Source organism: Ahaetulla prasina, chromosome 3 (genome assembly GCF_028640845.1).
Source record: "Ahaetulla prasina isolate Xishuangbanna chromosome 3, ASM2864084v1, whole genome shotgun sequence".
Lineage (NCBI taxonomy): Eukaryota > Metazoa > Chordata > Lepidosauria > Squamata > Colubridae > Ahaetulla > Ahaetulla prasina.
In genome coordinates, this window is record NC_080541.1 from 202,035,594 (window position 1) to 202,107,682 (window position 72,089).

Below are 72,089 nucleotides of genomic sequence, written 5' to 3' on the forward strand. Positions count from 1 at the left end.
AAACACTGCTCAGCCTGCCTACCTCTTACTCCAGCGTGCCAAGATTGCCACAGAAGTGGCCAGAATTGTGGAAACTTTTGGGGAAAAGTGTACTTTTGAGGTTTGATGGCTAATAACGCCACTTTTTTTTTGAGTTTCAAGATAATCATATTCCACTGCTGGAATGGCCTGGGAATAGCTCAGACCTTAACGCAATTGAAAATCTATGAAGCCAACTAAAGAAACTTGTTAGTCAGAAGTGACCCAGCAATAAAACCCAGCTAATAGAAGCAATCATTCAATCTTGGTTTCACATTATAACAGCTGCAGAACTAAAAGTATTTTCTATGGTGATAATTTTTGTATATCTCATTTTTTCTATGTGTTTCACTTTTCTTCTTTATACTGTAACTGCTATTCTAACAGAAAATCCTTCATAAAAGTTATTGCATTACATTATTAAGTTATCTTTCCATTGATGTATAATTTTATGGAACTACTAAAAAAAAAAGCAGTGTTATTAGCTAGTTTTAGAAAATACACTTTTCCCCAAAGGTTTCCACAATGTTGTCCACTACTGTAAGCTATTTACAGAATGAAGGTCAGGGCAATGGCCTTTATCCACTGCTAGAAAATTGCTGGTGGAGAAGAAGAAAGCAGCAGGAGCCACGTCACAAGCAATGAGAAGGAAGCCAAATTATGCTCTTTCTTAGGAAAATGTGAAAGGATTCCAGCTGCAAAGCATAACAAAAGCAAAAACAGCATCCACTGGACAGAAATGAGAAGTCTCACTAGGTGAGTTTCTCTAAGAGTCGCCATCATTTTTTGTGGTAAGGAAGGACCCCTTGAAGAACAGAAGTAGGACTTGTGGGTGGAAGAAGAAAGATGGATTCTGCTAGAAAAAACAGGCTGTAAAACAAGATTTTTATTGTAAATAAACTTTAGAATACTCTGTTGTAAATAATAGACTACTGGTTAGCGTGAAAGCTTTGGGCCATTTTATTAAGAACAAACATGATACTAGAACTCTAAACCATCCAGCAGTTTTGGGAATCCCTGAATGAAATGTGTGCCTTGCAGTCTGACAAATAAAGATCTTTACTGGAAGCCTGTGATTTTATTAGATCTTCTGAATTTCCTGCTTTAAAGCAGAGGATCTTCTGTTATTTATCTTATTTTTAGACTAAAGGGAAATGATGGATCTTTCCCAAAAAATATGGGAAATTTGGTCAATGAGATGGCTTATTTTCACCAAAGAACCTAGTAACATGGGAAATATGTTGAGATCTATATCATATGCATTTTTTTAAAAAAACACCTGAGTTTGCAAAGAGCAGAAATAAATGTGCAGGGGCAGATGGTTCCAGGCACTTTGACAGAGCTGTATCTCAAAAACTACAGACTGAAACTTCTATAATTTATAATTTTAGAAAGGTTTGTAAAATGATCAAGGGCTAGATTGAAAAACCTAGTAGGGATGGGGGGAAATTATAAAAGACCAAGCCAACCAAATAACTCTTTAGAAGGAAAATGGCCACAAAAGGAAGCCAATCACATATTCCTAATAGTTTTTCTCTAATATTTTTTCTCTATTTTTCTCTAATAGTTTTTCTCTAATATTTTTTCTCTATTTTTCTCTAATATTTTTCTCTAATATTTTTCTCTACACTAACAGACCTGTGGAATGGGGTGGACTGGACAGAGAGACAGAGAGACTAGCTCAAAGTCACCCAATTGGATTTCATGTTTAAGGCAGAACTCACAATCTTCTAGTTTCTAAATCAGCACCTTAACCAAGCTGCCGTTGTTGTTGTTGGACATTTGCAAGTCTGTGGGCTAGAAAAAACAGGCTGTAAAACAAGATTTTTATTGTAAATAAACTTTAGAATACTCTGTTGTAAATAATAGACTACTGGTTAGTGTGAAAGCTTTGGGCCATTTTATTAAGAACAAACGTGATACTAGAACTCTAAACCATCCAGCAGTTTTGGGAATCCCTGAATGAAATGTGTGCCTTGCAGTCTGACAAATAAAGATCTTTACTGGAAGCCTGTGATTTTATTAGATCTTCTGAATTTCCTGCTTTAAAGCAGAGGATCTTCTGTTATTTATCTTATTTTTAGACTAAAGGGAAATGATGGATCTTTCCCAAAAAATATGGGAAATTTGGTCAATGAGATGGCTTATTTTCACCAAAGAACCTAGTAACATGGGAAATATGTTGAGATCTATATCATATGCATTTTTTTAAAAAAACACCTGAGTTTGCAAAGAGAAGATGAATAATATTACAGGAATATGATGCAATTAGTATTCAGCAGAGACACAATAAATACTTTAAAAAAATCATGATAGCATCGCTAAATGTAGAGGTCATGCAAAACTATCTATCTGTTCAATTACCATCGCTAAGTCAAAATCACAAAGCCCTTTTAGCAACCAGGAATGTATTGTTCTTCATATCATTATTAGCCAAAAAGAAGTACTGATGGTTACACCATTGCCAATATATCACTGAAGATCATTAGACCTTGTAAAATTACAGGTCATTAGACCTTGTAAAATTACAGGTCATTAGACCTTGTAAAATTACAGGTCATTAGACCTTGTAAAATTACAGGTCATTAGACCTTGTAAAATTACAGGTCATTAGACCTTGTAAAATTACAGGTCATTAGACCTTGTAAAATTACAGGTCATTAGACCTTGTAAAATTACAGGTCACAATAACTTAGTTGTTACAGACTGTTTTTTCAGATATCTTCAGTTTTCAAATACAGTAAAGTCTATTGCCACAATTGCTTGGAAATATAGAAAATGGTTAGAGATAGATCCTTATATATAACTAATGATCCTCAAGTCACAAGAAAATCTTTAATCATATTACAACCAGTTCTTCACCACCCACAAGGTATTGGAGAAGCAAAAAGAAACACTGAAAGTACACCTTGAAATTTACTACAGGAATATTGTTGTTGTTGGACATTTGCAAGTCTGTGGGCTAGAAAAAATTACTATTAGTGCTCCTTTCCAGATTGCCAAAATGATAAGGTATCATTTTCAATACTTTAATAAGTTTAACTGATAATAACTTGTAAGTATTCAGTATAAATCATTACTTTCAAGCAAAATTCAGGCCCTGTTTGTAATTGGTCTATTTAACATAGATAGCACATTGCTATTTCTGGTTCAGAACTAGAGAATTTATGTAAAATAGTTGCCATGATATGCATCCAGCTTGCAAAGAGAAGATGAATAATATTACAGGAATATGATGCAATTAGTATTCAGCAGAGACACAATAAATACTTTAAAAAAATCATGATAGCATCGCTAAATGTAGAGGTCATGCAAAACTATCTATCTGTTCAATTACCATCGCTAAGTCAAAATCACAAAGCGCTTTTAGCAACCAGGAATGAATTGTTCTTCATATCATTATTAGCCAAAAAGAAGTACTGATGGTTACACCATTGCCAATAAATCACTGAAGATCATTAGACCTTGTAAAATTACAGGTCATTAGACCTTGTAAAATTACAGGTCATTAGACCTTGTAAAATTACAGGTCATTAGACCTTGTAAAATTACAGGTCATTAGACCTTGTAAAATTACAGGTCATTAGACCTTGTAAAATTACAGGTCACAATAACTTAGTTGTTACAGACTGTTTTTTCAGATATCTTCAGTTTTCAAATACAGTAAAGTCTATTGCCACGAATTGCTTGGAAATATAGAAAATGGTTAGAGATAGATACTTATATATAACTAATGATCCTCAAGTCACAAGAAAATCTTTAATCATATTACAACCAGTTCTTCACCACCCACAAGGTATTGGAGAAGCAAAAAGAAACACTGAAAGTACACCTTGAAATTTACTACAGGAATATTGTTGTTGTTGGACATTTGCAAGTCTGTGGGCTAGAAAAAATTACTATTAGTGCTCCTTTCCAGATTGCCAAAATGATAAGGTATCATTTTCAATACTTTAATAAGTTTAACTGATAATAACTTGTAAGTATTCAGTATAAATCATTACTTTCAAGCAAAATTCAGGCCCTGTTTGTAATTGGTCTATTTAACATAGATAGCACATTGCTATTTCTGGTTCAGAACTAGAGAATTTATGTAAAATAGTTGCCATGATATGCATCCAGCTTGCAAAGAGAAGATGAATAATATTACAGGAATATGATGCAATTAGTATTCAGCAGAGACACAATAAATACTTTAAAAAAATCATGATAGCATCGCTAAATGTAGAGGTCATGCAAAACTATCTATCTGTTCAATTACCATCGCTAAGTCAAAATCACAAAGCGCTTTTAGCAACCAGGAATGTATTGTTCTTCATATCATTATTAGCCAAAAAGAAGTACTGATGGTTACACCATTGCCAATAAATCACTGAAGATCATTAGACCTTGTAAAATTACAGGTCATTAGACCTTGTAAAATTACAGGTCATTAGACCTTGTAAAATTACAGGTCATTAGACCTTGTAAAATTACAGGTCATTAGACCTTGTAAAATTACAGGTCATTAGACCTTGTAAAATTACAGGTCACAATAACTTAGTTGTTACAGACTGTTTTTTCAGATATCTTCAGTTTTCAAATACAGTAAAGTCTATTGCCACGAATTGCTTGGAAATATAGAAAATGGTTAGAGATAGATACTTATATATAACTAATGATCCTCAAGTCACAAGAAAATCTTTAATCATATTACAACCAGTTCTTCACCACCCACAAGGTATTGGAGAAGCAAAAAGAAACACTGAAAGTACACCTTGAAATTTACTACAGGAATATTGTTGTTGATGTTTATTAAGTTCTAGAGTGACTCCCATCTATGCCAAACTGTAGCTTAGCACTAATGATGGGTTAATGGTCTTGGAAACAAACTTGAACCTTCACTGATCTGATTTCCAAGATACCTGTGCATCAGATGCAAAATAGGCTACACATTCCACTGATACACATCATACAATGCAGACTTTCCTAGAACCACATATTAAATTAGGTACTCAGAAGGGATGTTCAGCCAAACAAGAACAGCATCTGATACCCCAACCCTGTATTATTAAACTACTGATATACAGCTATTTGAATCTGAAGTGGAAAAGGTGTCTATGATCTAATAAATAAAAATCTAATAAATAAAAAATAAATGATCCAGTATTCATTTGCTGTTTAAGAAGCTGCACCCTTCCTGGTCCAGCACACTAGCTGTGTGAGGCCAGGAAAATAGATGTTTGAGTTGTAGTTACCTTGAGAACCCTATCAGCATCTCTTTTGCTGAAGTACATTTTTTCCTGCCACTTGGATCCAAATAACTTCACATCACAAATTAACAGAAACACTGTGAAGAAGAATGGGCCACAGTTGGAATTCTAGAGACGTAGCAGTCCTTGCATTCTGAAAGAGAAAAAAAATCAAAAACAAGTTCAAGCAAAATCAATTTGTCAAACTATCTAAACTGGAACTGAGTTAGCACCACCAAAGGAGTATGATATTGTAATGACATAGTATGACATAGTGTAAGCCGCCCTGAGTCTTCGGAGAAGGGTGGGATATAAATGCAAATAATATATATATATATATATTTAATCATTATTGCTGAATGTTTATATGCAGTCAGGGGTGCATCATATCAGGGTATGGAAATTAAAATGTTAGTCTTTTTTATTATCTTGTTGAGGATTCTTGTAGTTTATATGAAGGGGAAAATAGGGTAGAATGTGATCCTAACTAATGATTAAGAAAAGGAATAGACCAGAAGCAGGAATTATTTTAGGAATTCCACTAGGAAAATCAGATTAAGGTTTCTGCGATAATTGAACAAAGTTAATGTTGTTCAACTAAACCTCTTAGGCTCTTTTATAAAGAAAAACAGAGGCACAGTTGATTTGAAAGCCATGGAATGTCTAAATAATGTTCCTCAGATACTGAAGTTTTAGATATGTGTTAACTGAAAAAATAACACAGATACAACCAGATCATTACATGGGACAATACTTCATTTACTTCCAGCACCTTGGAATATGTTATCTGCCTCATATAAGCAGTGCCTGGCTTTTTCTATCAGTGTACTTCCTAATCTGGATTATCAGTATTTTGGACATCAGTTTACAGATTTCTCAACCTGCTTACAGTTCATGTTTACCTATTAAAATTAATAATATACTTTCAAATGCTTCACATTCATAATAAACTAGACAGTAAGCGATTAGTTAATTGGTAAAACACATACTGACATGCAAAAGATTACAGATTCAATCCTCAATATTTCCTGGAATAATCTCTATCCTGAAGAACTGGAGAACAAATTTCAATGCAGAAAAGTATCAAATTAGATGACCTTAATTCTAATGAATGAAAAGGCAACATCTTTCCAATGATTCTGTTTTAACAGCAAGGAAGCCTGTCCCCTATTTCTAGAGCATGTCCTGTAAAAGCATCCGTAGTAGCCAACAGACATCATGGAAAGTTCTAGAAAGGCTCTATATGCCAAATTTCACTTGAGCCAGCAAGATACATACCGTAGTTTAATGTTTAAACTAGTGCATGAAACTTAGAGAGCCATTTCAGAAGAGTTAGACTTATTCAGGGAAATTTTCTTTGTCTCCATTTCTTCTGCAAGAATATCTATCACTTTCATCAATGAGATATTTTCCTACTTCAACCAGGCTTTAGAACAGACATGGGACATTTGAAGCCCATAGGTCCAATCTAGTCCAATTATTTTCTTAAGGCCCCAAGATAGAGAGGTTTCTTCTGTCTAGCCTTTCATCCCAGAAATGTCTCTCTTTCTGATCCAGGAGAAAAGTTTCAAATAAAGGAGCTTCTCATTCCAAATCCTCTTCTTCAAAAAAGCATGAACAACAGTAAGTTTGTGTTGGTGAGAATACTATGGACAGAGTGTAGCCAATGGATTGCACACAGTTCTGAGAGAGGATTGTTCAGAAAAGGCTATTGACACCAAGTGAGAGATTTCATTGTACCACAACAAATTTTAGCCACAACTAATATTTGACATAGGTAAGCTCAGGTTAGCATTAAAATACAGCAATGAAAATATTACATCCAAATGCAGAAAATAGAATAATAGATCTTTAGCATGCTGATCAGATTTTCCTAAAATGATCCACATTGGTGGTTTCTGCAACCAAAGACAGTGATTGTGTGCCATGTTTACTTGGAAGGATTATTTCTTCCTGGATATTGGAGGGCAGCCATTGAGATCTTCTTGTTCTGTTACATTGTGCTCCGAACTGTCATGAGAATAGTCTTTCATTGTGCTGTAGAAGACAGGGGTGTTAAACTGCGTGGCAATTTCAGTTCTCTTCTGCTCGCATTTGCATAACTTTCTGAAGGCAGCTCTAAATTTTTGGGACATCAAGTTATAAATGACTGGATTGATAGCACTGTTCAGGTAGATGCAGAGTCTACAGAAGAGGAGAAACCAGCTGTTCAGGTAGGGAGGGTCCATGAAAGAGTTGACTACCACTAAGGTACGGTATGGCATCCACAGAAGAGCAAAGAGAATCACCACCACAGCCAGCATCTTGGTCACCTTTGAGTTATAAAGAGACAAAAAAAACCAAACAATTTTACATCTTCGCTAGCAGTTTCAGGATTCTAATTATAGTGGAGGGGAAATACACACACACACAAACACACAAATGCACACACGAATTAATAAAGTAGCTACAATATTTAAACAAGACTAAAAATTGTGACTGAATAAACAATAGACTACCATTCTGGAGATCAGAGCTCTTTCATCTAAAAAGGAGAGAACATTCTCTTCTTCCAAACTGTCACAACTGTTCTTTGGAAGGGGTAACATTAGATTTACCCACCAGACCTCATAAAAACAGCACGTACACAAGCAAGTGTGAAGCTTTCTATTTCACCTGCTGAACAAGGGCATACATGTTCTTGCAAAAATGGGCATTAATTTTTTCCTCCAATAATTTGAAGATCAGTGTACTGGGTCTGGCAATGGGGAAAGTTCATCTATGAGATGGACATTTAAGGTAAAGGTTCCCCTCGCACATATGTGCTAGTCATTTCCAGCTCTAGGGGGTGGTACTCATCTCCGTTTCAAAGCCAAGAGCCAGCGCTGTCCGAAGAAGTCTCTGTGGTCATGTGGCCGGCATGACTAACCGGCAAAGGCTCATGGAATGCTGTTACCTTCCCACCAAAGGTGGTCCCTATTTTTCTACTTGCATTTTTTAACGTGCTATCAAACTGCTAGCTGGGACAAGTAACGGGAGCTCACCCTATTACATGGCTATTACGCGGCATTTGGAACACTGAACTGTCAACCTTTTGATCGACAAGCTCAGCATCTTAGCCACTGAGCCACTGCATCCCTTGAGATGGACATTAAATGTTAGCAAAAACTGGCATTGGAGAACGATTTTCCAGTCAAACTATTCCAAGCAACAAGGGAGTTGTGCTCAGATTACTCTTCAGATCATTGCTTCAGTTCCGGTGAGATCTCCTTGAGGATCAGCGTGGTTAAATATTGAACTGATTTTATATTTGAAACTATACTATGCTAATATGTAATTATGCTGCAAGGTCAGGAAAGCTAGGAAGCTATTAATTTGTCCAAAATTGAGGTGGCTGAGTTACAAGACTCGGTAGAGCTTATTCCAGTCCTCAAGATATTGAAAAGACACCTAGAGACTCACAACAAAATTCTTTAAAATGTAGAGTGCATTACTGCTAGAAAGATTGATTCACGGGAATTATGAATCTGCATTGTGTTTAGCAGATGGCTAATTACATTTCAACTAAAGATATTCATTGCAGCCAGGGTATAATTGCTACCATTGAAATTTCAAAATGGAATTTGCAAATCTCTGGGCTCTGAGAGAAATTATTCTTAGTGTTTCTTTCCGCATTGTCAGCCACTGAAATGAAATGCTCAGATATTTCAATATCTTAATATGTTTACCAGAAAACCCATTAATGGATAACTAGTTGAGTGATGTTAGATGCTTTTTTGAGAAAACTGCTCCTTTTTTAAAATTTTAATTAATAATTAGTCATTTTTCTGTAAAAGGAAAAGGCTTGGGGGCTCGATCAAAGGTTTGTTTGTGTTATAGGCAGGATAGCTGCATCAACAGAAAAAACCCCAAAACAAATTGTTGAGTAAATTGGGAGGGCACTAAAATCAGGGATAAAACTCAAGAAATTGCATCTTCCCATCACCTTTTGGTACTTTATGGACAATCTTAAGGAGAATTAGAGTAATTATAAAACATTTGCTAGACCAATTCTTGAATAAAGCTCGCCTGTTTGGAACCCATACCACATTTCTGATATCAACACAATCGAACGTGTCCAGAAATATTTTACAAGAAGAATTCTCCACTCCTCAGAATACAACAAAATACCTTATGCCACCAGACTTGAAATCCTGGGTTTAGAAAATTTAGAACTCCGCCGCCTTCGACAGGACCTGTGTTTAACTCATAGAATCATCTATTGCAATGTTCTTCCTGTTGAAAACTTCTTCAGCTTCAATCACAACAATACAAGAGCAAACAATAGGCTTAAGCTTAATGTTAACCGCTTCAATCTTGATTGTGGAAAATATGACTTCTGTAACAGAGTTATTAATGCTTGGAACACATTACCTGACTCTGTGATCTCTTCTCAAAATCCCAAAATCTTTAACCAAAAACTATCTACTATTGACCTCACCCCATTCCTAAGAGGTCTATAAGGGGCGTGCATAAGAGCACAAACGTGCCTACTGTTCCCTGTCTTATTGTTCCTCTTCATTATATCAAATTAATATAGTTATTACATACTTATGCTCATATATATGCTTATATATTATATAGTTATTCCATGTTAATGCTTATATATATTGTTATGACATAATAAATAAATAAATAAAAATAAATAATTTCTAAAGAGATTACTCCAAGCTTGTATGTGGCTCTGTCACCTCAATTTTTGACAAACATCAATAGCAGGATTGGATGGGAATTCAAACAGGAATTAGCAGTGTCACAAACAAACATGCATAAAAACATTACTGAATAACATCATGAGAAGGCAGGGATCAATGGAGAAGGCAGTGAGCCTCATCAACATTGTCTGATGAATAACATCAATCTCTCATAGGCATCTGCAGGAGCACAAAGACCAAATGTGCCTAGTGATATTAATTCCCCCCATTCATGTATTTTTGTGTGATGATATAATATAAGTATAAAATAAAATGATGCAAGTAGAACTTGGATCATGATGCACAACACATCCACTTTGGTATCAATTTGGTTACGAATGGATGCATATATCTCTGTCTCACATGATTGGTCAGGAGTCATTGCACAGATAATAAGTGTTTTCTGAATCTGCTTAATGATAAAAAGTTGTTAGATTGGACATTATTTCTGTGGTCTTGTGTTCACCATTTCCACATCATATGAAGCAGTGATGAAGATTGCACACAAACATGTTTTAGAATAGATAAAATGCTTCTTTATCTACTCTAGAAGATACTTGTGTGCAATCTTCATCGCTACTTCATATGTGGTGGAAGATAGCGAACACAAAACCACCATAGTCTCCTCACAATCAGGGAAAAGGCACAATTGGCACATCAGAAGAAGCTGTGCAAAGGCCTCACAACTGTCATCTGAGCATTGAGTAGGAGTTGTGAGCCCTGGGAAAAAACCCAATTGCACACCACTTTTAAAAGGAGAAGTGCAAATTCAGAGATGGAACGTCCTGGAATCTAGATAGCCCAAATACCCAGTCATTTAGTTTTGGTAGGATTGAGTAAGAGATGATTACTCCCATCAAACTTGCACAGCTCCCAGGCATTGGGACAGAACTTACAGGCTCTCTTGCCTGGCCCAGAATAAAAATATATACTTGGATATCATTAACTTACTGATGATACTGAACACTAAACTGGCGGATATCCTCACCCAATAGCAGGGGTAGGCTGCTGGGGGTTCACAAGGGTTCAGGAGAACCTCTAGCTAAGATTCTGTGCAGTTTGGAGAACCCCCAAATCCCACTCCTGGCTGGCCCCGCCCACCCCTCCCCTCCCACTGCTCCCCTCCCAGGAGTCCCCGCACGGCCCGTTTTGAATGCCAGGTAAGTGCAGGAGTGCACGGAGGCTCAGGGAGAATGAAAAACGGGCCTAATGGAAGGCTGGAAGAAGACCTCTTTCTAGCCTCCAGAGAGTCTCTGGAACCTAGGAGTTGTTTTTGCCCTCCTGGAGGCTCAAGAAAAGCCTCCGGAGCCCAGGGAGGGCAAAAACACCCTACTGCCATGGTGCCCGAGGCCAACTAGCCATGCCCACCAGGGCCACGCCCACCCAGCAACTGGGCAGAGAACCCCTTGCTAAAATTTTTGAAGCCCACCCCTGCCCAATGGTTTCATGTAGATGCTGAAAATGAGGGGAGAGAGAGAGAGTAGAACCCTAAAGCAACCCACAAAGGAGAATCTGAGGGAATGACTTTATTCCCGCCAACCTTGACTAGAATGAGCTACAGAGAAAAGAAGAGAACCAACATAGAACAGTGCCCCTAAACTCCATCCCACAGAGCTGGCTCAGAAGGACAATGGTATCAAAAGGCACTGAGAGATCAAGGACCACAAGGATGGATTACCATTTTGACAAAAGTCATCTACAACCAAGCACAGCACAACCAAAGCTTGCCTCAGTACTATATCCTGGCCTGAAACCTAACTGAAATGGGACTAGATAAACTTTCAGGATTCTCATGTATTGTGGACTTCTCAACAACTTTTCCCAAAAACAGAAAACTGGAGATTGACCAATAGCTATTGAAAACTGTTCAAGGAGAGCCTCTTGAAGAAGGGACACACCACTACCCTTTTTAAGGCAGGAGGTAGCTGCCTCTCCTTCAGTGATCTTGAAACCAATACATCAATGAAATAAAACTGATATATTTTCATTGAGATATACTACAGCTAGTGAAAGTTAAAGCCATTGTTTAAAGTAAAATCAGATCAAGTCAGACTTGCTTCTCTCTGAATATCTCATTATAAGAGAGGTATAGTTAAACAGTGCTAATAACACAATCACACAGATTAAATGTATTTAAGTCCTGATAATAGAATTTCTTATTTCTTTCTACTTCTTAGTTTTATAGTTTCAAAATGATTCTAAGACATTCTATAGTTTTTCTTTATCAAATTGGGTTTGCTGTAAACCAAACTCTATTTCCTGGTTTTAATTAGCCATCCTAATAATGAGGAATTACAGCGTTTTATCATCACCACTCAGACTTCAAAGTAGACTTTCACTATGATTTATTGTCTATCACACCTTTCAGTGAACTAAAGGTGCCTGCCAACTCCATCTATCAGTTTTATGCAACTCCTCCAAGCAACCCGTTTTAATCCAGAGTTGGCTCAGTTCCAGATTCTAACAGGTCTTACCATCCAGTACTCTTGATCCCTTGTTCATGGAAAGTTTAAAATGTCAAATTGACTTCAAATGAAGTCTAAGCCATTCCAGTTGACTAAGGTTTCATTTGAACCACACCTCGCCCAGCCCTACTTGTGTCGCATATTTGACATTTACAAGTGACTAGTGGTGCTTCAATCATACAGCTGAGGGCAAGAATGGGCAACCCGTTCACTAGAATCAGCAAGGCCAATGATTTTTGAATCTTTTTGGTCTTGGGTTGATGAGTGGGGGGATTTTAAAAAACCACACAGGTGCCCTAAGCCTTCCAGAGGCTTAAGGCTGTTATTCCATTCCTTAGCTCCTTCATCCAATTGTTGCTCTTTTCCAGGACTTCAACCTCTCAATAGGGTGAAAAAAAGTCAGAGATTTAGTACAACCCTCTCTAGTATAATATTATATAATTAAGCCTCAATCTTGCAATCCTCAGACAGAATGTAAAGGCTACACTATAGTTATGTTAATTCTATGTTAATAGATTATCACTGATATGTCTAATAATTTTAATACGTTTTCAACTATTGGGATACATTAAATGTATTGCATGTTTGTTGTGGTCCACCAGCAGCCAGCAGCAGAGCTGGCAGCTGAGTCGGACAGTGAGGAGGCTGGGGAGGACAATGGGCCAGTCCTGGAGTCAGGGGAAGGCCCGGATGAGGGCTCTGTGTCAGAGACATAGATGAGGCCAGGGCCATCTGGGAGTGATGTATGACTCCAGAGCTTCCAGAGCGGACAGCAGAGAGGCAGAGGAACAGGAGGAGCCTGTTCCTAGTCCAGAAGGCAAGAGCAGCTAAAGTAAAAAGGACGACTCAGGAGTCAGGCCAGGATATGACTGGCCCCTCCCATAAGGCTTAAAAGAGCAGCAACAGCTCTTGGGCTTTTTGTAAGAAAGCAATGTTGCTACAATTGTTTCTTGTCGGCGTCTCTTGTTTCTGAACTTTGTGGGGCTTTGCCAAGAAAAGCCTTTGGCAAGACAAGAAGATAAAGGTTTGTGATAAAGCTGAAGGACTTTTTCTGAAGGACTTGTTTTGGAATTAATTTGGAGTAAGCTGAGAATGAAGTAATTCTCAGCTGTTCTAATAAAATATGTTTGTTTAGGACAGATTGTGTCTGATAATAACTACTTGTCACAACAATGTTGTAACCCGCCCATTTCACTGAATCCACTCAGAAGCATTTATAATAAATAAATGCATAAAATGCGTGCCCACCAGTTGGCTGGAAAGAGTCCTGATTAATATATTATATAAACTATGATATTTCTGCTTCATACATTTTGGCAGATAAAAGCAAGAACAAAGTCTTAATCAATTCTCCTTTTTATTTCCATAATCTCCGTGAATTAAATCTAAAAGTGTTCTACCTGTAGGGTATTCCATACTTGACTAGCCTAAAACTATGGACTGCCTTTATGAAGCTATGATTCAAATAGAGAATTTTGGTCTGTGTAGTATTAATTCCTCAATGCCGGAGTTTTGACATGCATATTCCAAGACTCTAGCTTACTTTATTTTAGCAATGACTTTTTTAGAATTCACATTGAAAATGGAAATCTCCATGACAGAAATTAAATGGCCCAGTCTCTGCATTGAACTAGTGCTTTGATAACAAGAGATTAACAGACACTCATTTTCTTGCTCCAGGTTTTCAAGAATATCCTGAATTTTCATATGTAGGTATCAGTACTATATAGCTCCTTCAATCTGCCTTAAACCATTTAAGAAGAGAAGCTGAACTTAAATTAAGAACAGCATCTTGATTGTTCTTTGTGTATTCAGTTGGAAATGTTTTCACTGTGTTTAATCAAATTTAATGCTTAACACGTTTTCCTTTTAACTCCCAAAATTATTTTTTCTATCAAATGTATTCACACACACACACACAGAGAGAGACACACACACATTTTGCACTTAATTTGTCTATCTGGTGCACTGCCAGTATTTTTTGAACAAACTGAGGGCATCATTTTGAATTAAATACAGTGGGGTACCATCACCCATTCATCTACTAGATTTTGTAGCGATAACAGAGACTAGGAATGTTTAGTACAACATGAAAAGTAGATATTCATATTGTTCAATCATTCAGTTATTTCCAGCTCTTCATACATTTAGACTCCTCTTTGGCCCTCTGTTGTCTCTGGGTTACTTTTAATTTATTCTTGTTGACTGTTCTCTTACGTCACAAGCAACTAAGAATCTATCTATTATTGCAGTGGGATTTAATTGTAATAAATACACCAATAACCCAATGGACATCATTTTTTATGTGTCAGTAATTACTTCTCTGAGTTTTTGTAATGTCATGTAATAGAATTTAGCCACTTTGGCTTCTGTGGGTCACTTTTTCAACTACCTATGATTTTTCTAAGCTGGACAGTGTTTCCAATGATCCCTGCTGTTGCATTTTGTAACAAAATTACCTAAGCTTTAATTTCTTTATTAACGCTTTTAATTAGCAATTCTGGTTTTACCACATCAAATTCCAGTATTAGTCTTCTGGCAAGCCAATTTTTTTTCCCAACCATTTGCTCCAACAGTAAGTTTTTCTTCATCCAGCCTTATTCACTCTTTTTCTCTCTTTGTATCAAGAGAACAGCAAATCTACTTCCACTTTTGCCATCTACTTTAATACATCATTTCCCCCCCCCCCTTTTTCTGACCTTGCTGTCAGGGAGAGGTAATGTTTCAGCATCCAACTCAGTTAGGTCATACAACTGTACTAGGGAATCACTAGGAAATCAGCAATAGTGGCTGAGCTGCCACTGTTGCTTCTCCTTTAGGAGTGTCTGTAGGGAAGGGGTCAAAAGATGGTAGCCACCACTATGTAACCTAATATTTCCCCTTTCTTTAAAAAAAAACCACAGACATATAACTACAAAGGGACAAGATCCTGCCTGATAGCCTAATTTTTTTTTTACACCTCCGTTATCCCCACCACTACTACCTATCCCCCCCCAAACAAAAGCACATCAAATGTATTTTCTAAAAATCATGAATAATATCAGATGCAGTTTAGCCTTCAGCCATACAAGGCGACAAAGAATCACAGATTGTCCTGCATGGACAAAGAAAATTTGGTTATTCTGTTGTAATCATCATCCTATTTTAAAAACCCTTAATTTTTTTGTAAAGATTGAAAGCATTCCAGTGGAGATGTTCTGAAAGAGCTTCTTGAAAATCTCATCCTCCTCTAGATATTGAGTAATTTTCTTTTTGAGCATTTGGAAAGTATTAGGCAACCCATGACATATTGGGTCATCCTTTCAGACATATTTCCTGACTGGATTTCTCAATGCTTTCAACAATGACTGAATGTATTGCCTTCACTGGATGCATTGTTGGGATATTTTCAGAGATTTATCTACCTTACGTTGAATTAAATAGCACAGTCAAACATTAGTACAGGAAATGTTGGATAGCCATTTGTTTGAAATGGTGTAGGGTTTCCTGCCTGGGCAGGGGGTTGGACTATTATTATTTATTTATTTATTATTTATTAAATTTTTATACCGCCCTTCTCCCGAAGGACTCAGGGCGGTGTACAGCCAGAAATAAAATACAAGATATGTACAGTTAAAAACGAATTAAAACGTAGCAAAATTACGAAAACGGCTGATAATTAAAATTAAAATTTAAAATATTTAAAATATTAATAAAACCCCAGTTTAAAATCAAACTATTATGCCAGTCCCGCTTGAATAAATAAGTATGTTTTTAGCTCACGACGGAAGGTCCGAAGATCAGGCACTTGACGTAGGCCAGGGGGGAGTTCATTCCAGAGCGTCGATGCTCCCACGGAGAAGGCCCTATTCCTGGGGGCTGCCAGCCGACACTGTTTGGCAGACGGCACCCTGAGGAGACCCTCTCTATGAGAGCGTACGGGTCGGTGGGAGGCATAAGGTAACAGCAGGCGGTCTCGTAAGTACCCGGGTCCTAAGCTATGGAGCGCTTTAAAGGTGGACCACAGGAAGCCAGTGCAGACTACGGAGCAGTGGTGTTACGTGGGAGCCACGCGCGGCTCCCATTACTACTCGCGCAGCCGCATTCTGGACTAACTGCAGCCTCCGGATGCACCTCAAGGGCAGCCCCATGTAGAGAGCATTGCAGTAATCCAACCGAGACGTAACCAGAGCGTGAGTGACTGTGCATAAGGCATCCTCCACTAGAAGGCCTCCAAGGTCCCTTCCAACTCTGATATTATTATTATTATTATTGTTGTTGTTGTTGTTGTTGTTATTGTTGTTGTTGTTGTAAATGTTTTATGCCATTTTTAAATTAAGTTATAAACTGTTTTACAACATTTGTCAAATTTTAATTCCATAGGCGTCATGAGTGTCAGATTTTGGACACTTTCTGTACGTTAGCTCATTCGAGGTACCTTGGTTCAAAAATTGCTGCCTTATGACAACCCCTTTTTGCCCAGTTAAAGGTTAAGAATCAAGAATTTTAGTAGTAAATCGATTCTTCTTTTCCTACTGAAGAGATTACAGGAGTGGGTTTCATTTTGCTGCTTATCGTTAACTGACCACATTGCTTCTCATTTCTTTGATAATGCCAAGAAGTTGAATGGGGTTAGGGAAATGACACAGCAATCAAATGAAAACTGCAAGAAGAAGAAGCATCACATCATACTTTCAGAGTGAGCTGTTTGAACTGATTCTCCCAACTTTCAGTATATTCAGAAGTAAAACAGAATAAAGCCAGTTCAGCTTTTGAGAGGAAGGTACACAATACTTTTTAATAAGAATGAAAGCAGTTTCAAAGAAGGAGAATTTCCTATGGGATATACCTACTAGTGTATGCCAGATGCAATATATTGGAACTATTATTCTCAGAAATTCTGTTGTTCAGCTTGCTGTTTGGGAGGTCTGGGATCTGCAGACAAATATTGGTTCTGCAACCCAACAAGACAGACACAGACTTCAGAGGATAATTAGAATTGCAGAAAAAACAATTGCTACCAACCTGCCTTCCGTTGAGGACCTGTATACTGCATGAGTCAAAAAGAGGGCTGTGAAAATATTTACAGACCCCTCACATCCTGGACATAAACTGTTTCAACTCTTACCCTCAAAACAACACTATAGAAGGGGGTCTCCAACCTTGGACCCTTTAAGACTTGTGGACTTCAACTCCCAGAGTTCCTCAGCCAGCTTGGCTGGCTGAGGGACTCTGGGAGTTGAAGTCCACAAGTCTTAAAGGGACCAAGATTGGAGACCCCTGCTATAGAGCACTGCACACCAGAACATCTAGACACAAGAACAGTTTTTTCCTGAACGCCATCACTCTGCTAAACAAATAATTCCCTCAACACAGTCAAACTAGTTACTAGTTACTGTACTACTATTAATCTTCTCATCGTTCCCATTACACATCTCCTCCACTTATGACTGTATGACTGTAACTTTGTTGCTTGTATCCCTATGATTTATATTGATATTGATTGTTTCCTGGTTGCTTATTTGTAGCCTATGACTATCATTAAGTGTTGTACCTTATGATTCTTGATGAACGTATCTTTTCTTTTATGTACACTGAGAGCATATGCACCAAGACAAATTCCTTGTGTGTCCAATCACACTTGGCCAATACAAAATTCTATTCTATATATCTATATATCTATATCTATCTATATCTATATCTATATCTATATCTATATCTATATCTATATCTATATCTATATCTATATCTATATCTATATCTATATCTATATCTATCTATCTATCTATCTATCTATCTATCTATCTATCTATCTATCTATCTATCTATCTATCTATCTATCTATATTCTATATATTGGAGGTTGCCAATAGCTGAAATATATACTTTTTTGTCCAATACTATTTCAACCAGGGGTGTTGGCAGAATATCATCAAAAAACTCATGTTGCAGTCACAGCTTTTCCTCTTTTAACAATGGGAGAAGGTGTGATCAAACCACAGAGGTCATTATCTTGCTTGTTTATTTGCCTACCTTTTTAAAAAAATGTCCTAAACTTCATAGATGAAAGAATACCTAAGTAATGAGATGGCATTGATTACTCAATAAAGGGGATCAGAAAAAGGGGAGACAGAACTTTTAAACTGAAATTGGCAATTTTCAAAAGAAGATTCAAAGAATGCTTCATGCACTTAATCTTATATGAAATGACAGCAATGTCTGCTTCAAACTTTCTTGAGTCTCTTTTGAAAATTACAGTCATCTTTTTAAATTGCTGCAAAATGACAGATCTATATTTTAACGCTTAGTAGAGAACAGCCCCTGTTAGAACCATCTCCCTTTGCATAACAGTTTATTCCAAGTATAGACCAAAGCAGATAGCAAGTATAAGATACAGTATGTGGAGTTCAGCTTCCAAAATTCCCTAGCCAGCATTGGATTGAGAAATACCGGTCTCAAGATCAAGAATTGTTCAAGGAGAAGATAGCTATCCATCTACAGGCTTATGACCTCAACTGAGCCCAAAATTTCTGTTGCTAAAAGCGAGAAAATTGTTAAGTGAATTGTGCCTCATTTTACAACCTTTCTTGCCACAGTTGTTAAGTGAATCACTATAGATGTTCAGTTAGTAACACAGTTATTAAATGAATCTGCCTTCCGCATTGACTTTGCTTGTCAGAAGTTTGCTAAAAGTGATCACATGACCTCAGGACACTGTGAATTTTGATCATGTGACTATGGGGATGCTGAACTGGTCATGAGAAAAACAGCCATGTCACTTTTTTCAGTGGTGTTATAATTTTGAACAGTCACTAATCAGATGATTGTAAGTCAAGGACTAGCTGTATACTTCCTGGCCAGCAGCCTGAGAAGCTACTCAATTTAGTCAAATTCTTCTTCATTAAAAGGAAGGATAGATCTTTTCTTGAAATAAAAAGAGTGCCACCTATTTTTGATAATTTGTCCTTTACCATAGATAGGATATTCTGGGCAAGAAATTCCTCACTCCTGTTAAGCATATTCCGTACTAATTCCCCCCACTCCAAATAGACCGAGATGTCTATTTAAATATGGAAATGAAAAATTGGAAGGAGGTCTAAAGGATGGACCTTGGCAGTATTAGAAACAACGTGCAAATCTTCATGCATTATATGAAAGGCTTGGAGTCACTAGCACAGGTACTTTATATTCATTTCCGATATAGCCTTATTACGCTGTCACCAGTTGTTGCTAAAAACTGCTTCATTCTTTCATTGGTACCAGTTACTGAGCTGAACCATCTTCTGCCCTCTTTGGAGTGTCTTTTAGATGATATATTGTTAAATAAGCTCTGTCCTTTAATGAGACAGATTGTTTTCTTCCATCTCATCGTTCACGTCTTCACAGTTTCCCCTCAGAGTGAGCCTCAAAGCAGCATCCAGAAGCAGGAATAAGAAATCAGTTTCTAAAATAGAAGGAAATATCCCCTAAAGTCTGTTTGCATAGTATGCCAAGCAGGCTTTTCCTGGCTTTAGGAAAAATGAGAAAATGTTTGCTTCACTAACCCTCATAAATATTATAGTCATTCTGGTATATCCTGGAAATACAAGCCAATCTCTCATTGTTGGAATAAGAAGCCATTGTCTTGCTTTATCATGTAGATCAAAGAGAGTAGAGGATTGAAGGAAAGAGATTGGACAACTGGTTTGAGAAATGGAGGTAGACTGAGTCTCCACATATGAAGACTGGGCTCTGAAGGATGGATCGAGCTGGAAGTTGTCTAAGCAATTACTATATGTCAACTTCCTACTCTCATACTAAGAATGTAAAAAGCTTAATTATATTGCCATCTTAGAAATGGAATATTCTACCTACTAGAATAATAAACAATGTGAAACATTTAATGCAAATATTTTATATATATTTTAACTGTCAGGCTAAAAATATAAATCAAAGATAGTGACCGTTCACACAGTTAATAAATATTTTAGTCCCCTGACTCAGTCCTTGATTTTAAAGAAGAAATCCAATGTGTGTACCTCAAAGGTTACTATATTGCACACAGGAAGTTAGTTGATTGGATTTTGTTTTGTTTTTTGTTAGTTGTATGAAGCTGTAGTTTTCCTTGTATAGTTCAAAGAACACAATAAACCTTTATAAAATGATGCTTTTACTAGTAGAAGAAAAGATAGTTAATTATCAGTGCTAAAATGACTGGAACCCTTCCCTTTGTTTTTACCCAAACAGAATATTTGATTTGATTTGATTTGATTTGATTTGATTTGATTTTTATAGCCACCTATCCCAACAAATGACTGTAGGTGGCATATATCATCAAACATAAAAACAATAAAAATGAAATTAAAAGAACATGTTTTACTTTCTACAAGTTTACCTAATCCATTAGTAACGCAAGGGTGAGGTATGAGAGTGGAAAATTAAGATCCATAATCAAGATATTAAGAAAAAGTGGGAGGCCTCCCTCAAAAATGCCATTGATTTCACTCTCATGCATAAGTTCTACTAAATAAAAATAAGATTTGTTTTCCATGAATAAAATGAGTCTCTACCATTTTTGTTAGTATATTTCAATATAATACAATTATAACAGCATCACATTCCTTCTATATAGAAATTTCAATAATGATGATGATGATGATGATGAAGTCTACATTAGGCATATATGATATAGTCCATAAAGTAATGTTGTAATGTATGTTTTAATTCTTGTACTAAGTTGTGTCTTTTGGCTTCCCTATCTTGCTTGTGCTGTCAGAAACATATCAACAACTACTGCAAGAGGCAAATATTTTTGTATACTATGCTTTTACCTGATTAAAAAAAAGGGCATGATTATTTTGATCTTGTATATGTTGTATTTATAAATCTTTTCCCCCTTCTGATTCATTTTGGATTTGACTATAGTTGAATTATTATGGTAACTTTAACTATATAAAACTGATCTGATGTGTGTATGTTGTATATATAATTACACACACACAAATACACATTGACATATTTTTGACTCTTGCCTCCTTTCTGCCCTACTCATAGGAGTAATGCATTACTCATTGGTTTTATTAAGAGATACTGTAGTTGGATAGATTAAACCTTATCAAGCAATTAACTCTAATCCACTTCCACAAATTAGATATCAACATTTGCCAATCACAAGTTTATTTAACATAGGTTAGATAGGAGGGGAGAAGGAGAGAGAAAAACAGAAGGAAGGGAAAAGGAGAGGAAGAAAGGGAGGGAAAAAAAGAGTAGGAGAGAAGGTTAGAAAGGAGGGAAGAAGAGAGGAGTGGGGGAAAGGTAGGGGAAGTAAAGAAGGCGAAGGAGAGGAGGAAAGAAGAAAGTAGAAGAGGATAGAAGGAAGGGGAAGAGAGAAGGAGAAGAAGGATTGTTGTAAAACAAGGCAGAAGGAATGGTAGAACAACCCGGAATATATTTATAATTTTTTTTCCCTAATTTTCCTAATTTTTTTTAGGATGAAGAGTGAATTAATATGAAAGTGTAAAGAGTATATGTATGATTAAGAATGGATAAGAGATTGTATATTTACGATATGTTCATAAAAAATAAAATTTTAAAAAAATTCAAAAAAATTTTTTTATGTAACATGGTTTCTCTGAAATCTAGAAACCTAATCCTAGAGGTTCCATGTCTCAGAGGCGCCTATGGGTATGGTGATTTACACTGATATAATTTCTACCTGTATGTGTCACACTTAATGCCCAGCCTAATTGCATACCTTTTAAGACAGGACCATCTGTATAGCTTCACTAACTCTTGACTGAAAGAATCATCAAGAGAGAAGGCCACTATCAATTATCGTTTTTTTAATAGAACTTTGGCCGAGGGGTGATATTTACTTACCTTCACTACCAATTCGTAGATGGGAGCACGTGCAGGGCCTTCTGCACATGTGCAGAGAATCAAAAAAAGGACATAATGACGTCTGGGTGGGTGGGCAGAGCCTCCCGCAGCTGTCGCTAGCAGTTTGCCCAAACTGGATAGAACTGGTTGAATACCACCATTGCTTTGGACTCGTATTTATTTATTTATTTATTTATTTATTAAATTTTTATACCGCCCTTCTCCCGAAGGACTCAGGGCGGTGTACAGCCAGGATAAAACTCAATATATATACAATTAAAACCAGAATTTAAAATGAAGCAAATTGCAAAAAAGGCCGACATTAAAATTTAAAAATTTAAAACCCTAAGACAATAAAACCCAATTTAAAATAGTAAAAACTATTATGCCAGTCCCGCTTGAATAAATAAATATGTTTTTAGTTCATGGCGAAAGGTCCGAAGATCAGGCACTTGGCGTAAGCCAGGGGGAAGTTCATTCCAGAGCGTCGGAGCTCCAACAGAGAAGGCCCTACTCCTGGGGGCCGCCCGCCGACACTGTTTGGCGGACGGCACCCTGAGAAGACCCTCTCTGTGGGAGCATACGGGTCGGTGGGAGGCATAGGGTAACAGCAGGCGGTCTCGTAAGTACCCGGGTCCTAAGCCATGGAGCGCTTTAAAGGTGGTAACCAAAATCTTGAAGTGCACCCGAAAGACCACAGGAAGCCAGTGCAGACTGCGCAGCAGTGGTGTTACTACTCGCACAGCCGCATTCTGGACTAATTGCAGCCTCCGGGTGCACCTCAAGGGCAGCCCCATGTAGAGAGCATTGCGTAGAAAAATGGCATATAAAACAGTGAATTTAGTGTTTTTATTTTAAACTTTCTAAATCCTAAATGTTTTCCTTTTGGCTGATCAGGAAAGATAATAATAAAACTATTTCTTTTGAGAAAGATTTGAGGACCTCCTACAAGGAATATATCTACTGTACAATGCATCAGTGGTGGGTTGCTACTGGTTCAGGCGAACCGGTAGTGGCAGTGGCAGGAGGCTCCGCCCACCCACCCAGACATCATCAAAAATATTCTGTGCATGTGCAGAAGTGCCACGCATTCGTGAAGCAAGCACGCACGCATGCACGCACACTCCTGATAGCGAACCTGTAGTGCCAGGATTTGAAACCCACTACTGCAATGCATTCATAATCAGAAAGACGTTTGAAGAATACAACTGCATTCTATATTTCCTTCGCTATGCTTCTGTGCAGATACATATAAATCTTTACAATCATTTTGAATTAGACAAATTAATAAAACTTCATGTAAGTAAGAGCTATTTTACAAGAGGTGGCAGTGTAACATTCTCCATACCTGGATATAATAGTTGGCAATTACAGAGTAACACCACTGCTTTTTGCTAACAACTTTCTTTTTTCTTTCTTGTTTTATGGGGGAAGCAGTTTTCCTCTTTAATCTTGAATATGGAGAAAATCAATTTACTCCCTAAGCAAAGCTAGGTCTTTATAAGGCAGTGCAAATCTTTGCTGGAAAGGTGGGAGGAATACATAGTGTATGTGACTGGGATATCATTTCCTTCATTGCTTTGGGTTTGTATAAGAGACAGAAAAAGAAACACAGTCCTAGTAGGAAACCATTCTGCATAAGGTACAAATGGGGAAGGAAGGGAGAAATGGTAGGAGGGAAGTGGGTCAGAAAGCTGGGGTGGCGCACAAAGGAAAGATTGGGTGGCACGGAAAGGAGAAATTCAGAAGTGTGCATTGTTGTAAGTAGACACCTAATTTCCCAATCTGGGCATGACTCTAAACAATGATCACTGGTTTGCCCTTCACTGCTTCTGATCAGGAGTGCCAGGAAGGCTTGTAAAGCAGGTTAGCTAACACAACTCTTGTATCTTTCGATTTATATTGTTTTTACTTGTTTCTTAGTACTATCATTAAGTGTTGTACCTTAGAATTCTTGATGAATGTATCTTTTCTTTTACGTACACTGAGAGCATATGCACCAAAGACAAATTCCTTGTGTGTCCAATCACACTTGGCCAATAAAGAATTCTATTCTATTCTATTCTATTCTATTCTATTCTATTCTATTCTATTCTATTCTATTCTATTCTATTCTATTCTATTCATAGTATGCCTTCATCATTAGAAAAAAATCAGGAAAACCAGAATTCTTGCTTGCTAACATACATTCTACATTAGGAAAATAGTAGAAGTGTCAGGCCTGGAAACCATATTAGACTTTAGGGTTCCAGACGGATGAGCTGTATTCAAGTATAGGTCTGGCAAATGTTTTGTATGCTCTAGTTAGTAGTGTAGAGTTTTTGGAAAAGAAGCTGCGTAAAATTAGGTTTATAACTCTTAGAGCTTTTTTTGCTATGTAGTTGCAGTGAGCTTTGGCACTTAGATCATTTGACATGAAAACTCCAAGATCTTTGACAGGGTGGGGCACGGTAGGCACGCCTTATAGTCCTCTCAGGAATGGGGTGAGGTCAATAGTAGACAGCTTTTGGTTGAAGATTTTGGGATTTTGAGTAGAGACTATGGAGTCAGGTAAAGTATTCCAAGCACTGATGATTCTGTTGCAGAAGTCATATTTTCTGCAATCTAGATTAAAGCGGTTAATATTAAGTTTAAATCTATTGGTTGCCCTTGTATTATTGCAATTAAAGCTGAAGTAGTCTTTTACAGGAAGGATATTGCAATAGATGATTCTGTTACAGAAGTCATATTTTCTGCAATCAAGTTTGAAGCGGTTGACATTAAGTTTAAATCTATTGTTTGCTCTTGTATTATTGCGATTGAAGCTGAAGTAGTCTTTTACAGGAAGGATATTGCAGTAGATGATTTTGTGTGTTAAACACAGGTCATGTCGAAGTCGGCGGAGTTCTGAGTTTTCTAATCCCAGGATTTCTAGCCTGGTGGTATAAGGTATTTTGTTGGTTTCGGAGGAGCGAAGAACTCTTCTAATAAAATATTTCTGGACACATTCGATTGTATTAATGTCAGAGATGTGGTATGGGTTCCAGATGGATGAGCTGTATTCAAGAATAGGTCTGGCAAATGTTTTGTATGCTCTAGTTAGAAGTGTAGAGTTTTTGGAAAAGAAGCTGCGTAAAATTAGGTTTACAACTCTTAGAGCCTTTTTTGCTATGTAGTTGCAGTGGGCTTTGGCATTTAGGTCATTTGATATGAAAACTCCAAGATCTTTGACAGGGTGGGGGCTGTCAGTAAGGTAATGACACGTTTGTACTTGTTGATAGGGTTCTTTTTTCCAATATGTAAGACTGAGCATTTGCTGGTTGAGATTTGGAGTTGCCAAGTTTTAGACCAATCGGAAACAAAGTCAAGGTCTTCTTGAAGGGTAGAAGTATTGTTAGTGGTATTAAATAGTTTGACATCGTCAGCAAAAAGAACACAATATTGCCAATTTTGACCACTTGTTGTCTGTTTGACAGGAAGGCATTTATCCAATTGTGAAGAGTTAGGGTTCTATTCTATTCTATTCTATTCTATTCTATTCTATTCTATTCTATTCTATTCTATTCTATTCTATTCTATTCTATTTGATTGGAATACGTGGGAATCCAGGGAGGTTTCACAATATTGACAGGATGGCTCTCTGAAAGATGAAAGGCAAGACCAGCTCCCTACACCTTGTTACCTGCCTGATAAGTTCATGCAAACACCCTATGCACAATCGTATGGAATTTCACTGTTTTTATTTCATCTTTGGAATGTTTTTTCAATATTTTATTTATTTTATTTTGTCACAACAATATATGAAGGAATCATACAAAAGATTATATAGTATATAAACATATATGAGTAAATATAAGGAGGTATAAGCATATATATAGAAAGAAGAAAAGAAAAACAATAGGACAGGAACGGTAGGCACATTTGTGCGCTTATGCACGTCCCTTATGGTCCTCTTAGGAATGGGGTGAGGTCAATAGGGCCGTGGATAGCTCAGGCTGGTAAAAGCCTGTTATTAAGAACACAAAGCCTGCAATTACTGCAGGTTCAAGCCCGGCCCAGGGTTGACTCAGCCTTCCATCCTTTATAAGGTAGGTAAAATGAGGACCCAGATTGTTGGGGGGGCAATAAGTTGACTTTGTAAAAATATACAAATAGAATGAGACTATTGCCTTATACACTGTATGGTCCTCTTAGGAATGGGGTGAGGTCAATAGTAGAAAGTTTTGGATAAAACTTTTAGGATTATGGGAAGAGACCACAGAGTCAGGTAAAGTATTCCAAGCACTGATGATTCTGTTACAGAAGTCATATTTTCTGCAATCTAGATTAAAGCGGTTGACATTAAGTTTAAATCTATTAGTTGCTCTAGTATTATTGCAATTAAAGCTGAAGTAGTCTTTTACAGGAAGGATATTGCAATAGATGATTTTGTGTGTTAAACACAGGTCATGTCGAAGGCGGCATAGTTCTAAATTTTCTAAACCCAGGATTTCAAGTCTGGTGGGATAGGGTATTCTATTGTTTTCAGAGGAATGGAGAACTCTTCTTGTAAAATATTTCTGGACACGTTCAATTGTATTGATGTCAGAGATGTGGTGAGGGTTCCAAACAGGCGAGCTGTATTCTAGAATTGGTCTAGCAAATGTTTTATATGCTCTGGTTAATAGTGTGGTGTTTTTGGAAAAGAAGCTACAAAATTAGGTTTACAACTCTTAGAGCTTTTTGCTAACAACTTTCTTTTTCTTTCTTGTTTTATGGAAGCAGTTTTCCTCTTTAATCTTGAATATGGAGAAAAATCAATTTACTCCTAAGCAAAGCTAGGTCTTTATAAGGCAGTGCAAATCTTTGCTGGAAAGGTGGGAGGAATACATAGTGTATGTGACTGGGATATCATTTCCTTCATTGCTTTGGGTTTGTATAACTGGGGAAAAGAATCCGGAAATTCAGTTTTGGAATTTCACTCATCGTGTGCCAGTTTCCTCATGCTAGTAAAGAACTCTGGAAAACAATGGCTTCTGAGTTTTTTTTTATGCAGAAGAGGCTTTTCTGGAACCTTGACAAGAAGGAGTTTACCATGGTAGTTACAGAGAAAGACAGATCACAGAGGAAAGTAATATTTGGAGTCTTACCACTCTGCAGTTTTTCTTAAGAAAAGCATATACTTACTGTAGATATTCCTGTTCATAATTTTTCAGTGACCTGCTGAATAGTAAAAACCTGGTTGGTATGCTTCCTCCTGCGCTGCACTTCATAAATCTTCCTCATTATCACCTCTTGTGTTGTTTCAGATAGAATTCTTGCCTAATAGGTTCTCAAGAACGCTAAGCAAATTCCCTCTGTAGTTCTTAGTCATTCTTGCTACCTTTCCCTGAGATAAGGCAACAATAAGAGTATTTTTTTTAACCATTAGACACAGATCCGTTCCTCACACAAATTACATATCTACCCTGCTACAACCTAACCACATTAGTAGCTGAACGTGGAGTCAATTACACCATCTATAACTATGGTCTCATCATCTACTGCACTGGTAGTCAACCTAGTCCCTACTGCCCACTGGTAGGCATTCCAGCTTTCATGGTCGGCGGTAGGGGTTGTGTCCGATACTGAAGCCCTTTCCTTTTTTAAATTTTTTTTTTTTAAAATTGCATTTATATCCCACCTTTCTCCAAAGACTCAGGGCAGCTTACACTATGTCAAGCAATAGTCTTCATCCATTTGTATATTATATACAAAGTCAACGTATTGCCCCCAACAATCTGGGTCCTCATTTCACCTACCTTTTAAAGGATGGAAGGCTGAGTCAACCTTGGATTGACTTTTTTAAAAAATTTCATAGCATTATTTAAAAACATTTTCATTAGGTTTTCATAAAATTCCCCATGTCAATTTAAATTTCTGAAAATATACAAATAGAATGAGACTATTGCCTTATACACTGTAAGCCACCCTGAGTCTTCGGAGAAGGGTGGGGTATAAATGTAAACAAAAAAAAAATAGTAGAAAGTTTTTGGATAAAACTTTTAGGATTGTGGGAAGAGACAACAGAGTCAGGTAAAGTATTCCAAGCACTGATGATTCTGTTACAGAAGTCATATTTCCTGCAATCTAGATTAAAGCAGTTGACATTAAGTTTAAATCTATTAGTTGCTCTAGTATTATTGCAATTAAAGCTGAAGTAGTCTTTAACAGGAAGGACATTACAATAGATGATTCTGTGAGTTAAGCTTAGGTCTTGTCGAAGGCGACTGAGTTCCAAGTTTTCTAAGCCTAGGATTTCAAGTCTGGTGGGATAGGGTATTCTATTGTTTTCAGAGGAATGGAGAACTCTTCTTGTAAAATATTTCTGGACACGTTCAATTGTATTGATGTCAGAGATGTGGTGAGGGTTCCAAACAGGCGAGCTGTATTCTAGAATTGGTCTAGCAAATGTTTTATATGCTCTGGTTAGTAGTGTGGTGTTTTGGAAAAGAAGCTACATAAAATTAGGTTTACAACTCTTAGAGCTTTTTGCTATGTAGTTGCAGTGGGCTTTGGCACTTAGATCATTTGACATGAAAACTCCAAGGTCTTTAACGGGATGGGGGTCGTCTGTAAGGTAATCTCTATCTAGTATGTACTTATTTTTGGGTTCTTTTTTCCTATATGTAAGACTGAGCATTTGCTGGTTGAAATTTGGAGCTGCCAATTTTTAGACCAAGCGGTTAGATGATCAAGGTCGTTTTGAATGATAGAAGTATTGTCTGTGATGTTAAATAGTTTGACATCATCAGCAAAGAGAACACAATTACTTGAGATATGGTCACAAAGATCATTAATGTATAGTATAAAGAGTGTTGGTCCAAGAACGCTGCCTTGAGGAACGCCACTCTTGACAGGAACAGGATTTGATAAAGCATTGCCAATTTTGACCACTTGTTGTCTGTTAGACAGAAAAGCAGATATCCATTTGTGGAGGGGTCCTGAGATGCCATAGGATATTAGTTTTAGGAGAAGTTTATCGTGTACTACTGAGTCAAAAGCTTTGCAGAAGTCTATGTAGATTGCATCTATTGATTTGCCTTGATCAAGATTTGAAGTCCATATGTTTTTGCAGTGGAGAAGTTGTAAGTTACATGATAATTTTTTTCTGAAACCAAATTGTTTGTTGGAGAGTAGGTTGTTTGTTTCTAAGTGTGAGGTAATGGATTGGTTGATGATAGATTCCATGACTTTGCAGGTGACACAGCAAAGGGAGATCGGTCTGTAGTTTTCGACTAAGCTGGGGTCTCCTTTTTTGAAGATAGGGATGACTGTGGCTAGTGACCAAAGTTTGGGAAGAGAACTGGTAGTGAAAGCTTTATCAAAGATAATACTTCGGGGTTCTGCTATATTAATGGAAAGTTTTTTTAAAAAGTATGCACACAGTCCATCGGGTCCAATAGATAGTGATGGTTTTAAGTTGTGAAGAGCTTTTCCAACGTTGTCTTCTGTGAAATCTATATGAGTTAAATCATCATAATCATTGCTGGTACGTTTGTGGAATGTCGGATATGTGTTATCGGAGTTAACAAAAACTGAGCCAAAGAAAATGTTGAAGAGGTTTGCTTTAACTGTTTCGTCATTGCATTCTTTGTTGTTAGAATCTTTTAGTGGTGGGATGGATCTAGAGTCTTTAAATTTATTGTTAACAAAGTTATAAAAGGCACGATTGGAATTTGTGCGCAGAAGTAAAAAAATTATTTTTACTGCAGGAGAAAAAATCAGGAAACTTTTATTCATTGCATTTTCCCTTTTGTATATGACGCACAGTTTGCCATTAAATTATTACAGTTGACGATAAAGATACAAATAGTAACAGCTCTTGGAAGGTTTGAGAACTGGGCCCCTTCTCTGTTTATTGAACAGAAGTAGGTTATCTGAAGACCTCAGCCTGGAGTACCCTTAGTATTCATCATTAATTGTAATTTTCCCAGTCCAATCAACTCAAGGAGCAAGGAAATGTGTCTAAAATTATAATCTCAGAAACTAATTATAGTCACATGATTCCAACATATAACGCACCAGAAACAATGGACGTTTGACCCTTATTAAATAGGGTTAGGATCACAACCTTCAATGTAAAATGATTAAATAGAACATCAGAGTTCTAGATCGCGGGAAGTGTTGAATTCCTTCGAAATCTGGACAGGCAACATTTTTAGACCTAGGAATAGATTTTTATTTTTTTTACTATAATGTCTTCATAGCAGGAAAGATGCAGAGAACTGAATATAGCTATAGTCATGACTATAACTGTAATGCATTCCATTTTTTGCTTCTCTCCAGTAAGATGGGAATCATATTTCAGTTATTTGTTGAACAGTTTGGCAATGTCATTGGAGCAGGGAGCAGGTTCCAACTGTTGTTAAAAAAAAAGGGAGTTGCATACCTCACATGGGCTGAACATTCATTCTCATTTGTTTGATTCTTACTCTCTTTCTATCTCCCTGGTCTCCACATTTGCTGAGTGAGTGATAAGTAACACTTGTCATGAATCTATAAGATCCCCTAGGCTCCTCCCATTCACTTCCATCTCCTTCCCTCTTTTGAGACTTCTTCTACCTGCGTATAATTTAGAAGAAGATTGCAAGCTGTCCTTCTGATTTTCATCCTGGCTTTTCTCCCAGCATTTTGGTGTAGTTCTAAGTTCTGAGGGTTTTCTTTTTCTTGAATTTCTTATTTTTAACTGATGCTGCCAAGAGATACCGTATTTTTCAGAGTATAAGATGCATCTCCCCCCCACCCTAAAAGAGGCTGAAAATTTGGGTGCATTTTATAATCTGAATGTAGCTTTTCCAAAGCTTTTTTTCAGCCCTAACGAGGTGCTAACAAGGCACCTCATTAGGTGGTGAAGCATCTTCCCAGCTTTGTCTGCTCCCTGACTCTCTGCTTTAAGGAGGCACTAGGGAGTGAAGCGATCTCCCCCCGCATTGCCTGCTTTTCTCATTGCTGCTTCCTCTCAGCTGTGACTTAGAAGCTGTTTTTTATCCTCAAGCAGGGGATAAAAAAACAGCAAACTAATGTGCTGAAGCTGACCAGACTAAGGATGCTAGCCAGATGAATATCTGATAGGCAGATTTTTTCCCTCTATTTTCCTCCCCAAAAACTAAGCTGTGTCTTATACTCCGGTGCATCTTATACTCCGAAAAATACGGTATATGAATAGAGTTGGGTGGCTTTGTAAACACTTGAAATAAATAAATAAAATAAAATAATAAATTGTTCTTGTAAGCACCATATTAACCATTATACACCATTTGTTTAAGATACTCAGTTATTTGACGTAGCATATAAATTTAATAAATAATACATAAATAAATAAATAAATATTCAATAATAACATGGCTGAGCAGTGAATGCTTTGAAATTAGTAACAAGGAAGAAATACTCTGTTGTCCAAAGCCTCAGAACAGAAAGGCTTAGGATCTCAAGATCCAGAACAGCAGCCAATGAATAAATAGGAAAAAGGTACTTTTAGCAGCTGAAACTGGAATTCAGTTCTACACTTAGTAACTCATGCCTACAACTAACTTGGCACAACCCAGGGACTGTCCTCTAGAGCAGGGGCCACCAACCTTTCGGACCTCAGGGACCACTAAATTCATAATTTTAAATCCTGCGGACCACTAATATGATCTGCCTAATGACCAGCTGGGTGAGCATGGCTAGGTGGTCATGTGACTGGGTGGGCCAACTCAATGTCACTCGTGTCAAAGGTTAGGGTTAGAATTAGGGTTAGTTCACTCACATAGAGGGGTGCCTCGCCAGCCTCTACTCACCCCTCCCCTCCCAGCCACTCCTTGCCTCCCCACAAGGGCTCCTTAGCAGTTGTTGGAGCTAAGCAGCCACCACAAGAAAGAGTTGGCAAAACAGCTCAGTTCAAATTTGATCTGACCAAGAAGGAGGCTCAGCAGAAGCACCTCACTGAGGACTATGAGCATAGGCTTTCCAAGCAGAGGAAAAACCTTCAGGAGTGCAAGGCCAGGTAATGGTGCCTGCAGGTTCAGTGGGCTGAGATGGTCAGCCAGTTCCAGGACATGATGCAGTCCCACTGAAACAAGGCCCTCCGGCTCTTCACCACCAGCAGCACTTCCCTCCAGCCTTCACCCAAAGCCCCACAACAGGAGGCTGAAGCAGACCCTGTTGGAATTTCTGTCCTCCTCCGATCCACACAAAAAGGCCCTGAAGTGGAAGACTCTCTGCAGCAACACAAATGTTCATTGCATGTATCCGGCCCAGGAGCCGTAGTTTGAGGAGCCCTGATTTAGTGCAATATAAAAAATGCAAATAATTTTTCTGTGGGCCACCAAAATTTTCTCGCGGACCACCAATGGTCCACGGACCACCAGTTGGTGACCGCTGCTCTAGAGTATTTTCCAATAATTTTGCTTTGGCTCCACGCTTCCAGATGCCAAGATGTTCATATTAACAGGCCTTTGGAACTCTACTTTTTCTTCCCCAATTTCTAGATGTTACCCAAGAGAGAGAAAAATAAAAGATCTGTTCTTGTTCACATACGAAAACGTCTAATGCAAAGTACATCGTCCAAGATGCTTTGAACAATGTCTCACACCAGCCCCACCCAATATGACAAATGGTTGGGATTGATGTGAATAGTAATCGAGCACATCTAAAAACAGTCCAGGCTGGAGAAGCTGCTGTCATACAGATGCCCATCTTGGTTTAAAATCACTTTTTTCCAATTTGCCAGCTGACTGTCGGGGGCGAGTTATTGGCCCCAAGGGAAAGGGTGCGCAACTTGGGTGTTCTCCTGGATGCACGGCTGTCGTTTGAAGATCATTTGACGGCTGTCTCCAGGAGAGCCTTTCACCAGGTTCGCCTGGTTCGCCAGTTGCGCCCCTTCCTCGATCGGGATGCCTTATGCACAGTCACTCATGCTCTCGTTACCTCTCGCCTGGATTATTGCAATGCTCTCTACATGGGGCTCCCCTTGAGGTGCACTCGGAGGCTTCAGTTGGTCCAGAATGTAACACCTCTCCTGCGCAGACTGCACTGGCTACCTGTTGCCTTTCGGGTGCATTTCAAGGTTTTGGTTACCACCTTCAAAGCGCTCCATGGCTTGGGGCCTGGGTACTTACGGGACCGCCTGCTGTTACCTCATGCCTCCCACCGACCCGTACGCTCACACAGAGAGGGACTTCTCAGGGTGCCGTCCGCCAAACAATGTCGGCTGGCGGCCCCCAGGGGAAGATCCTTCTCTGTGGGGGCTCCTACTCTCTGGAATGAACTTCCCCCTGGTTTACGCCAAATACCTGACCTTCGGACCTTTGAATTGAAAACACATTTGTTCATTCGCGCGGGGCTGGCTTAAGTTTTTTTTCTTAAATTGCTTAAATTTTTAAATTCTAAATTTTATTCATGTTTTAAACTGGGGTTTTTAGATTTTAAATATTTTAATTTTTCGGCCAATTGTATAATAAGTTTCTTAATTTAGTTTTTAATTGTACATTGTTTATGTTTTATTCTGGCTGTACACCGCCCTGAGTCCTTCAGGAGAAGGGCGGTCTAGAAATCCAATTAATAATAATAATAATAATAATAATAATAATAATAATAATAATAATAATAATAATAATAATAATAATAATAATAATAATAATAATAATAGCCTACCATGCAGATATGTTGGGAGGATTAAACTGGAGGAAAGAAAAGAATTATCCTTGTCTACTTGAGTTTCTTGTATGATATAAAATTATTTGAAAAGAATAGGATGACATAAATTAAGTTATATCTCCAAGAGATTCTAGAATAAAATGAAGGATATAACTTAAATTGTATAGCTGCATAATGCTAATTCTGCCTGACAGTTTTTATCTTCACTTCAAATATCTAGGACCTCTAAATATTCCATATTTGTTCTTGTTTTTTCTTTCCCATCATGCCACCAATGTATTATTCCTCTTTCCTCCTTATTTCTATAGCAGCATCCACAAATAATTTTTATATTCTGCCTATATCTTACTTAAATACTCCATAATTTCCTATCTTTCACCAAAGGTAAACTTAATAGCAGTGTCAGTGAAAAGTTCCCAGTTTCATTGTTGGTGACCCCAATTAAAAGATCCAGATGATGGAGAAGACCTTCTTTGGCTCAGACACTCAATAAAAGTTGGAAGACCTTTCAAAACCTATCAGCTAAATGTTGGAAGTGTAACCAGATACCAGGTTCATGTTATCATAGGTGGTGGCATGTCCAAAGGCAAAAAAATATTGAAATAAATACATACTTGGTTAGAAAAAGTGATAGAGCAATATATAGATTTGAAACCAGAAATATTTCTCCTGGGTATATTACCAGAACAATATAATAAAGGGAATACATACTTAATTTTGCATGTAGTAACAGCAGCAAGAATAGTGTTTACATAACAATGGAAAAATGATAAGGTCCCAACAGATGACAGTGTAATAAAAAAAATATTAGAATGTGCTGAGATGGATAGATTGGCACTTAAAATAAAAGAAAAAGAAGAAACAGAATACTTTTTAACATAGGATTTATTTTACCAATGGTTAACTAATAGGAACAGAGGTTAGAAACTAAACAGAATCAAAAAAGATAACAAAAATGTGTACTGAAAATTTTGTAAGATGGATAAACTAACTGTATTATTATTTTGTGATTAATATTGATATGCTTATTAAGATTACTAGTATGATTATGGTTATTGTTATATACTTATTTAAAATTAATGGTGCCCAGACAACACCCTGTTCAGATAGACATGGAACTTTTTATGTTTATAAAAGAAAAATGTATCAATAAAACATATATTAAAAAAAAAAGTTGGGAGACCAAGGGATATAAGCAAAGAGCTTTTTCTGATAAAATGTAGATTCTTGGTGTCAAACAAATACCTATTTGTTTAATGTTATACTCAGAACAAGTTCAGAAAACACTAGACACCAGTTGGGTCCTGAAATGGAGAATGGTTTATAGATTACATGGGGCTTGCACTACATTTCTATAGCGGAAGAAATGGATGTGAATCAATACATTTGTATGTTAATACTTCCTTTAATATTGCTATTGGTCAATATTCACAGCTAGGGCATAGCACAACACATTTCATAGCAGCTTTCCTTCTCCTACTGCTATTGCTTTTCACTAAGCAGCAACATACTTCATCAAGGTGAAGAAAATACAGATAAGTCCTCAACTTACAATAGTTCATTTAGTAACCATTCAGAGTTACAATGGCATAAGTGAAATAAGTGACTTATGACCATTTTTCACACTAACAACCATTGCAGCATCCCTGTGGTCATGCAATCAAAATTCAGACACTTGGCAACTGGCTCATATTTACAATGGTTGCAGTGTCCCGGGGTGTGTGTGTATGTCATGTGATCACCTTTTGCAACCTTCTGAGAACAAAAGTCAATGGGGAAGCCAGATTCAGAACAACCGCGGGACTAACTTAAAAATTGAAGTGATTCACTTAACAACTATAGCAAGAAAGGCTGTAAAACGAGGCAAAACTCACTTGACATTTTTCTCTCTTAGCAACAGAAATTTTGGGCGCATTTGTGGTTGCAAGTCAAGGACTTCCTGTATTAAACAGCACCAAATGATCAATTATTGGTACCTGGATGAATCACCTGAGCTGCCCGACCATTGCGAAAAATACTCATGATAGTGGGTGATGCTAGACTTTTCTATCGGACACCAGAGTTCTTACCGTAAGAGAGTTTGGGGATGACCATAGCTCAGTGGCAGTAGAGGCTCCCTTTACAATCACATCATCATTATCATCACATGAAATATTCATATGAATTGTGTTGATTGCTCTGCCTGAAATCCTAGACAGAGGTGTTCCTAAGGGGAGAAAAAAACTGGACTAGTTGAGCAAAGGCATAAGTCACTTATTTCACTTATGCCATTGTATGGTCACTAAATGAACTGTTGTAAGTTGAGGACTACCTGTATTTTCTTAAATGCAGCTTCACCTTAAAGTATGTTGCTGCCTAGTGAAAAGCAGTAAGAGAAAGAGAAGGAAAGCTGCTGTGAAACGTGCCCTAGCTCTGAATATTGACCAATAGCAATATTAAAGGAAGTATTAACATGCAAATATATGTTCATGGATTCACATCCATTTCTTCTGCTAAAGAAATGTAGTGCAAGCCCCATGTAATCTATAAACCCGTGCATCTACACACCTAATTTGCATCCTGACCTAAAAATAAGCGAAAAAGAAGAACCTGTTTCCTGGAGCTCAAAGCACCCTTGTTTCCTCGGCAAGAGAGCTTCATGGAGCTGGAGGTATGGATGGAGCTGCTGCGTTTGCTCATCCGGCTTGCATGCTGCGGTGTTGCAGGCAGTGGATTCATGAAGAGGATGCGAGCAATGAGACCATACAGCACAGTGGCCAAGCCCAGGGGGATGACATAGAATATGGTGAAGTCTAAGAAGTAGATGGGCATATAGAGGTTCCTGGAAACACGGTAGCCACAGCTGACTTGAGTGCCATCAGCAAACATGGCTTTTGAGGTGTCCACCAAAAAGAACCACATGAGACAGTAGAGAGAAGTGCAGAGCCATAGGACAGCGATGATGCGTTTGGCCCGGGCTACGGTGCAAAGCAGCTGTGCCTTAATGGAGTGGCAGATGGCAATGTAGCGTTCCACCGTGAAGGCTGTGATGGAGCATGCTGAGATGTTGATGCCCAAGTACTGCAGGTAAGTAATGCAGAGACAACCAGCATAGCCATACACCCAGGAAGCCACCACCTCAGAGATGTTGGGCAGCCCTGCTGCCAGTAGTACAATCAAGTCAGCTATAGCCAGGCTCACCAGGTAGCAGTTGGTGGGAGTCACCATGTGCTTGGTGCGAAGAACCACTAGGACTACCATAATATTGCCTGCAATGCCTACCCCGCAGATCAGAAGGACCAGCAAGATAGTGACCACCTGGACCTCCAGGGGCAACTGAGGCATTTTGTTCAGAATAGTCTGGTTGGTGCTGATATTGCCCATGAGGGCTTCAAAGAAGTCCCAAGATTGATTCTCCATTTGTGGCTCTCACGTGGATTGTTCTTCCTTGATACTGATGATTTCCAAGAACTATTTCAACAGGTATCCTAAATCACAGGAAGAAAGAGAGAATTCAGATTGTTAGATTAACACCATCCGCCTGCTAAACAAATATTTCTCTCAACACTGTCAAACTATTTACTAAGTCTGCACTACTATTAATCTTCTCATCTTCTCATCTTTCCCATCACCCATCTCCTTTCACTTATGACTATAACTTTGTTGCTTGTATCCTTACGATTTATATTGATATTGTTTCCTGATTTCTTATTTGTAACCTATAACTATCATTAAGTGTTGTACCTTATGATTCTTGATGAATGTATCTTTTCTTTTATGTACACTGAGAGCGTATGCACCAAGACAAATTCCTTATGTGTCCTATCACACTTGGCCAATAAAAAAATTCAATTCAATTCAATTCAATTCAATTCTATTCTATTGTATTCTATTCTTTTTTTTTATTGAAAAAGTTTTTACCAAAAAAAACACTTTCCCCCCCCCCTTTCCCCAAAAACCTCCCCCCCCCAACTTCCCGGAACAAACACAAGGTATAGTTAAAAATAAAACAAATATATGCTAAAAATTTTCCCTCCTAACTCAATTATACTCCTGCATTTTTCATCAAATCCTAACCTCCTCCAATGCAATCAGAAATAATACATCCTAATCATTCAAAGGCAGTCTGATATCTCTTCATCTGATATCTGTTTTGAACTATTCTATTCTATTCTATTCAGGCCCACATAACCTGGTTTTTTAAGAATGCCACTGTTGAGCAGGGACTCAAATTTTGGATTCAGATCTTAGGCAAGTTATTATTTCACAATCCTACTTCTATATGGGAATAACAGCTACCTACTGTATCTTTCAGGATTGCTAAATATATTAGTAAATAATTTATATAAATCTCTTTGATTATATTTACATAACTAATTTAACCTAGATATTGAGTTAACCTTTTTTTCATTTGAACTATATATTGAACTATAAACTAATTAAATGCATATGAGACACTAAGACTTTGGCCCTTTCTTCACTTCTAATTTACGTAGCTCCAGGACTACTTGGCAACACCAATATAGATCACACAATGCTAGTCTTATCTTATCCCATCTTCTGCTTCTGCTGTTTCTTTATATTCTGGATTAAGTTTTCCTTGTTTAAATTGGCAACTATAGCCACAGCTATGGGCAAAAAACCCTCGCATTTCACTATACCTCTTCAGATGATCTGTGCTGGAGTATGGCTTTTGGCATGTAGAATGATATGGCTATACCTCCCTATTTACATAATTGAATAGTAAGATATGCTATTAGGACATACCAACCATACCCCCAAATAGAGTTTGACTTGATCACTGACCTGAAAATCTTGGCATGCAATCCATAAGTCTATTGAAATATAGATAGAAAGTCACAATTCAATTTATGGTAGCAATTCTTTTAATGACACTGTGTGGTGTGGATGGCACATTTAACCACAAGGAGAAAGGAGAATTTATAATTCTCATTTCTAAAGTTCTTGAGGCAAGGACACTGCAACTATAGATTAGGCTCATCCAAGAGTTGGAATCAAGATATCAACTGAATATTTGTTACAGGATAAATGTAGCTTACCCAAATGCAAAATGACATATTCCGTATGAAAGTGGGTGACACGCTGAATTATCTCTTAATATCTACTGGTCACCAGGACTGTTCAAAACACCAAGAATTTATTTGATTCAAAGATAGTTTGACTGAATCACCCCACTGCAACGGGCATACTAAGCATCCTGGTTCTCCCTTGTCTTAGATCAGAGCAATCGAACCAATGAAGCAATTACAATTTCTCGGGCCTTTCAATGGTTTCCTGTGCATGTAAAGCAAAGCAAGTGGTTGAGGCAGATCCTAGGTGTGGTGAAAAATGCAATCTCTGACACATCATATTAACCGCGGGAATAACCAGGGTTGCCTTCAAACCTGGATCATGCCTGCTTTTGTACAAGCCATCAGGTACAGTTGCTTCTCCCAATCCAAGGTTCTCCAAATTGGCCCAGACTCGAATGCCTTGAAATTTCACCCAACAGGGTGATCGTGGCTGGGGAATTATAGGAACTGGTGCTTAATCTCCCTGGGAGATTACAGCCTGCAGAAAAGGCACAGGAGGAAATGATAGCAGCCCCAGATTGCCCCAAACTATCCCTGCAACTGAACCCTCTCCCCCCTCTCCTTCTCAGCCAGCCTTCGCTCTTCTGCAGGCAGTCTTGCCGAACAGATTTAAAACTACTAGTCACACCTTCAAAAGGTGCGTTTGGCAAAGCCCCAAAGCTCCAGGGCATCGTTCTGGAGGAGGTTGTCAGTCTCCTCGCATCAGGTGCTCAGGCGCAAAATGCGGTCGAAAGCCTTCCTTAATACAGGAAGAGTAAGTAGAAGGGACCATGCGGAGAAGCATAAACGCCGGTTTAGCGGGCAGGAGGATAATCTCTGACCGGCACCTGCTGGAGTAGACACGTACCGGACCAGGTAAGCTGGGCTTCGAGAGAACAACGGACTGACCTCACACATCGGACCCTTAGAAGCTCAGGGCACCGGCTAATCCTCGCGCCCCCCCACCCCCAATTGCTACCGGTCTGGAATGAAAGCCGCGGGTCTCCGTGGCGGGGATTTTCGTGCGCCCACCTTACCATCCCGGTACCCTCCCATACCCGCTGCAGCTTTGGAAGGCGGCGTCTTGATGCAGGCTGCGGAGCCAAGCGGGTGGGGATCGAAAGGTAAAAGAAAGGAAGAGCCGCAGAAGGAGAAGGGAGTCCCGGGAAAGGGTTGGGGAACGGAGGGGGAAAATAAAACGGGACAGGGAAGGGAAGCGGAGAAAGAAGCGAGAAAGTTTACCATGGCAAAGCCGGGCGCAACGCGGAAAAGCGCTGAAGCTCAGACGCCGGACGAGCCGGCTAGTTCTCCACTCAGCCTCGTGGGCCGCCTGCCAGCTGCCTTTCCCTCTCTTCGGGGGATTTATTTCAGGGAGCCGGCGTTGCTGCAGTCTGTCCCGCCTCCGCTTACCGTCCACCGGTAGGTAACCGGCAACAGCGGGGTCCTAGCGCTTCCCACCGCCTTGCTAAAGGGAAGGGGGCTCCGGAAGGGGGAAGAGGGGGCAGCGATGACGCCAGCCCGAGATCCTCGGGACTCCCTGGGCTGCCTCCCCTCCCACCACCTCCCTCGGCAGGACTTCGTGCGTCGAGTCCACGGCTCCTGGGTGGGGGTGATAGATCCTATGCTTTTAAATTTACGCTCCCGCCAAATTAGCTTGTAAAATGCTGCCATTAAATTCGCAATGGTTTTTAAGTAACCTGCCTTAAAGAAGTCCCGGGTCTCCTCCTACAGTAATAAATCCATTAAACCTTCAAGGTGCGACAAGACTCTGGCATTGTCTCTGCCAGATAATGCCAAAAGCTCTGACAGCTGGATGACTTTAGAATGCCAGTGGCCTTTGGAATAAAATAATTTAATGTTTACACGTGTTTTTTTCCCCCCCAGTCAACTAAACTGATTAGCTTCGGGGCATCTCTTCTCTGGCAAGACTCTTAACAACTACCTGCCAAGCAGACAGGCAAAACTGAGAGTGGGGGGCAGCTCCCTTCCCTTCCCACATGCTCTGGCTTCTTGCCAGCAAAAGCTCACCTGTTGAATGTATGCCTATCTCCCAGTGCACAAAGATGTAGCTGTCCAGATTATCAATGGAAATGAAGGAGAGGGAGTACTATCGAATATGGAATAGATGGTATTCCTGGCTGGAGAGTAAGCATAAAACTTAAGGGAGATTTTTGTCATGAGACTGAATTCTGAATAGAGGTTAAAATAATTTATTGGTTATAGATACTTAGAAGTAGAATCTGTATATAGAGGTTAAATAGGATAAGAGATACCGATGTAGAAAAAGCTATTAGGAGTAATGTAATTTTGACACGTTTATCTTTGTGTGTTTTATTTTTATTTTGTTTTTCTTTTTGTGTATTGTCCTTTTTTTGGTATTGTGTATTTTAACTTTCGGAAATTCAATAAATATTATTTTTTTTAAAAAAAAAAAGACGTAGTGTCCTAATGCCCCCCAATAGAGATGCTTGGTTTCAGGCTGCATATCGAGAAAACCCGAATAACTAAAGATCTACATACAAACACCATGAAAACCTCAGAAAACATATATATATATATATATATATATATATATATATATATATAAATATATATATGTATGTATTTATGTATGTAAGTATGTATGAATGTATGTATGTATGTATGTATATATATATATATATATATGTTTTCTGAGGTTTTCGCGAACCCTCACCGATGATGAAGCACAACCAAGGACTAGAAGCCAGACTGCAGCTGTAACATTAGTCATTTCAAACCCCTCTAATCCATACATGCAGCAGACTGAACCCACAATGAAGATGTAGCATGACCATGAACACAAAGCCAAACAACAGCAATGCAGCTCACCAGCTCAAATCCCCCTGCAACTCAGACTAATCTGAGCACAACCAAGCCCCACCCAAACAGGACACACCCCCAGCCAATCAGAGCACAAAACCCCCCCATCCAATCAGAGCACAGCCAAGCTCCCACCCAATCAGTTCAAACCCCACAAGCAGTTAAAAAGGAAGAAAAAGCTGCAATCACACATTGCTCCCAGAAGCACGAAGCTGAAGCCTGAAGATGACGAATGAGACTTTGTCGAAACGTCGCCAAGACACTTCCAATTTTATGCGGGAGAAAACCCAAATAACCAAAGACCCACATATATATATATATATATATATATATATATATATATATATATATATATATATATATATATATATATATATATATATATATATCAATGTATTATTAAATGTGGGGAGGGGATTACTACCTTACCTTGAAGAAAAGCATTTTGGGCAGCTTGGGAGTGATGGGAGCCTCCTGTTAGCATCATTGACGCCTGTGAGATCAAAGGAGATGGAATGAAGCTAAGAGAAACCCACAAAGGGGAGACATAATAGCAATGTTCCAATATGTGAGAGGCTGCCACAGAGAGGAGGGGCTCAAGCTCTTTTCAAAGCACCTGAAGGCCAGACAAGGAATAATGGATAGAAACTGACCAAGGAGAGATTCAACCTAGAAATGAGGAGGAACTTTCTGACAGAACAATCAACCAATGGAACAACTTGCCTTCAGAAGTTGTGGGAGCTTCATCACTTGAGACTTTCAAGAAAAGATTGGACTACCATTTGTCAGAAATGGTATAGGATCTCCTGCTTGAGCTGGGGCGGGGGGTTGGACGAGATGATCTACAAGGTCCCTTCCAACTCTGTTAATCTGTTAAAACATTTAACAGTTTGGGTACCAAATGATGAGTTAGCCCACCCCCTAGGTCAGAAGCATTCCTCTTGGTCTTGGAGAAGAACACTGAGCTAAGCCACGTGGGACTCTATTTATTGCTAGATCCAGGCACTTGTAAGTGGAACAGAAATATGAGATATATGAACCAAAGAAGCTTGAAAATGTCAAAAATAATTGAAGCATTCTGCATTGGATGCTTCAAGAAAAAGTTAACTTAGGTAGACCAGAATGGGCCTCTAAATCAGATTGTTACTTAACACTTTGGTTGGGGCATAATAACACCATATAAAGGAAAGGAGTGGCAATGGTATGCAGACATAACGAAATATGTGTTCAGAAATAATACTCAAATTAGTTCCACTCTGTTAGAATTAACAAGAACTGAAAGAAGCCATACAAGATCAGAAAATGTGGTCAGAGCTGGTCAATAAAATTGGTGAAAACCAGATGGATATTCAATTGGCATTAGATTTAGTTGATTGTCACTAGATTTGATGAACATCCAATGATTTTAGACATGTTTATGCAACAACTACCACAGATGGAATAAGGGATGATATTGAATTATTCTGTTTATTTTATTTTATTTATTTATTTATTTTGTCACACAGTATATATATAAGCAAAAGTATGAAATAACTATACAATATATAAGCATAATATATGAGTATGGGTATGTAATAACTATATTAATTTGATATAACAAAAGGAAACAATAGGACAGGAACGGTAGGCATATTGAGTTATTCTATGGTAAATTGATGTGCTAAATAATGCATTGAGAATGGAGGGATGATTAGTAATTGGAGAATTGGGATGCAAAAATTGGAGAAATTGAGGAACCTGCAATTTCAGGAGGATTTAGAATAGAATAACAGAGTTGGAAGGGACCTTGGAAGTCTTCTAGTCCAACCTCGTGCTTAGGCAGGAAACCCTACATCATTTCACATTTGAACTGGATGAATGCAACAAAGTAAGTGGAAAATAAGTTAATAGTTTTGCAAAACTAGAATTCTTTGATAATTGTCAATAACAATTTGCCTGAATTTGTTTGAAATGGTATAGGGTTTCCTGCCTAAGCAGAGGGTTGGACTAGAACAGAGGTCTCCAACCTTGGCAACTTTAAGCCTGGAGGACTTCAACTCCCAGAAATCCCCAGCCAGCTGCTGGGGAATTCTGGGAGTTGAAGTCCTCCAGGCTTAAAGTTGCCAAGGTTGGACAGCACGGAACTAGAAGACTTCCCATGTCCCTTCCAATGCTGTTCTATTCTGTTCTATTTGAACAATTTCAGGCTATATAAATGCAAGCACCATACATGGATAGCATTGAGTATAAAATCAGAATTTAGTTGAATATATAGGGGAAAAAACCCTAGGAGATGGAGAATGCAGTTCAAGAAAATTTCAAGTGCAGATTCCATGCAAAACTTAAGCAACTTAAGAGTAGGTGTACAATACCAACAAGATTTGACTTGGCCACCATAGAAGGAATAAACTCAGTATCCTTAATTTATGTGAAATAGAACATTATAATTATAGAAAGAGATAAGAGACATTGTGATTACTGAATATTCAAGATTAGAGGAGGAAAAGGTCCATTATGGTTTTGAGAACATGTAAAGATGAAGGATGGAAGTCTTGAGCAATAAGAAGGAAACAAAATGATTGAACACACTTCCAGATAAACTTAAGTAAAAAAGTACAAGGAAAGATTTCAGTCAAGAATGTTAAAAATAGAGAAAAATGAGGGATGTTTCTATTAAGGTTATCATATCTAGGCTGCAAAAATTACATGGGAGCAATGACTAAGCTTTCAGTATCTCATTGCTGTCCCCTAATGGTGACTTGGACTTTTTCAACCCATTTGCAAAATGGCAACCCTATCTTTAAGAAGATCTGAGAAGTTACAAGAAAATGCACAGCTAAGGTAGGAATGCAGTGAAAAAATGAAGAATACAGTGAAAACCAAAGAAGCTTGAAAATGTCAAAAGTAATTGAAGCATTCTGAACTGGATGCTTCAAGAAAACATTAACTTGGATGAAAATGCTATATTGAAGCGTTTACAAATAGGATTTCAAAATGACAGAAATAATTGCAGAATATGTTCAGAAATCACCTTTACTAAAAAGTGAGGTTCAACAGGCAATAAGAGGGAAAGGTGATTTCTGAACATATTTTGCAATTATTTCTGTCATTTTGAAATCCTATTTGTAAATGCTTCAATATCACACTTTCATCTTCCTTCATCTTTCGCTGTATTCCAGTATATTGACAATTCCAGGTACAAATGAAGTACTCTTTGAAGTATTTAAAACTATGAAACAAAAGAAACTGTAGAAAAAACAAATACTACCAACCTGCCTTCCATTGAGGACCTGCATGAGTCAAAAAGGGGGCTGTGAACATATTTACAGACCCTTCGCACCCTGGACATAAATTGTTTCAACTCCTACCCTCAAAATGATGCTATAGAGCACTGCACACCAGAACAACTAGACACAAGAACAGTTTTTTCCCGAACGCCATCACTCTGCTAAACAAATAATTCCCTCAACACTGTCAAGCTATTCACTAAGTTTGCAGTACTATTACTATTAGTCTTTTCATCGTTCCTATCACCCATCTCCTCCTACATATGACTGCATGACTGTAACTTTGTTGCTTGTATCCTAACGATTTATATTGATATTGTTTCCTAGTATGAGTCAATTGCTTATTTGTACCTTATGACTATCATTAACTGCTGTACCTTATGATTCTTGAAGGATGTATCTTGTCTTTTTATGTACACTGAGAGCATATGCACCAAAGTCAAATTCTTTGTGTGTTCAATTGTTGTTAGTTGTGAGGTCGTGTCCGACCCATCGTAACCCCATGGACAACATTCCTCCAGGCCTTCTGTCCTCTACCATCCTCTGGAGTCCATTTAAGCTCACGCCTACTGCTTCAGTGACTCCATCCAGCCACCTCGTTCTCTGTCGTCCCCTTCTTCTTTTGCCCTCAATCTTTCCCAGCATTAGGCTCTTCTCCAGCGAGTCCTTCCTTCTCATTAGGTGGCCAAAGTATTTCAGTTTCATCTTCAGGATCTGGCCAATTACACTGTGTCCAATTACACTTGGCCAATAAAGAATTCTATTCTATTCTATTCTATTCTATTCTATTCTATTCTATTCTATTCTATTCTATTCTATTCTATTCTATATTAAAGAGGTAACAGCTCATTGTTTAAAAATATATGGCACAAAATATGGAAAATATGGGCTGCTATCACCTGGAGGCTGGAAAAGGTCAGCATATAGATCTGTACTGAAGCTGGGAAATGTAAGAGCAATGCCAAGGGAACAAATAGATTTCACAGATGGGAGAGAGATGCCAGCAGCTAAAATAAGATAAGTAATTGAAAGGGCAAGAGAAATATTTGAGAAACGTTACATCAGTTTTATTGAGGGCAATACAGTCTTTGACTACATAACTCAGGTTCAAATGTGGAATATATTGAGGCTATCAAAGATGTCAAAACACTTGATTTTCATCTAAGGAATATTTACAATGACCAAACAGCTCAGAGAAACCCTGGAACAAAAAGACCAGGAAAGAGAATGTGACAAGAATGCATATTTGTCCCCCTGCCCTTTTAACTTACAGTATGTGCATCACACAGGAATAACTGAATTTGAAAAGATGACAGCTGAAATCAGAAGGAGAAACCAAAACACATAGAATAGAATAGAATAGAATAGAATAGAATAGAATAGAATAGAATAGAATAGAATAGAATAGAATAGAATAGAATTCTTTATTGGGTTAGGGATTTTCTGTCTTCACTGTGAGTTGTATTGTGTTGTGGGGGTGCACTGAAGGAACTCAAGCAATCTCATTGTACATATGTTGTGCACTGACAAAGATTTGAAAATTTGAAATATTGGCGAAGTGTGATTGGACACACAAGGAATTTGTCTAAGAATTTATGCAGTCTGTTCACTAAAAGCAAATAATATTTATTATGAAAAAAATATTAAGTGAAAAACCTGGGATAATCTTAGGAAGAAACACAAGGTCAGCAAATATTAGGAACTTTACTAGTGGCAAAGAAGTGAAGGTGAGAGATACTTTTCTAGGTCTTAAAACAAGATCAGAACAGTACTGTTCTGGAGGAGATCTATGTTAGGAAAAACCGCCGTGAAAAGCCAGGCAACGTCATGAGAAAGAGATATTTTAATGTGTACTTTTAATCACAGTAACAAAAGCTGTGATCTTACAGACTATAATGTTACAACAGTAAACAGTTACAATTATATATATAATTATGTAATGCAAACGTTATGCAAGTGTGCATATATAACCTTAACATACATACATATCAGGGGTGAATTCCAGCAGGTTCTGACAGGTTCTGGAGAACCGGTAATGGAAATTTTGAGTTGTTCGGAGAACCGGCAAATATCACCTCTGGCTGGCCCCAGAGTGGGGAGGGAATGGGGATTTTGCAATATCCTTCCGCTGCTACACCCACCAAGCCACGCCCACCAAGCCACGCCCACAGAACCGGTAGTAAAAAAATATGGATTTCACCACTGATACATACATGCATGCACACATATAGTTGCAATACTCTTTAAGAAACAATTAATTTGAAAGGCAACATAAATATCATGTTTGGATATTAAATGAAGCTTTAAACCAAAAATGAAGGATTTGTCTAAGAGAAGCTTATGCTTTTTATTGTTGTTGAAACAAAATGTAAGTATAATTCAATTTAAACCCAACATTACATAATCCATATTAAAACAAATTAAAACTTAAAATGTCACAGATTGAGTAGATTGTTATTTTTTTTAACAAGGATGAAGCATATCGTGTTCTTTAAAACGCCATTTTCTTTCCATGATTTAAAGCATTAATAAACCATAATGAATTTCATTTCTCCCAAAATGTTTACCTGAATGTATATCTGCTTTTTACCAGCAATGATTTTATATTCATAAAATTAGACTGGAAAAGAAACAAATCCTAGGAATATATTTGTCCTTTTCTATCTTTTTTGTCTTTCCTCTAGTAGTGTTAACCACTTTAAAATGTGCGGATTTAAACCACACATTCCTAAGAGGTCTGTAAGGGGGCATGCATAAGCACACCAGCATGCCTACTGTCCCTGTCCTACTGTTCCCATTTATTTGTACCTATTATCTTGTACATGCTTGACAAACTAAATAAATAAATAATAAATAAATAAACTCCTTTGCTAGCTGGGGAATTCTGGGGGTTGAAATCCATACATATTAAAGTTGTCAATATTGAAACATAATAATATCTCAAATTAAAATAGAATAGAATAGAATAGAATAGAATTTTTTATTGGCCAAGTGTAATTGGACACACAAGGAATTTGTCTTGGTGCATATGCTCTCAGTGTACATAAAAGAAAAGATACCTTCATCAAGGTACAACATTTACAACACAAATGATGGTCAGTATATCAAGATAAATCATAAGAATTGCCAGCAACAAAGTTACAGTCATACAGTCATAAGTGGAAAGAGATTGGTGATGGGAACGATGAGAAGATTAATAGTAGTGCAGATTTAGTAAATAGTTTGACAGTGTTGAGGGAATTATTTGTTTAGCAGAGTGATGGCCTTTGGGGAAAAACTGTTCTTGTGTCTTGTTGTTCTGGTGTGCAGTTGTTGTGCCTCGGCCGCCGCCCCTCCGCAGCCGGGCCCCTCTCATCTCCTGTTATCTCAGCCAGAGACGGATAATGAAGACGAACGGCCTGGCATGCCTCCAGCCCCCAGTCCTGGCACCATGCCCGGACAGACCGAGCAAGACGAATGGCCTGGCATGCCTTCAGCCTCCAGTCCTGGCACCATGCCCGGACAAACTGAGCAAATAAACCCCTCCCCCACAGCATGTGAACATGAGGAACATGAAGCCAGTCACGAGCTGGAATTGCCGGCAGCTGGAGGGTGGATAGATCCACGCTTCCGGAGAATGGAGAGGCGACGTCAACAAAAGGAAGGGAGTGGCAGGCCTGGATAAGTGCTGAGTCATGGAGCCACACCCCGTGGCCTATATAAAGGATCTGCTTTCTGGCACTCTTTGAGTCAGGTAAAGTCTAATTTGGATTGCTGAAGTCACATCTTGGACTCCTGCCTGCCCTGAGAACTCTGTCAGAACTTTGGCAAAGCTGCAGCGGCTTGGTGGCCACGCTTGATACAGACTTTCCCAACCCGGCCGTCAGAGGAGGAGTGGGACACGACAGCAGTGCTCTATAGCGTCGTTTTGAGGGTAGGAGTTGAAACAGTTTATGTCTGGGATGTGAGGGATCTGTAAATATTTTCACGGCCCTCTTCTTGATTCGTGCAGTATACAGGTCCTCAATGAAAGGCAGGTTGATAGCAATTATTTTTTCTGCAGTTCTAATTATCCTCTGAAGTCTGTGTCTTTCTTGTTGGGTTGCAGAACCGAACCAGACAGTTATAGAGGTGCAAATGACAGACTCAATAATTCCTCTGTAGAACTGAATCAGCAGCTCCTTGAGCAGTTTGAGCTTACTGAGTTGGCACAGAAAGAACATTCTTTGTTGTCTTTTTTTGATGATATTTTTGATGTTAGCTGTCCATTTGAGATCTTGCGATATGATAGAACCTAGAAATTTGAAGGTTTCTACTGTTGATACTGTGTTGTCTAGTATTGTGAGAGGTGGAAGTATGGAAGGGTTTCTCCTAAAGTCTACCACCATTTCTACAGTTTTGAGTGTGTTCAGTTCCAGATTATTTTGGTTGCACCACAAGGCTAGTCGTTCGACCTCTCGTCTATATGCAGATTCATCATTGTTTCGAATGAGACCAATCACTGTTGTGTCATCTGCGAACTTCAGTAGCTTGACAGATGGATCGTTGGAGATGCAGTCATTGGTATACAGAGAGAAGAGAAGTGGGGAGAGCACACAGCCCTGGGGGCCCCCTGTGCTAATTGTACAGGTATTTGATGTGATCTTGCTTAGCTTCATCTGCTGCTTCCTGTTTGTTAGGAAGCTTGTGATCCACTTACAAGTCTGTTCCGGTACCTGTAGCTGGTTTAGCTTAGTTAGAAGAGTGTCTGGAATGATGGTATTGAATGCTGAACTAAAGTCTACAAAGAGGTCCCTTGCATAGGTCTTTGGAGACTCAAGATGTTGTAGGATGTAGTGCAGAGCCATATTAACAGCATCATCTGTTGATCTATTTGCTCGGTATGCAAATTGCAAGGGGTCTAACAGTGGATCCGTGATGGTTTTCAAATAGGAAAGCACTAGCCTTTCAAAGGTTTTCATGTGAGAAAAAATGTGCTTTAATCAGAAATGAATACTTATAAAGGTGGTCTGCACAAAAGGATAGTAAACATTTGGATACGAGATAGGTGGCACATGTTAGGATTAGAGTTGAAATTAGGGTAAGGATTAGGATTAGAGGTGAGGATTAGGGATAAAGTAAATCTGAAAGTTATTTTTAATCTTAGGCTACACTTAGAGTTAGAGATAGGGTTAGGAATGAGGATTAACATTCATGTAAGGATTAGGATTAAGGTTAAGATTAGGGTTAGGGTTATGTCTCCTTGGAGTTATAGAGAAAAACTGATCTCAAGGGTAGATTCTAGATCTCCATGGACTCAGACCTAAAATTTTACGTTAGGGATAGATTCTAAAGAGATTCTCTAAGGACAGTGAAGATGATACTAGTTCATTTGGACTTCTTTGTGAACTACATTGGAAAATCCCTTTGCAAATGAAAATGAAACTATGATTAATGGTTTAGGTGTCTTTGTAGTCAGGAGAGAAATCTGATGTCAGGGATAGATTCTTACAGATTATCTAAGGAAAGTCCGGAAGATGGCTTTTCATTATAACTACTTTGTGGACCACAATAAATACATGGGGAAATCCCATTGCCAAAGAAAATGAAACTAGGGTTAGGTTTAGGGTTTGTTTATGGTTAGGGTTATGTCTACTTGGTGTAGGGGTTGAAATGTGATGTCAGGAATAGATTATTAGAGGTTCTCAAATGAAAGGGAAGGTGAATATTGTTTGCTTCTTTGTGAAACACAATAAAATACTTGGGAAAATCCCATTACCAAAGAAAATAAAATTAGAGCATTTCGGTTAGAGTTAGGGTTAGATTTTCTTGGACTCTGGGCCAAAATCTGATGTAAGGTTCAGATTCTTAAGGATTCCCTATGGAAAGGGAGGGTGAAAATTGTTTGTTTCAACTTTTTTGTGAAACACAGTAAAATACATGGGAAAATCCCATTGCCAAAGAAAATGGAACTAGATCTAGGATTAGTGTTTAGGTTAATGTTGGGTCTTCTTTGGGTCTGGGCCAAAATATGATGTCAGGAATATAATCTTATATGGGAAGGGAAGATGACACTTGTTTGTTGGGACTTCTTTGTGAATCGCAGTAAAATATATATTGGAAAATCTGATTGCCAATGAAAATTAATCTAGGTTTACAATTTTCATTTTTATTGGAGAGTCAGAGATAAATACCTGTATCATGGATAGATTCTTATAGGTTCTATACAGAAAGTGATTGTGGCAGCTTATTTTTTTGACCTGTTGTGGACTAACCTGAAACTAATAGAAAATCCCATTTACAATGAAAAGGTTATGGTTAATATTATAATTAAATTTATTTCTCTTTGGCTTCAGTTTTCTTGGCAGCATATTTCAAAAGTGATTTCCATCGCCTGCTTCTTGGGTTTGAGACAAAGCCAAGAACACCCATTGGCTGCATGTCTAATGCATAACTATAACACACAGTCTCCCAGTGTTTAGCTTTTTTTTTTTTTGCATTTATATCCCCCCCTTCTCCGAAGACTCAGGGCGGTTTACACAGTGTTAAGCAATAGTCTTCATCCATTTGTATATTATATACAAAGTCAACTTATTGACCCCAACAATGTGGGTCCTCATTTTACCTACCTTATAAAGGATGGAAGGCTGAGTCAACCTTGGGCCTGGTGGGACTTGAACCTGCAGTAATTGCAAGTAGTTGTGTTAATAACAGACTGTCTTAGCAGTCTGAGCCACCAGAGGCCCTTGGTGCCTTAACTCCTAGACCAGATTGCCTGTAGCTTTCAGAGGACCAGAAAAGCTGGACCTGGGAGAAAAAATAGATGTGATTCAACTATAAACTGCCACCTAAGTTTTTTGCCGATTATATGTAACTATGTATCCTTTTCAGGGTGATGCAGTAACTCAGAGGTGTAAAACTCACAACGTCATGTTGTTGTGACTATTCGATGTATTGTGACTTTTTTTCCCTTTGCTAAAATGGAGTGTGGGTGTGGCCAGTGTGTGACACATCCGGCCCACGGGCCGTGGGTTTGACACCAGTGTATTAAATGAACATTTCCAAGAAATATCTAACTTTTAGCTTTTTTTACTCCTCTTCTGGTGTTTGTGTGTCTGTTCTCTCTGTGTGTGTTCTCTCTCTCTCTCTCTCTGAGTATGTGTGTCTGTGTGTGTGTCTGTGTGTCTGTGTGTAGAGAGAGCCACCAAATATTAATTATGTCTTCTGAAATCAGATCACTAGCTGAGCAGGGGTCTCCAACCTTGGCAACTTTAAGCCTGGCAGACTTCAACTCCCAGATTTCCCCAGCCAGCAAAGCACTTCACTCACATGGAGGAAAAATTTGGAAAGAATTATTTTAGCCATAGCTTTCCATGTTGTAGTTACTTATGGCAACTTGCTGCTTATAGCAACTCTCTGAACTGAATGGGAGTGAAGAATTACACAATGTAAGCCGCCCTGAGTCTTCGGAGAAGGGCGGGATATAAATTCAAATTAAAAAAAAAGAGAGATAAGGAATATTTATTTATTTATTTATTTATTTAGTCACAGTATATATAAGTATAAGCATGAAATAACTATACAATATATAAGCATATATATAAGCATAAGGAATATTTATATAAGCATAAGTAGGTAATAACTATATCAATTGGATATAATGAAAGGAAACAATAGGACAGGAACGGTAGGCACGTTTGTGCTCTTATGCACGCCCCTTAAAGACCTCTTAGGAATGGGGTGAGGTCAATAGTAGACAGTGTTTGGTTAAAGCTTTGGGGATTTTGGGAAGAGACCACAGAGTCAGGTAGTGTGTTCCAAGTATTAACAACTCTGTTTCTGAAGTCATATTTTCTGCAATCAAGATTGGAGCGGTTAACATTAAATTTAAATCTATTGTGTGCTCGTGTATTGTTGCAATTGCAGCTGAAGTAGTCTTCAACAGGAAGGACATTGTAATAGATGATTCTATGAGTTAAACTGAGGTCATATTGAAGGCTGCGGAGTTTTAAGTTTTCTAAACCTAGGATTTCAAGTCTGGTGGCATAAGGTATTTTGTTGTATTCAGAGGAGTGGAGAACTCTTTTTGTAAAGTATTTCTGGACACGTTCAATTGTACTGATGTCTGAAATGTGCTATGGGTTCCAGACAGGCGAGCTGTATTCAAGAATTGATCTAGCAAAAGTTTTATATGCTCTGGTTAGTAGTGTAGTGTTTCTGGAGAAGAAGCTACACAAGATTAGGTTTACAACTCTTAAAGCCTTTTTTGTGATGTAGTTGCAGTGGGCTTTGGCACTTAGATCATTTGATATGAAAACTCCAAAGTCTTTAACAGGGTGGCGGTCATCTGTAAGGTAATGTCCATCGAGCTTGTATCTAGTGTTTAGATTCTTTTTTCCAATGTGTAAGAGCATTTGCTGGTTGAGATTTGGAGTTGCCAAGTTTTTGACCATTCTGACCCAAAGTCAAGGTCTTTTTGAAGGGTAGCTGTATTGTTATTGGTGTTAAATATTTTGACATCGTCAGCAAAGAGAACACAATTACTTATAATACGGTCACATAGATCATTAATGTATAATATGAAGAGTGTTGGTCCAAGAATGCTGCCTTGGGGAACGCCGCTATTGACAGGAACAGGATTTGATAGAAAACTGCCAATTTTGACCACTTGTTGTCTATTTGACAGGAAAGCTGTTATCCAATTGTGGAGGGGTCCTGAGATGCCGTAGGATTTTAGTTTAAGGAGAAGTTTATCATGTTTATCACAGAAGACGACTTTGTATTTTTACCTCAGAACAATTTTTTCAGGCACATATTGTGTTTTTAAAAAGGACTCCATTAAGATCCTATCAAAAACAGGAAAAGGAGTGAAACTAGATTGGTTTCTGTGATATGTTTGAAAGGATTTTAGGAATGTATTATTTGAGTGGTTATATAACTACTGAAATATTAATTATGTTTGCAGTTTCAATGCTATGGCTTAGAAATGGCAAGATTATTTTATTAAGGCAGAGGAGGAAAGAATTGCCTACATTACATGACTGCAAATCTATGCATTAGGAATTAATCATACTGAATGGAGACAAATTTTAGAGCAAATAGTCACAGAATTAACTGCATGTGAGTTTATTTAGCAGTTATTTCATTATTAAGTATCACCAAGATGTTTTCAAAATATAGGTGGCCAATAGTTTCAAAACCAGATGGTAAATAACAGGAGTTGGCTGGATATCTGTGCTACCATTTAGTGGACATCTGCCTTTTGCAGCCAAGATTTGGTAATTATATTTTAAAAGAAAAGAGACTTGAGATCTAATTCAATCTGAAAAGTTATCTGATCAGAATTTTGTTCAGGATGAAAATGGCGATGACAAGTGTGCAGGAAATAGCATGCATTTGTAATAAGAGCATGATGGACTTAGAGGAGTTTTGTGGACCATCTAGTCCATCTTGCTGTTCTAGTTTCAGCTTCCAACAACATAAAAATGTGCAGGATATGCAAACAGCAAACAATGCAGTTCATTTATCAATTTCATTCACTGTAGAACTGATGGAGAAAATGTGGCCAATAAACAGTCCATAGTTCAAGCTATACAGAGGAATAACTTTGTACAGAAGAGTATAATCTCAGAAATAGCAACATTCAATTCTCCAAGAAGTCAGTAGCAAATTGCAGGTTCAGGGCTCAAGGAAGGAAAGCTTACTGTTACAATTGTTTCAGGGATTTGCTCATCATAAACAAGGCTCTTATCAAGAAAAAGCTTCTTTGCTTCCAACTATGTCTAGTGCTAAATAGATCTTGAATCAACATGCAGAGTTACTTAGGACAAATTAATTGGTTCTTACTTTCACAGTTCATTCCTTGAAGTCTGGCAATCTACCAGTTCCCTGCTTTTAGACTCTCAACTGAATGCAGCTAACATTTTTAAGGACTTGCCAGATGTGTAGACTTGTCTGGATTGTAGTTGAAAACCACTTCACGGGTGGCAAGGGTTGTGTCAGTTTTGGAAGACAATTTTCTTTTTTGCTGCTTAACTGCAACATATTTTAGCTGGAGAAGTTGGGAGGAGGTTGTTGTTGGAGCAGTAGAAAGTTAGTCATAACAACATTCCATATTCAAGGACATCCTGTGTCTGATGGAGACTGCCTGAAGATTGCATCCAATTAAGACATTTAGGTATGGTTGTGCAACAGTTACTAAGCCATAAATGGCTAGATTTATACTCTCTAAGCAGGGATGCTATTCATTTACCTTCAATACCGGTTTGCAAATGTGAGCGCAAAGCCTTCTGTACATGCACAAAGTGCCAAAACTGAATGTAATTATGTCCTGGTGGATGGGCGGATATAACTGGCTAAATACTACCACTGTATTCTAAGCCACAAATAGGCAATGTATATCATGGTTTAGTGTCATATCAGGTCAGCCATTGCCTGGGAAGGAATTCCGATGAAATAATTACATGTTTGTTCAAGAGTTCTTTGGAAATTAGTTCCAATGGGGACAAGGCCACTTACATTTAGATAAGAGATTTGTGTGTAAAAACCGGGTTCCTTTGTCTTTTATTTCACCAGATAAAACAAGCTTCAAAAGGCTTTTTGCCTGAAAATATAACCTAGCCATTTAGCTCTTGTTTGTATTTGCTTGGAATGATCCTTATTGCATTTACTCTATTAAATGTTCCTGTGGCTACGACTGTCATTACTAGTGGACCAGGCTTTCTAATCCTAGAAATTCTAATATATCTGTTTGTTAAATGGAGCAAATAATGTACACTTTAGGTTTTCGGAATAGATTTTTGTTTGTTTTCCTGCAGCGGCAATAGTCAGGCATATGAATGAAGCAGTCAAATTGGAAAGACACCAGGCAAGACTGAAATAAACCAAGCAGACGGTAATCTTGACCAGCTGAACTCTTCCCAATGGTTCAGACAACATTCCCGATCATCCGGCATGATCGGTGGTGTAGTCCAACAGCTCTGGAAGGTCCTACCTTGTTAAGAGACTTTTGCCACAGGGAGGTGTGGGAAGACTGTATACATATGCCAGGGGTATCTTTAAGGTGTGGTCAAAAGATCAAGATGGCAGCCACAACAGTATCGTCAAAGTGCTGCTTATTTTTTATGTGCACCATCTGTCTAAACTTATGCTTTTGACAATTACTCTTAACTAATACCTAAGGTTTATCCTGCATTTCTTGCCTAAATCCTCCTTCAGATTCTACAGGTACTTCCTGTAAAATCACTGACATACAATACTATTAAAATGAAGGAGCGACTGAAGCTATGTTCACTTTTTCTCCTCCCAAGGTTCCTTTAATAGCAATGTAATATTGCAGAGCATTATTTAATAGTATGGTTATAAAAACTAAAAATTCATTACTGTAGGAACATTCTCAATAGTCACACCTTTGCCCCTGCAAAGTCCCTTTCTGGGAGTTGAAGTTCACAAGTCTTAAAGTTGCCAAGGCTGAAGACCCCTGCGCTAGACAGCTGTCCCAAGGAGACCTTAATAGGCTGGGCGGCATAGCACAAGAGGGGCGGCATAACACAAGCTGCCCTGCCTCACCACCAGCCCCCTTCCTCCCCCCTGAAAGCCATATTTGGCCCTAGGTTCTGCCTCAGTTTACCTTCCCAAAAACCAACCGAGTCAGAAGATCAGTTAAAAGCAATTTATTAGGATACCCTGATAAAATGGGATCTGTCCATGAAAAAGGGAGAAAGAACCTTGAGCCCCATGTTTCCCTCCTTTTTATAGTTAACACAACAAAGAAAACCCAAGACGAAAGTTGATTGGACAGGGTAAAAGTAACCTCCCCTTTGCATAGGCAATCAGTTACATGTAGTCAAACATGTTACATATTTTCATTCCATAATGTCACACATGTTCATTAAAATGAGGTCTGATGTCAGAAAGGGCGTAATTGTAAGGCAGTGGTTCTCAACCTTTATAGTGCTGCGACCCCTTTAATACAATTCCCCACAATGTGGTGACCCCTTTAATACAATTCCCCATGATGTGGCGACCCCAACCGTAAAATTATTTTTGTTTTGAATTTATTGGGTTTGAAGCCATATTGGCTAGTGATCGGAACTGCTTGCGATTGCCTTGAGGACGGAGGCATTAAAGTGGAGACTCCTCCCCTATTAAGTTTATCGCGCCTGAAGCCAGATTAGGCTAGTGATTGGGAGTGATTGCAGCTGGCTTGAGAGGGAAACATCAGAGCAAAGATTTCTCTCTTTTTTAATTCATCGCGCCTGAAGCCGAATTCGGCTAGCAATTTGAAGAGCCTGCAGCTGGCTTGTGGAGTCAACCATTGGAGCGCGATTCTTCGACTCGCAAGTGTACTCCCCATATTTCCGATGGTCTTAGGCGACCCCTGGCAAATCGTCATTTGACCCCCAATGGGGTCCCGACTCACAGGTTGAGAACCGCTGTTGTAAGGGAAAAGGTTGTTTGAAGTTCACAAAAGAGATAAACCAGACCCCAATTTGTACTAACAACCTTTTTCTTATTTGGAACTAGTCTCCAGCTTGTTTATCAGTTTAGGAATGTTAAAAGCTAATAAACCTGAACATCAGTTTAAAAGAAGAGAAAATAAACCAAATTAAAATACAAAGTAACTATGTTAGTTAACAAATTACAAAACCCACATCATTTGTCCCTCACCTCATATGGGTTTTTTATAAGCATGGGTTTTAATTCTGCAAAGAGTTGATTCAGGGCTCATCAATGATCCTCATTGCAACCACCACCTTCTTCCAACTGTGTTCCAAGGGTTTGGATTTAACCCAAGTTTTATAGCGCCCCCCCAAAAAAAGCTGATAGGAGGGGGAGGGTGGACTCCTCCCTTGCCAGGCCCAAATCCCTCAGGTCTGCTCCGTGAAGCAGATGCCCGCCGGATCTTTGCAAATGCAAAGTGCATTAGCGGTCAAAGGGAGACCAAGGGCCTAAGAGGAGCTGGTGCTGGCAGCATCTAAAGTTGTCAGTTGGGGCTGTGTGCTCCCACCCACTGACTCCAACACCAGTGAATGCTGTGGGTTATGTCCAGGGAAGATGTTGTCATAGGAAGGTGTGGGTCTGGGAGGCAACAATGGCAGGAAGATAAGTCCTTTCAAAACAGCAGGTATTTGCGCTGTGGCTAAGGAGTTGCGAGAATAAATCACCATCTTCAATGGCACTCTTCAGGTATGACATGAATCACAATTTCATAAAATGATTCATTTGAACCAACAATTCAAACTCAAATGGGAAAGGAGATTTGGAGCACACCTGACATCACACTGTCAACCATTTCTTAAAGATGCTGTGTCTTTTCTGGTTTCCTATGGTGAAAATATGTTTGATTTAAGGGTGACTCCCCAAATCACTTTCCCCCCTATCAAATCCATATAATCTGGATGATTGAAAATCACCATAAGTCAAGAGATGGGTTAGAAATTCTCTAACCCAGATATTTTAGCCCCTTAGTGGTTCAAGGCTTTATAATACCAGACTAAAGGTGCACCACAAGAGATGAGTGATCACATAATCTCCTATGGAAATCTTGTTTTAGAGGAGGGATCCCAAAATATTCCATCAATAATTTCCAAATCAATAGTCACTAACTCCTACTGAGAGAAATAGATTGGAGAAGATTGGATGCAAATCTTGTGAATCTACATTCAGCCTGTATTTATGTGCAAATAAACCATTATCACAATAACGGCAAAAAATCTGTGGCAATTCATTCCAAGGAAATCAAAACTTGAAGTAACATCTGGCTAAAAGTCGGAGTTTTCATGCTTGCAGAGCTGAGAAAGGGCTGTGCATAATATTGCTCAGTCAGTCAGATTAATAAAGAAAGAACATGCTTCCTTAACTGAAATAAAAGATTTCAGTCAACTTATCAAGCCTGAAAGGATTATCTCTTTTGAGTCTTGCAATTTCTAATTAATTCACTTGCTTTTGTGGATTTTCCTTGCATCCATAATTTGTTTTGATCTTAATGGAGGATGTGAAATAGGGAACTGATAATGCATCTCACAATAAACACAGAAACACCCTAAAACTCCAAAACAATGTGCTGTATAAGATAGCACAGAAATCCATACAATAATGGGCCAGGTAATATTTAAGACAGAAATGTATTATTATGCTTTTTCAGCAGCGGGCATGTTGAATGAAGTTCTGTTGCAGCTGGACAATAAATATAATTAACCTGCCAGTGCCTGCCTGCTGCTATTAAAGACACAGGAATGGATCCAGTTGAGATAGTGGCAGCCCTAGAGATGTTCACTTTACTGTTCCATTAAAAGAGCAGCATCTGGTCAATTGCATAGATGGAGGGGGGGGGAGTTCACCACTGCAATGTCTCAGCAGGCTTGGTTGAACTCAGAAACTAAGCAGAGTCAGGTTTGGTTAGGATATGGATGGGAGACTAATGGGGAATCATCTGTGGGCTTGGAAATATATAGGAAAAATTGGGGGGGAAAGTATTTCAGAAGACAAGGGTAGACCATGCTGATGTTGTTGCTAAGATATCTGCATCAATGCATCTGTATAGACATCAGACTTTACCTCATTTAAATTATTAATTATAATTTAAATTATAATTAATCATTTAAATTAATGGGGTGAGGTCTATTGTTGACCTCACCCCATTCTTAAGAGGTCTGTAAGGGGTGTACATAAGCACACCAGGATTCCTACCGTCCCTGTCCTACTGCCCCCATCTATTCGTACCCATTTACTGTGTTTATATTTATGTTTATACTTATACCTGTTATCTTGTACTTGTTTGACAAAATAAATAACTAAATAAAATAAAATAAATCAGGTGACTCAAGGGCATTCATTTAGTATTCTTGAGTCCCCAAAACACCCACCATTTCTATGATAGGTCTATTAGCCAAACTTTCTCCCCTATGCCCCAAGCCTTTATGAGTCAGGAGATGAAACTAATCTTCCTACTTTGGCTTAGGTGAGGATATAAGCCGTGATGTATGAAGCAGCTGTATCTGCTTCCCAGCTTTCTAAATGTCAAATATTGAGGATGTCAGTATTGGGAGCAGGGAGGGTCAATTTTTATTCTGTCACAACAGTGCCTGAAATGATGAATAATTAATTTTAAGAAGCATACTCAGTGTTAGTCATTGCTTCTTTCCTGAACTTAATATCTGACACATCCTGCATTGTAAAAGAAGTACTTACTCAAATGTTTTGTGTTTTGGCTGAAAGAAATGTTAAAAGGCAATGTGTGGGGGGGACCGCAAAAAATTATTTCTCATATACAGACAATGGACATGACAAGTTACTTGTCCTAACATATCCTAACGTATTTCCAAGAGGCAACTGGACTTTCTGGTTTTTCTTTAAAGACGTTTTGCTTCTCATCCAAGAAGCTTCTTCAGCTCTAACTGGATGGTGTAGAGGTAGTCCTCAAGTTGCGACCTCAATTCAGCCCAAAATTTCTGTTGCTAAGTGAAACAGTTGTTAAGTGAAATTTTGCCCCATTTTACAAATTTTCATGAAACAGTTGTTAAGTAAATCGCTGCAATTGTTAGGTTAGTTACATAGCTGTCAAGTGAATCTGGCTTTCCCATTGACTTTGTTTGTCAGAAGGTCGCAAAAGGTGTTCACATGTCCCTGGGATACTGTAACCACTATAAATATGAGTCAGTTGTCAAGTATCTGAATTTTAATCCCATGTCCAATATAGTCAATATAGTCATACTGTTCGATAAAATGTATTTGTATCTTTCCTGGTGTGAACACTAACCTGAGTGGGTTTATTGGGGCCTCCCAATATATTAATACTGGAGTTATATTTGCTCGTCTTCAGCTTTCTGTTATTTCACCAGTTTTCCAGGAATTTTTAGATTGCACTCAACAATTCTGAGACCATTTCTGCCAGCATCATCAATACCATGGATTTTAATTTGCTAATTCAATAGAAAATATTAATTAGCAAGTGGATAGAACACAAGTTAGATAATTTTTTACAATTATTTCAACAATTGTATCAACTCACATAATTTACTAAACATGTAGTATTTCATCACCACAGCTTCATTTATAACTTGTTTAGAATAGAATAGAATTTTTTATTGGCCAAGTGTGATTGGACACACAAGGAATTTGTCTTGGTGCATATGCTCTCAGTGTACATAACAGACAAGATAGATTCATCAAGAATCATAAGGTACAACACTTAATGATAGTCATAGGGTACAAATAAGCAATCAGGAAACAATCAATATCAATATAAATCGTAAGGATACAAGCAACAAAATTACTGTCATACAGTCATAAGTGGAAGGAGATGGGTGATGGGAACGATGAGAAGATTAATAGTAATGCAGACTTAGTAAATAGTCTGAAAGTGTTGAGGCAATTATTTGTTTAGCAGAGTGATAGCATTCAGGAAAAAACTGTTCTTGTGTCTAGTTGTTCTGTTGTGCAGTGCTCTATAGCATTGTTTTGTGGGTAGGAGTTGAAACAGTTTATGTCCTGGATGTGAGGGATCTGTAAATATTTTCACAGCCCTCTTTTTGACTCGTGCAGTATACAGGTTCTCAATGGAAGGCAGGCTGGTAGCAAAGTTTTTTTCTGCAGTTCTAATTATCCTCTGAAGTCTGTGTCTGTCTTGTTGGGTTGCAGAAACAAACCAGACAGTTATAGAGGTGCAGATGACAGACTCAATAATTCATCTGTAGAACTGTATCAGCAGTTCCTTGGGCAGTTTGAGCTTTCTGAGTTGGCGCAGAATGAACATTCTTTGTTGTGCTTTTTTGATGATGTTTTTGATGTTAGCTGTCCATTTTAGATCTTGTGATATGGTAGATCCTAGAAATCTGAAGGTCTCTACTGTTGATACTGTGTTATCTAGTATTGTAAGAGGTGGAAGTATGGAAGGGTTTCTCCTAAAGCATAAGAAAATGGCAGATACAAAAATCTAATAGGCAATAGGAATCAGCTTGAGGAACAGAAGGAAGAGCTGCAACCAAGGCAACAGTAAGATAAAAGAAATTTTAACCTGAGGCAAAAATTTAATTTCAGAGAGTGTCTCAGACTGGAACTTCTCTAGTCCTCAAAAATAAAGAGAGTCAGAATGGAAGCATATCCAAAATTGCAAGATTCTGTTACCGTAACCATCTATTAAAACTTATATTAGTGTTCACAACTTTGGCTTTCTGGTCTACTTTAAAAGGCTGGTGCTATGCTAATTCCTGTGAAACATTCTGTGGAATTTTATTATCAGATTGCTGGATATTAAAATGGTGTAGGTATTCCAGAAATCAAGTACTTGCAAGATGCTTTCTTAAGTTGCAAAATGTATAGGAAAATAAATTGTAAACTTAGTATAGAAAATGAACATAATATGCAAGTATAACTGCAATGGAAAAAATGTGTGTGTCTGGTGATATAGATGAAAGAAAAACAATGAAGCAGAAGGAAAATAAAAGAATATAATTTTATTATTATTTATTATATTTGTATACCGCCCTTCTCCCGAAGGACTCAGGGCGGTTCACAGCCAATAAAAACAACAGCAAAACATATAATACATATAAAACAGCTAAAAACAGTATAAAAAACTTATTCAATTGATGGCCTAAAACTTTTAAATACAAATTTAAAACCCCGTTTAAAACCCCTGATTTAAAACCCCAATTTAAAACTATGTTCACGCTAGTCCTGCTCGTCGAAACAACAACGTCTTCAGCTCGCGGCGGAAGGTCCGGAGGTTGGGGAGTTGACGAAGCCCCAGAGGCAGCTCGTTCCAGAGGGCAGGAGCCCCCACAGTGAAGGCCCTCCGCCTGGAAGTCGCCAGTTGACATTGTTTGGCTGACGGTATCCGGAGAAGGCCCTCTCTGTGAGAGCACACCGGTCGGTGAGAGGCTACTGGTGGCAGTAGGCGGTCCCATAAATACCCCGGCCCTAAGCCATGTAGCACTTTAAAGGTGATAACAAGTACCTTAAAGTGAACCCGGAAGACCACCGGGAGCCAGCAGACTGCGCAGGAGAGGTGTTACACAGGATCCACGAGGTGCTCCCAGTAGCATTCTGGACCAGTTGGAGTCTCCGGGTACCCTTCAAGGGGAGCCCCATGTAGAGAGCATTGCAGTAGTCCAGTAGTCATGATTATCAGAGCCACAATAAAGTTGAATTGTTATTAGAACTAGTTGAGTCAACAAATGGACTTCCTAAGTTGATAGAAGACTTAAATTGTAACGAAGTATCAAAGACTGTTTATATATTCAATATTCTATGTAATTTAGTAAAAAGGATTTAATCAGATTCTGACATTAGTCATGAGATAGGATTCTGTAAAACTATAGAGTGGACTATGGCATAACATTGCATTCTTATTTTATGACAAGTGATATAATTCATCATATTACATAAAAACAAATGGAAGTATTTAGCCTGAGAAACAATAAAGGCAGAAATATTTGTAAATATATTTCTGGACAGGAATGAAATCCAGCAGGTTCTGACAAGTTCTGATTAGTTCAGAAAACCGGCAAATACCACCTCTGGCTGGCCCCAGAGTGGGGAGGGAATGGTGATTTTGGAGTATCCTTCCCCTGGAGTGGGGTGGGAATGGAGATTTTGCAGTATCCTTCCCCTGCCATGCCCACCAAGCCATGTCCACTAAGCCACATCACCCCCACCAAGCCATGCCCACAGAACCGGTAGTAAAAAAAAAATGGAATTCTGGATTTTATTCAGAGATATACATGGACAGATAGGGAATAAATAAAGCTTAACAGGGATGTGAGAAAGAACTTCTTTCTCAAGTTTCTCACAATTATTTGAACCATTTTCTGTAATGCACAATGATGTGCTCATAGCCATCATGACTTTGTTTTTACATTGATTTGTTGTATATCACAGAGATATTACTCTCAGTGATATACAACAAATCAATGTAAGCAGTATTGTAGAGGGACTATTAATCTCTTTGAATGGTCATTATTTTGATTATTCTTTCTTACTCCTAATGTGATTGCATTTGGCTGTAATGGCACTGGTCCAATAACTGGGTTGAACCTTATTGTAGTTCATGCTGCTCAGAAGTACCCCAGCCTGTTGCATGGCATTGGTTGAGTCATTTGTTGCATATGGACAAGACATGCACAATATAAAATATGTTAAATCACATTAAGACAATTTTAGAAAAACTATCATCATTCAAATAAAATTGAAGGGCAACAACAGAATCATAGGTGATCTAAATATTCAAACAAGATACAACAGGCAGTGTGGGGTCTTGATTGGGCTGTTTGCAATTTGCATGCTGCCCTAAGAGTGTGGAAATTTTATATTGCTTTGTACAAGCATTTCAAAAGGCTAAATGAGAGTAAAGAACTGAAGAAAAGACTGCAATCAATCAAGTTTATCAGTTTTGGCATTACTGATTGATATTTTTAAGAGCTTGCCTGTTTATGGACACATAAGGATTGCTGTCTGCCTTTTGTTGTTGTTAGTTGCGAAGTCGTGTCCGACCCATCGCGACCCCATGGACAACATTCCTCCAGGTCTTCCTGTCCTCTATCATCCTCTAGAGTCCATTTATTATTTATTTGTCTGCCTTTAGCAGCAGGAAATTGTTACATAAAGAATAAAAAGGTGTATTAGAGCCCTGTAAATTAGCAAATTATCGAAAATATTAATTCAAAATTAATTCAGTTTGAAACGTTCTATTGTCTTTCAGTTTGCAGTCTGCAAGCTCTTCCCTTTTTCAGAAGACAGGAAAATTAAGACTTTGCCATGTTCACAGCAAAGTGGATGGACTTGATTACAGTGGTGATTGAGTGCATCATTGGAAGATTTTAAGGGTCAAGTTAGGGACAGTTTGTCATAGAGAAAAACAATCTATGTGATAGCAATAGTACTTAGCTTCATAGTGCTTTTACAGCCTTCTCTAAGTGGTTTATAGAGTCAGCATATTGCACCCAACAATCTGGGTCCTCATTTTACTCACCTCAGAAGGATGGAAGTCTGAATCAACCTTGAGCCGGTGAGATTCGATCAGCTGAACTGCAGCTAGCAGTCACCTGAAGTAGCCTGCAATGCTACACTCTAACCACTGCACCACCTCAGGGATTGCTAAGAGTTGAGACCAGCTTGATGCCACACAATCCATCAAAGCCATGGCTATACCAGAGTGTCATTTGACCACATGACTACTCAGCTACTGTCAATAGTGTGTTTCTAGTTACTAAAGAAGAAAATACAAAATGAAGGACAAATTGCTTCATTCTACTTGAAATAAATATGTGCCCAAAATATATGACACTTTTTATGTTCTCTAGAGAAAACCTAATTAAAAATCCTGTGTTGGCAGGATTTGGCATTTTGATTAATGATTTTCACAATTCCATAGACAACCATTAACAAGAAAGGCCCCTATGGTTTCTGAATCTATACTTAGGGTTATTGAAATTAGAAGTCCAGAAGTAGAACTTTTCACTGCTATGAAAAGTTACAAGGGAAAAAACCCATTAACTTTTTTGGTGTCCAACTTATTTCATGTGCATCAAAATTCTAGGAGGAGGGGGAAAATATTATTCACTTCAGTGCTAAATAAATGTAAAGTTGTTCAATTGATATAGATCAGCTCATGATTTATGAAAGTTTCTGCAAAAAGGAAATACAGGAAAAAGATAAGAATGTCTGAAAATTGTTACTGATACAACAATGAACTGATTCTCTTGTTTTTGAATCTTTGCTGAAATATTTTTTTAAAATATATATATAAACATCCTCATTATTAATTATTTTATATCTTCTTTTAAAAAGCAAATTATTAAGACAAGTTGTGCCTAACTTAAATAGAAATCCTAAGTATGTGTATTATATCAAAATGCTATAATATTCTGTTTACATATCATATTGTTATTCGATTTTATCCAGTGGTTTAAGGCCCATGAATTAACTCAGTCTCTACCTTTGTAGATATGTTACTGTGTCCAAAATCTCATAACTTCCACTCCTGTGAGGTAAAGAAAATTGAATAGAGATATGCAGATTACTACAGGTCATTATCAGCATTGTTTTATGCTGAAGAGACTGGGAGTTGGGTGCGCCTCCTTTTTGTTGTGGTCCTCCAGCAGCCTGCAGAGCTGGCAACTGAGTTAGACACCGATGAGGCTGGGGAAGGCCGGATTAGATTTCTGCATCGGAGGCTGAGGTCGGGCCAGGGCCATCGGGGAGTGAGGTGCGGACGCTGGAGCCTCTAGAGACTGATAGTAGAGGGGCAGAGGAACAGTAGGAACCTTTTTCTAATGCACACATGAGAAAAGTTGCCAGAAGGCAAGAGCAGCTTAAGCAAAGAGAACGACTCAGGAGTGGGGCCAAGAGATGATTGGCCCTTCCCATAAGGCTTAAAACAGACCAGCAATGGCGTTTGGGCTTTGTTGGAAAACGACGTTGGTATCTTCGTCTTCTTGCATTTATTTTTGTATCAATGTCTTCTGAACATTTGCCAAGAAAGGCCTTTGGCAGTTTGCCTAATTGGACCAAGGTTTGTAATAGGACCGAGGAATTTGTGTTGGGAGGAATTTGCTTTAATATAATTGAACTACGCTGAGAATGAAGTAATTCTCAACTGTTCAAATAAAATTTGTTTTTTCACTGACTGAGTTTCCTACTGCCTACTTGGGCCTGGGTCACAACACTTTTCTCTTTCCCATCACTTCAAGTTTCTACTGAGCAAACCATTTTTTTGGCAGGCTATACCCATCTGCCTTCTGTATAATCCTATACAAGTCTTCTCCAGTATAAGCTGGACTTTATTGAGTTCCTCTCTTACAGACATGGGGGAGTATCACGTTAAACAGAAGTATTATGTCAGAGAAAAACCTATAGTGCTTTTTGGCTTTGTTTATAGATAAGAGATGGGATATGGGGAGAAGAGATCATTTGTATTTCAAGAGAAGGTGATAAATTACTAAAATTGTTCAGACTTGTGGTGATGAAGGAAAAAGTCATTTATTTATATATTTCTTTGCTTTTGCTTTACTATATTCTTATTTTTTCTTTCTATTTTGCTTTTTTAAAAATTTTCTATACTTTTTTCTTGTTTAGTTTGTATCTGTTTTTATCCTTTTAACTGTAATTTTTAATTTGAAAAAGAATTCTTCCTTATTTCCTCTGCAAGCTATCTTCTTATCATTTTTTCAAGCCAGTTGTTCATTGTTTATTTGCTCAATTAACTTTCTGTTGAATTATATTAGGAAAAAACATTTGAGCAGCGGAATGCATTTATACTTCTTTCTCTCTTCCTGCGTCTCTTTCATCCGTGCACATGTTTCAAAAGCACAGCCAGGTGTTGAGCAGATTACGGCAGACAGCTCAATGCCATGGATGAATGCTTCCTCGGGATATAAAAATCATGAATAAGGAAGGCAACCAAATATTTTCTGTTGCTCCAATCAAGCATTATGCAGACATAATCCAGTGTGCAATCTAAAATGAGAATGATGGGGCTGGAGAGGAACTCTTATAAAGTGCCACCGTTTCTGTAGAAAAATTGAGACAGGTGTCTTCAAGAGTACTATTGGGGGACTGGGAGAGAACACATCAGAAGAAATGGAGAGTGCAATCAAGAGTGAATTTTAAAATAAAATTCATATATGTAACTTCAGTAAACAGCAAAGTTGCCAAGAAATGTTCTTTTGGAACTAATGGAAAACGGTTAGAAAACAAAACAAAACTTTGGATCAAATTGCATTCATTTTCTTTCCTTGGTCTGCTTCTGTTTAGTGCAGTGTTTCTCAACTTCGGCAAGTGGACTTAAGTTGCCAGAATTCCTCAGCCAGCATGGCAACTGAGGAATTCTGGGAGTTGAAAACCACACGCTTTAAAGTTGCTGCTGATGAGAAACAGTGCTATAGTCTGTTAAGGTGAGGCAGTCCTAAGTGGGACTGTGGATATATTCTCTCCATTTTGAAGCTAATTTTGGAATATGCTTGGTAGGGCTTTTTACTTTGCAGTAAAAAAGCAAAAAGAGGGCTTGGACACCCAGGAGGCATGCACACCACCTATCTCCAATTCCCAAAGATGCTTTTTCAAGAGGCAATTAGACTTTCTGGTTTTTCTTTGAAGATGTTTCACTTCTCATCCAAGAAGCTTCTTCAGCTGAAGAAGTTACTCTAGAATACTCTAAGCTTTGCAAAGATAGAGAGGCCTCGAAAAAGTTAAGCCCATATGTTTGAAGCCCTGCCCCTCCAACGCTTAGAAAAAAATGTCGGGCTTCAGTTGCACAGCTGCCAATCTTGACTCTTTTCACCCCATTCCCTGCATACAGCCCAGGTGCCTTTCCAGGACCATTATGGAGAAACAGAGAGAAAAGGTGTTTCTCACAAACAGGTCAAATCTCTTTTAGTACTGATTGTAAGGAGAGTTCTGTGTTTCAAATTTTGAGGCAAACTCTGTGCACAGATTATTTATTTAGTTATGCTGGTTTGCCAAAGTGAGATTGGCTCAATAAACCTGTTATACTTCCTCTGGTTATTCCCATCCAAGCTCAGTGGCTTGCATTAGAATTTCAAAAGTCTCTGCCACTTGCATCAGTGTTGACAGTAGGTGTGAGCTAAATCAGTGCTTGTGTGATTAGGAAATCACAAGTATTTGGCTCTAAGTCAGAGTGTATTGCATGAAATAATGTCTATTGCAGTGTTTAAATCATCCCTCTCTCTTTCTCTCAACACCATTCCCTCTGAGTGACATAAAAAAATAAAAATAAAACCTGCTCTCCAATCCCAGATCACTCTTTCTGAAGCCTCCTTCTTCAGGGACTACCATGAGAAGCCCTGCCTCTATTTTCTCCTCAATGCTGCAACATTCACTACTATGTACTATCACCATCTGCTGTGGCTCTATCCTCAAATGTCATTTGAGAATCATTTCTCTTTCCTTTCTGAGCTGAGCACAGCTGGGGCAAAAAAAAAAAAAGTACATTTACAGAAATCCAGATGATCACTCTAATGGAAGTCTGCAACTCCCTACAGATATGGTCCAAATATGAAAAGGCCCTCTTTTCGGAAATTAAGAGCATGACTATGTATAGCCAATTTTTCCTTTCCACATATTTATGTAAACCTAAAAGCAATTCTGGAGAATAAGTTATGGTTGGGGTTTTTGATGTTGTTTAAGACAACCATCACTGCAGCCATCCACCGATCTGGCGTGCTGCAGCCATCCACCGATCTCCAGCCATCCACCGATCTGGCACACGCGCACGCACACACACACACAAACACACACACACACACACACACACACACACTGTATATTCTCTCAGTGATGGCTTGTATAGTGTTTTTAAATGCATTTTATTAAACTACTCGAAGCAACTACAAGAGAGGATTATTCTGTTCCTGGGAACTAAGCCACTGCATTCTGTACCAACTTTTCAGTGTCAGAACTGTCTTCAAAGGTAGCACCATGTAGAGTGCATCACAGTAGCCTCACAGCCTCACAATGCATCACAGTAGCCCGATCAAGTAGTGATGAAGAGCTGAGTGATAGTCTTGTGATATCATTCTGTTCCATCTTCATTTCCAACTGGTGCATCTATAGCCATTACAATCCAGGAACAACAACAACAAAAAAAAATATAGCAGCAAATCTGTACAGCATATTTGTATATATGGCTGATGGAAAGAAAAGCGACAGTTGCATGTTACGCATAATTGCATGGTGATTATAGAACCAGAAGTGATTTGGGGGGGAAATGTAGAATATTATGAATGAATTGAATCCAGGAAAAAAGTTGTTCTATCACATCAATGACTGGGTGGAAGTGAGACATGAGTATAAAGAAAAAGTTACTGAACTATTCAAAAATCCAAGAGAACTGTGATTATTGGGCTCCTTGGACATAGTCAGCTTCAATACATAGTTAAGTATATAATGAATATGTATAGCAAAGGAATTAATCTAAATCTAAATCAGGGGTGCTATTCAGCAGGTTCTGACAGGTTCTGGAGAACCGGTAGCAGAAATTTTGATTAGTTCAGAGAACTGGCAAATACCACCTCTGGCTGGCCCTAGAGTGGGGTGGGAATGGAAATTTTGCAATATCCTTCCCCCAGGAGTGCGGAGGGAATGGGGATTTTGCAGTATCCTTCCCCTGGACTGGGATGGAAATGGAGATTTTGCAGTATCCTTCCCCTAGCACACCCACCAAGCCACATCAAGCCACGCTCACCAAGCCATGCCCACAGAACTGGTAGTAAAAAATTTGAATTCCACCACTGATCTAAAAGCATGACTTGATTATTTATGTGAAAGATTGAAAACGATTGTGAACAATAGGTGATGATAGGTTCTGGGAGCATTATTTGATAGTGTCAACAATGTAGGGGAAAGGAGTAATAAACATGGAAGAAACAAGTTTGGAGACAGTATTTAGATGAAGAGAAATGATAAGTCTGTATGAAAAAATATTAAAAGATAAGTGAATGGAATGTGGCTATACGTAGCTGTGAAACTTGCTTGGAACAGAGTTAAAATAATTATATCACAACAGATCACAGAATTGTGTGGAGTTGTACCAATATGAAATGGTACAACTGGCAAGTGGAGCTGTTAATGATTTCCAGGACAGAAATGGCAGACTGAAGATGGTTCCATGAAAAGTAGAGCCACCAACTATGGTGAAATGAAGAGCCAATGAGTGGACCAGCTCTTGGATAATTCTTCTCCAGACAAGGAGTGGACTTGAAATTGTCCACAAGTTCTCCAGACAGTTACTCCTCATTTGAAGAATGAAGTGATTCTTAGTCTTCTTAAATTTCTCTTTCAAAGCATTCAGAACTAAAAATCTAGCTTTCCACTTCAGGCTCGATTTCAAACTCGATTTCAAACTCGATTTCATTGCGGGTCAGGACCACATCAGGGTTGTGTTTGACCTCGGGGAGGGGGGGATGGGTGGGTGTTCTGTTTCCCTCCCCCAATACTCCCAACAAAGAGTCAGTCAAAGGCCTCCTCTTCTACTTTATTTACATAGATAAATGTCCTGGCCACGTCTACCCACGGGCCTGCCAAGTTTCTGGAGATAAAGAGGAAATTATAGATAAGGCCAGAATTACTCACGAATATATTCTTCCCTCCATTGATACAGTTTGCCTGCGCAAATTCATTGCTTTGTCCAAGACAAAAAAACAGGAAGTCCCGCCTCCTATTTATAGTCTCTGCAGATGTCACTGCATGACCATCATTCCTTGGCTGTATCCCAACGCTTCTTCTGCTGCGCGCACTGGTCACGTCTGCGCAGTCTTGCATCACTCCAAAACTGTTCTTGGTGCATTGCCAAATCAGAAGAAGGCTTGAGAGAATCAGGCCTTGCCAGCCCCTCCTCCTCCCTTTGAGTGGGTGCCAGGGAGGGAGAGGGCCCAAGAGAAGCAGGGCTTGCCAGGTCTTCTCCCTCACTTTCTGAATCATCCGAATCCAGGAGTCCGGGTCTAGAAACCTGGGTCACAACAGCGGGTGTGGCCAGGGTGGGTGTGGCCAGCTCACTGTTACTCCTACAGCTCTCTGCCAGCATATGGCTCTCCCGGGCTCCATTTTCGGCTGCGATAGCCTCCTGCAACCCTCTGCCAGAGGCCTCCCAGCTGTGTTTTTGCTGGCAGAGGACTGCAGGAGGCCATTGTGACCAAAAATGGAGCCTGGGGGAGCTGCACGCTGGCATGTGGCTCTCCTGAGCTCTTTTTAGCTGGCAGACGAACAGCAAGCCAATCCTTTGCTGTTTCCAGGGTGGTTCTGCGGGCCAGATTTAAGCATCTCACTTAGATCTTGTCCACAGGACTTGAGTTTGACACCTCTGCTCTAGGGAGAAAAAATTACTTATGCAATTGACACAAGACAGAAACTTGATTGTATCAATTGTGGAAGACCTGAGAGGTAATACGATAATAATATAATAATATGGTGCATAAGAGCACCAGCATGCCTACCGTTCCTGTCCTAATGTTCCCTTTGGTTGTATTCATTTTGTGTGTTTATTTCATGCTTATACTTATATATACTGTTTAGTATGTGTTTGACAAAATAAATAAAATAAAATAAATAAAATAAAT

General features: G+C 38.5%; 1 protein-coding gene across 1 annotated transcript; it reads right to left on the reverse strand.

The window, feature by feature from the left end:
• Window positions 1-6,141: 6,141 nt before the first annotated feature.
• LOC131196099 (thyrotropin-releasing hormone receptor-like) lies at window positions 6,142-40,604 on the reverse strand. The gene is made up of 4 exons (XM_058178527.1): window positions 40,193-40,604; window positions 38,939-39,173; window positions 36,489-37,366; window positions 6,142-7,561 (listed from the first exon to the last, which is right to left on the reverse strand). The coding sequence occupies exons 3-4, from the start codon at window positions 37,296-37,298 to the stop codon at window positions 7,193-7,195; spliced, it is 1,179 nt and encodes a 392-aa protein (XP_058034510.1). The 5' UTR covers window positions 37,299-37,366; window positions 38,939-39,173; window positions 40,193-40,604; the 3' UTR covers window positions 6,142-7,192.
• Window positions 40,605-72,089: the final 31,485 nt, after the last annotated feature.

Coding starts and splice junctions, on each gene's coding strand:
- LOC131196099 (XM_058178527.1), bottom strand. CDS start 37,298: ATGGAGAATCAATCTTGGGACTTCTTTGAAGCCCTCATGGGCAATATC. Junction 7,562..36,488: donor CTTTGAGCTCCAGGAAACAG/GTTCTTCTTTTT, acceptor TATAACTCAAAG/GTGACCAAGATGCTGGCTGT.